The 72,089-nt window shown below is 32.1% G+C and overlaps 5 protein-coding genes across 17 annotated transcripts; 2 read left to right on the top strand and 3 right to left on the bottom strand.

Moving 5' to 3' along the window:
• Window positions 1-16,008: 16,008 nt before the first annotated feature.
• On the bottom strand, window positions 16,009-17,667 carry LOC7497617 (transcription factor MYBS3). Its single transcript, XM_002308258.4, has 3 exons — window positions 17,132-17,667; window positions 16,710-16,906; window positions 16,009-16,627 (listed from the first exon to the last, which is right to left on the bottom strand). The coding sequence occupies exons 1-3, from the start codon at window positions 17,418-17,420 to the stop codon at window positions 16,202-16,204; spliced, it is 912 nt and encodes a 303-aa protein (XP_002308294.4). The 5' UTR covers window positions 17,421-17,667; the 3' UTR covers window positions 16,009-16,201.
• A 14,155-nt stretch (window positions 17,668-31,822) lies between these two features.
• On the bottom strand, window positions 31,823-37,064 carry LOC7484669 (probable acyl-[acyl-carrier-protein]--UDP-N-acetylglucosamine O-acyltransferase, mitochondrial). Of its 10 annotated transcripts, none has more exons than XM_002308257.4 (11): window positions 36,635-37,048; window positions 36,424-36,533; window positions 36,154-36,278; window positions 35,941-36,049; window positions 35,143-35,235; window positions 34,933-35,049; window positions 34,750-34,833; window positions 34,356-34,460; window positions 32,654-32,740; window positions 32,422-32,549; window positions 31,823-32,192 (listed from the first exon to the last, which is right to left on the bottom strand). In XM_002308257.4, the coding sequence occupies exons 1-10, from the start codon at window positions 36,777-36,779 to the stop codon at window positions 32,430-32,432; spliced, it is 1,095 nt and encodes a 364-aa protein (XP_002308293.4). In that variant the 5' UTR covers window positions 36,780-37,048; the 3' UTR covers window positions 31,823-32,192; window positions 32,422-32,429. The 10 variants fall into 10 exon arrangements, 8 of the variants coding, with proteins under 8 accessions (XP_002308293.4, XP_024458644.2, XP_024458650.1 ...); XM_024602876.2 differs by having other exon boundaries at window positions 31,823-32,159; XM_024602882.2 differs by having other exon boundaries at window positions 36,424-36,539; window positions 36,635-36,784.
• Window positions 37,065-39,288: 2,224 nt separating this feature from the next.
• Window positions 39,289-44,727, bottom strand: LOC18100375 (inactive protein kinase SELMODRAFT_444075). 2 transcript variants are annotated; one of them, XM_006381606.3, is made up of 9 exons: window positions 44,078-44,725; window positions 43,216-43,370; window positions 43,035-43,129; window positions 41,766-42,805; window positions 41,359-41,519; window positions 41,106-41,182; window positions 40,874-41,021; window positions 40,553-40,702; window positions 39,289-39,627 (listed from the first exon to the last, which is right to left on the bottom strand). In XM_006381606.3, exons 1-9 carry the CDS (start codon window positions 44,244-44,246, stop codon window positions 39,547-39,549), a joined length of 2,076 nt encoding a protein of 691 aa, XP_006381668.2. In that variant the 5' UTR covers window positions 44,247-44,725; the 3' UTR covers window positions 39,289-39,546. The 2 variants fall into 2 exon arrangements, with proteins under 2 accessions (XP_006381668.2, XP_024460213.2); XM_024604445.2 differs by lacking the exon at window positions 39,289-39,627 and adding an exon at window positions 39,674-40,055 and having other exon boundaries at window positions 44,078-44,727.
• An 8,885-nt stretch (window positions 44,728-53,612) lies between these two features.
• Window positions 53,613-57,039, top strand: LOC7484668 (protein EFFECTOR OF TRANSCRIPTION 2). Of its 3 annotated transcripts, none has more exons than XM_052453953.1 (4): window positions 53,642-53,751; window positions 53,958-54,329; window positions 54,881-55,914; window positions 56,197-57,039. In XM_052453953.1, the coding sequence occupies exons 1-4, from the start codon at window positions 53,677-53,679 to the stop codon at window positions 56,783-56,785; spliced, it is 2,070 nt and encodes a 689-aa protein (XP_052309913.1). In that variant the 5' UTR covers window positions 53,642-53,676; the 3' UTR covers window positions 56,786-57,039. The 3 variants fall into 3 exon arrangements, with proteins under 3 accessions (XP_024460011.2, XP_052309913.1, XP_052309914.1); XM_052453954.1 differs by having other exon boundaries at window positions 54,881-56,196; window positions 56,479-57,039; XM_024604243.2 differs by having other exon boundaries at window positions 53,613-53,751; window positions 54,881-57,039.
• A 6,081-nt stretch (window positions 57,040-63,120) lies between these two features.
• On the top strand, window positions 63,121-65,186 carry LOC7497616 (RNA-binding protein involved in heterochromatin assembly dri1). Its single transcript, XM_002309184.4, has 4 exons — window positions 63,121-63,264; window positions 64,087-64,423; window positions 64,767-64,837; window positions 64,940-65,186. The coding sequence occupies exons 2-4, from the start codon at window positions 64,095-64,097 to the stop codon at window positions 64,951-64,953; spliced, it is 414 nt and encodes a 137-aa protein (XP_002309220.3). The 5' UTR covers window positions 63,121-63,264; window positions 64,087-64,094; the 3' UTR covers window positions 64,954-65,186.
• Window positions 65,187-72,089: the final 6,903 nt, after the last annotated feature.

Raw genomic sequence — 72,089 nt, 5'->3', positions numbered from 1 at the left:
GCATTGATTTGTTTTTTTCTAAATAAACCTCAAATAATTTTCAAAAATTCTGAAAAACTTTAAGGACTATTTTAATATTATTTATGGGTCCCTCATATGTTTTTCAACCTTTTCATTAAATATTTGGGTTGTAAACATTTTTACCTCTATTTTTTTTTAATCTTAAAACGTGTTTGCCAGTCATGGCCTTAATAAGTTTTCTTTTGTCTCTGATTTTTGAATAATAGCGTATTTGACAAACACGTTATACCGTTTTCTTTTAGCATTGACCCATTATCTAGCCATGGTAACCCTCTCAATCATTCTAGGACCATAAACCACAATGACAACCTTAAAAAGCCTCAACAATGGCTCGACTTGATAGTAGCAACTCTATAAGGTGTTAAAGATCTTAGTTTGGATATAAATTGCAAAAGCAAAAGCCTACAACAATAACTTCTGGTTTAGATTAATCTTTTAGGTTATGTGGTTAGTATGGGCCATTATGGGACAATAATAACATCTCTATGGAGTGATAAAAACTATCATTGGTGCTAGCATCACATCCAAACCATGGTGGCAACTTATTTTTGCAAAGAAACCATGAAGAAATAGAAGCAACAACTACAATAGAACCAAATGAGTTTATGACCTTTTTCTTGGTGTTAAATTCCCTTTGTTTAATCTTTTTTATTATTTTTGTTACATGCTAGTGTAATCTAAGTTAATAATTTGTGAGTATATGGAATACAAACCATAAGATTTTCTAGGAAAAGACCAACCAAAATGAACTTTGTTTGAAGAATAATGCATGATGATGGTTTTGTTGGTTTTTAGTTCATGTTTTACATTGATATAGATGAAACAAATCTTAAATGTAAGTGTTGTGAACTAAAAGTCATGAAAAATGAATGATCTTTAGCTTTTATTTATGAAGAAAACTTTATTAAAAAGGACAATTAGGGTTTTATTGCTATGTTTAAATCAAGCTTGGCCATTTGAAGTAAACAAAAAAGATCTTTCCATGATTTTGATTGCTACAAAAGATTAACAAATAAGGTGCAAGGTCTAAGCTAATCCAAACAACTCTTTTAGAAATCATTTGTGGCTTTTTAAATTATGCAAGTTGACACCTTTTAAGCGTGTAGTATTGATGTCTTGATTCATGGGAAAATATGGTAAGAAAGGTTTATATTCTTTCTTTGAACTAAGGTTGAATATAAAATGTGGTGTATAAGGATGCTTTTGAATCCTAAGATTTTTAATTATCTAGGGTTCCAATCCATTGTTGTGGTTTAAAGCATGTGTGTCATTTTATTCAAAGAATATACAAATTTAAAGTTTTTTACAATTTAGGGTTTTTATTCATTGGATGTCATGTTTAACTTGTAAACACATGTTTGGAGACTTAAAGTTCACTTCTTTAGAGTGTCTTTGTGATTTAATTTTGATGGTCTATGCTATTTTTGCTTAATTCATTAGGGTTTAGGCTAAATATCCTTAATTGCAATGAATGTGAAATTATGGACTATGTGCATGTTTTGATAATACATGAATGAATAATAAGAAGTTTGAAATCTTTTATTTTTCTCAAAATTTTTCATTTAAGTCAAAAATAAATTTTTTTTTTTCATATTTTTAGGAATTAACGTCAAATTTGTTTTGTTAAAATTCCCACATCAATGAAATCTCTTATTTTAGAGATTAACATTAAATTTTTATTGACGAGTTTTCAAAGTCCTTTTAAAATATATATCATAAAAATAAACTTAGAAATAAACTTAGATGATTAATAGCATGAATGAAATGAATTTAGAAAAACACATAGAAAATGTAACCTTTGTTTAAAAGGATATTACGTGCATCAATATTTTCTTAGGCATAACAAACTTAATACTTGAATATCTGATACTAGTGTCTATTTTAGAATTTTTAGTTTCTTTTAATTACTGTGTGACAATTCTATTATTTTTATTTTTCATTTTAATTCTGGATAGTCTCGTCTTGGTCATGGTGTGGCACACTTATTTGGCTTAATGATGATTCTAGATAATTGAATGGTGTTAAAGATTTTTTAATGTTTTTGTTGGCCACCAAAATATTACTGCATCCTACCCGGCCATCTAATATAATATGCAGAGGCAACAATAGGTCACATTAAAAAAGATTTCTTCTATATTTTGAGGTTTACATAGTAATCTTGAAAAAGAAGTCTCTCTTTTTTAACGTCTAAAACAAGTCGGCTATCTTCTTATAGAATTTTTTTTTTTTTAATGGTAAGACACTCTCCAATTATTATTTTTAGTCATTATAGACAATGGTAAAGCCAAGATTTTTTAAATGAGAGGGCAAATTACTAACAAATACTTGATATTTTATATTATGTAGACGTGCGTTATATAGAAAAATCAATTCAAAACATATGTACTAACTCATATCAAGCAAAATTAATTTAAAAATACTTTTAAAATTAGAAAACTTACATTATAATTGTTCTCTTCGAGTTTTTATATTTTGAAACTGCTTCATAATGATTTCATTATCAATCTTATTGAATATATATTTCTCATTTGTATACAACCAAATTGTCATTCATCCACTTATTTCTCATCCTATTCCGTAATCTACTCTTGATAATATGTATAGCAGAAAAAACTCTCTCAACTGTAGCAGTTGCAACTGGTAGAAGTAATGAAAATTTGATAAGCATATACACCAATGAAAATATCAAATTCTTCTTTATTTTTATCATTTTCTCCACAAGATTAATAATACCTTCAATACCAGAGAACTCATTATCACCGCATAGATCAATAATATACGTATCAAGTTAGTCATCAAGTACCATAAGGTCCACTATAGAGAATTCATTGGGATAAAAAAGAGCAAGGCGAATAAGCTTCCTTTATTGAAAATAGAGAAAGAGTCAGTTAGGTTTAAATATGCCACATAAAGAAGTAACTCCGTACTCGTCTCAGTGAAACAATCATCCAATTCATAACGGAAATAGTGTAGGTTTATAATCATTTGAGATTTCCGCCTTGAACGCTCACGGAGCTTGTACTCATCATCCATATTTAGAATATCAATATTATGTTTGGTGCAAAAAGATGACACTTCTTCCCATAAAGATTCATAATCATTCTCTCTCATCATTTTGAATCGTTCCTTTGATGTTTTCAATAAACTCATAGTATTTTCTTTGTCTTGATCTTTTCTTTGTAATGCTTATGAGAACTCATTAGTAATTGCTAGTATCTTTCTCAAACAATGAAGCATGAACATAAAATTAAATTGATTCCATAATATCTGCTAAAACGACTGCTTCAATTCTATGTTCTGAGTTCATCCCATTCTCCCTTATAATCTCAAGCACATCAAGAACTAAAGAAAACATCCAAGTAGATGAATAATTGTAACATAGTGGGAGCCCCAACAAGTATGACCATATCTTCTAAGAGAAGTTTCTTGATTTAGGCCTCGTTCACTTGAAATTTCTCCATTTTCAAGTCCTTCAATAATTCTAGCATATTGTTTTTATCTAATCACCTCCATCCTTTTACATGATGCTCTAATTACATTTATAATGTCAGAAATGAAATTGAAGACATCTCCAACTTTATTAGGCTTCTTTATAACAACCACAAGAGTCAATTGAAGTTTGTGAGCAAAACAACGTACATAGTAATTTAGAATAAGTGCTTTCAAATCATTGAATTCACCTCGCATGTTATTAGCTCCGTCATATCCTTGGCTACACAATCTTGATATGCTTAACCCATATTTAGAAATCAAAGCTTTAATAGCTGCCTTGTGTGAACTAACAGTTGTATCTGACACATGTTGAATGCCAAGAAAATGCTCAATTATCTGTTCATTATTGTCTACATATTATAGAATAACTGTCATTTGTTCCTTGATCGATATGTCACATGACTCATTAATTAAAATTGAAAATAATGAGTCACCTAGATATTTGATAATCACATTTGTGATCTCCTCTGCAACAGCTTGAGTAATGTCTTTTTGAATATCTAGATAAGTCAATTTGTTATATCTAGGAGTTTTACTGAAAGTAACTCTTTTAATAGCTTCATTATTTTTGGAAAGGAAATACAAGAGCTCTAGATAATTTCTTTGGTTGGTTGAACATTCATATTCATCATGGCTATGAAATGGAAGTCCTTGGTGAAACAAAAAACTGGCACACTCTATTGAAGCATTCAATCGAGTTTAATAATCACTTTGACTCTTTGTTGTCTGCTCAGATAACAAAGTCATGATACTTTGTTTTTTATTCATCAAATTCTCACATTTTATCCAAGCTGTATTGTAACTATTATTAGACTTTTCAATATGAAGATCAAATCTTTCATTTTTTTTTTCAATTTGAAAATCCATCACCCATAAACAAATCAACACCCCCTTTTGACTTGAAGAGGTAACAGTACAAACAAAAAGCAACATCTTTGGTTATGTTGTACTCTAACCAAGTTGGGTATGCACCAAACCAAGTTATATTAAAGCGTCGTAGTGTTGATATATTCCTAAATTATTTTTGAGAAAAATCACAGTGTGAAGGTTGACAAGGACCTTTTTGTAGATATGCTCTTCAGATTGCATCCTTAACATTTACATGATATTCAAGGGTCAACAAAGAGAGTGTCGGGGTTGATTTCAATATGACTTTTTTTTTAACTTGATTGAGTTACATGACTTTAATAGTTGAATGACTCTTATTCCTCAAGAGATTTACGCTTGAAATACTTGTTTAGTGACATGTTAATTTAATTGATGAACATGCTGGTTTTTTTTTTTTTATCATCATTAGTGTCTGCATAATAATTAACACAACTACACAATAATCCGTTGTTAAACAAAAGTCAGTTGAGTTACACAATAATTCTAAATCTTTCATATGAAATTCATAAAAAAATACACATTAATTCATCAAAACCCATTTCAATTCATATCTATATGCATATAATAAGTATGTTGATTAAATTATACTTAATCATATCTAGACATTTAAATTATATCTAGACACACACAAAAAAGCTTTATCAACTCACCATGTCAAATGTGTGAAACAAGTTTTAATACTATACTCTAGTTTCAAATAAGAAAAAATAGCGAGAGGGAAAAAGTGTAGCTTGTGGTATTTAAACACATGCCCTCTTCTAACTCCAAACATCTTATTAACAACTAATTACAAACAAATATGTGATATAAAATGACAATCAATAAATTATAGCTCGATTTATCACCATGATTAATCCATGATTATAGTAAATTAAAAGACCTCGGTTAAATTTAAACCAAGCTCTTATCCAGGTTCGACTACCATGCTAAAAACAAAATGAAAAACCATATTGTTTGTCTAGTGTCTGTATAAGAGGAACAATGCTTGAAAAACATGTTTTCTACATGATATTTTACTTGTAAACAAATCATGTGAAATTGTTAAATTTCAATAAACTAGTCAATGATGAAGCCTAAAAGACAGTCTTGCAAAGTTTTGGGAAATTTCTTTAATACATGTATGGTTGCTAATGCAATAGTTGATTGAATAGTGGTTTTGCGTGAACATTAATTTATTCATTTACAATAAAAAAAACATTTAATTGATTAAATTAGTAGATTCAAACATCTATTTTGAACATATTCATATCAAAACCCCTAAATTATCATAAACCCTAACATTTTCAATAAGTAATTATAAAGAATAAAACTAAAATTAGACAATGAAACAAATAGAAAAGATTAAGAAAATTTACCTAAAACATAAAGCATAAGAGGTTACTTGCTTAACTGAACTTAAAGAGATATTTACAAAAGAGAGAGAGGCAGGGAAGAAGAACTCAAAAGGAAGAAGAAGGACTCTTAGTTAGTTAGTGAAAGAAAATGAAAGAAAAGGGAAAAGTTTGGTTGAATGAGTTGGACATATATATATATAAAAGGCTATAAGTCAACAATAATAACTTTGTGTGTATCAACACCCACCAGACTATTATATTAATATTTTAATATAAAAAGTATTTAAAAAAAATTAAGGGGGCAATTACCCTTTTTCGCCCCCATGCGGCTCTACCACTGATTGAACTATGAACCAATTAACATGAAGAATGCAATCCACATAATCATAAAAATGGGTAATACACATAAATTTATATGGAATAGAGTTTTAGGATGCCATTTTGATATTTGAGAAGAAGAATGTGGTTTAGAGTTCTTTATTCTCTTCTTTTTTTAGAAATTTTTATGTTTTTGAAAGAAGAATTTGAGATTTTACATTGAATGTGAAGAATTATGTTATGATTGAAAAATTAATTCTAAGAATTGTAACAAGAGCTATTAGAATTCTATAAGATATGCCTAAAACATCTTGAGCATGCTTTTTGAAATGATATAACTAGTTAATATGTTTGACAAATAAAAGATGTTGATGATATATATATATATATATATATATATATATTAGATAACAAAGTTTATATGTCATGTCATATTAATTTTAATATTTAAATGATAGAGAATAAAGAAATATGAGGCATTGTTTATATATAAAAAAAAAGTGTTCTTTTATCAATTAAGAGTCCGTTTGGCTAAGAGTTTGTGGCTGCGTTTAGCATGTCACACTGACAACATAGTATTTGGTTAAGAAATGAGCCGTGATTTTTATACGTGGGACCTACCATTATCTGCGTTGAAAACACGGTTTTATTGAAGCAGAATTTACATGCTTTCTGTCGTGTTTTTCCCTCTCTGCTGCATGCTTTCGCACATCAAGCAAATTAATTGGCATGAACAGTGCAACATACTACATTGTTCATGCCAATTAATTCGCGTGAACAGTGCAGCATGCTGCACTGTTGATGCTAATTAAACAGTGCAGTGCTGCACTGTTCACGCAAATTAATTAGCGTGAATAGTGCAGCATGCTGCACTGTTCACGTCAACAGTGTAGCATGCTGTATTATTCTGGCCCAAACGGTTCCGGTTCAAAACTTAAAATATATTAAAATGGTTCGATCCAGTAAAATAAAAATGATTTTTTATTATTTTAATTGTATTTTATTTGAAAAACTAGTATTTAATATTATTCAATATTTAATTACATAAATTAGACAAAAATCGCTTGATGACGTAGCATTTGCAAAATTGTAGATATTTTATGATGTAATATCAATAGTTAAATCTACAAAATTTTAAATTAAAAACCATCAATATTAATATATATATTTTTAAATTATTTTATAACCTCAATTTCAAAAGTATTCTTAACCAAACACATTAAACTATTTTTTGCTCAACCTCAATTTCAACCACAGTTTTAACCAAACACCTATTTTTTCAAATCAACCTCAACTAAAAGTACTTTTTATAAAACAACTTTTTTCAAATCACAACCACAACAGCTACCGCAATATCAAACACCCTCTAAGTGAGTGTCCTAAGTGAGTGTCCTACTTCGTTAAAAAACAAAGTGATTCATTTTAGAGTTATACTTTATTTTTATTTTTTTCATGTCAAAGCAAGGTAAGTGCTAATGAAATACCGCTTTCAAGCGAAAAACAAAAACAACAACAATAACAATAAAAAATATTTTAAAAGCATACTAATTCCAAACAGTCACTAAACATAGTTTGATACTTCTCTCCAAATACATACATACATACATACATACATATATACATATATATATATATATATATATATATATATATATATTAAGGGTTATTTAGAATATACATTTTGATGCTTATGTTATTGCTCATCTTAAAAATATGAAAATACAGTCCTGTTTTACCCAAATTTTGAGTTAGGTCCAAATTTTATGCCTCTCAAGTTTTATTACATGTCTGAAACTTAGCAGGCCATAGATTGTAGGTTGTGTTTTGTATTCTGTAGCTTGTAGGCTTTGATCTAGCAGGCTGTAATTTGTACGTTGGAATTTGGTTATTGGATTATGTTTTGTATCGCAAAATGAATCACTTTGGGGCATGCATCCTCAAGTTTTAGTACATATCTCTGTGTTCCTGGGAGTCATTAATTTCCAGGTGTAGTGATCAAGTTGTTGGCATGCATACTCACTTTTTTTTTTTTTTTAGCTGTGGCTCTCTAAACCAACTTACATGTACTTCGACTAATCCCCTCATGTTCTAAAATTACAGTGACCCTAAGATTTGTGATACTCAAACTAATAACTTATAAAAATAAACCCAAAAGCTGATCAGTTGAGTTACAACTTTAGGATCATGTATCCTCATTTTAGATAGCTTACCAGTTGTTTAACTTCAGTACAGTAGAATAAACATATTATTTAGTTGCAAAATAGGCATAGAAATCGGAATTTAGCAGACCAAAGTAGAAAGAATTGGAATTATTTGCCTCTGCAACCCATCTCCCATAGACTGCATAATTTCAGCAATGATCCAGTTGGAATATCAGTAGCAAGTCAGACTGCCAAGTTCTTACCACAGCATCAAGCGGTAACTAATAAAGTGGAGGGAGGGAAAAACAAGAGAAAAGCATTGCAAGATAACTGATGAGATTATTGTACGTTTGCAAGAAGACAAGATTATATCCTCCACAGGACACAGACCATGAATACGTTGAAGGATCAGAATCTTATTGTATTTATAGCGACAACTTGCATACATAGGACAAACTAAGTGGTTCAGATGTCGCTGTAGCTTAAAAGTGATCATATTCATTACAATATCGTGTAAATCTCAAGTTGACAAATCAAAACGCAATATATAGGACATGAAATAAGTGAGGGATAAAATCATTTTTATTTATTTATTTAAAATCACTTGCTATTTTTTTAATTTAAATTTAAAACCACTCACAGTATAAAAATAAAAAACAATGGAAACCACCACTCGTACACTGATTTTTAGTTAAAATTAAAAACAAATCTTTTTAAAATTAATTATAAATTTTAAAAAATATTATTTTATTACATTTATGAAAACAAAACACGTTATAGTCTCGCACAGAGACTCGAGGCCAGGCTCCCCGGTCCCCCACCCTCGTGCTCTCTCAAGTCTTAACCTTTTCAATGGTAGCAAGGAGCAACAAACAAAAGGTGGAATTGAATGCCATGATTGGACGGAGAAGACCATTTAGGCGCCTGTACTGTTGTTATATTTATATCTGCTTCCTTCCTTCCTTCCTTCCTTCCTTGTCTTCAAAACTTCAAAGCTCATGTGCTCGGAGGAGATGTGCCTGTTTGTTTATTCACACGTTTTACAATGCATCCACTTTTCTACATATATGCCTTTTCTCTTTTTAATACTAATTAATTAAGATGGCAAAAATCCATCAGTTCTAGGCGTTTTTGGTCACATAAGAAAACAAAACGGCAAATATTTAAAGTTTCAATTTTTTTTTTCAGTTTCAAATTCATTATTTTAAATCAATTAAATTAAATCTTTTTCCAAATCAAGCATTAGCTCTTAACATTGCAAGAACCCCATATCAAGCAACCCGAAATAAACATTAAAACCCAATTCTAAATCAAATTAATGTGAAATGATTCAATTAAAAAAAAATCTAGTGACTAAACAAAATTAAAAGACAAAAAAAATAAACATTGTAAATCACTATTGCAATCTATACTAGATTGTGTCTTCCTTGTATAATGTATTTTCATTATTTTTCTTAATATTACTTTCATTTCGCATTATCTTGTGAGTTCATGATTTTTCACGATTTATTTAATGTTAATTTTATGAAACCATACTATATTTTTTTGTTAAAAATAGTAATTAAGGGATTAAGAACCAAATTTGTCAACAAAAAAAACCTAGCAACCCCCTTTGCTATTTTGGAGGGAGGTAGGCTCGGAAACTAATGAGAGGAGGAAGAAAAGAAAAGGTAAAAGAAAGATAAAAAGAAAGAATGCCTTAGGAGCTTGGAGGAAATTTCACGCATTGCCATAGTAAGGTGGTCTTCCTCACACCAAAAAAGTTTACCCCTTCATTTAATTTAGCCCTTGTTTTTGCAAAGAAAAGAAGAGTTGAATATTTTTTTTAGTTTCTAACTCATTCCTTAAAATTTTAATTATTTTGAATCGATAAAATTAAATTTATTTTTTTAAATTGAGCAGAGACCTAGTGCTAGAATTCTTTTCTCGACATCACAAGAACCCCATATTAAACCAACCAAAACAAAATCCTAAATATTTTTGCATTTTAATAATTATATATAATATTTAAAATCAACATTAACTGGCCTTATAAGCAAGAAATAAAATAATTCTCTTAACCAAAATATTTGAGTGATTATTTCCTATATATGTTATTAATTATTTTTACTTAATTAAATCATGTAACAGATTTTGTATGTTGTGAGCTTTAGTACATTGTTTATTTCTCACTAAGAATTAAAAAACAAATGCAATAGAAATGTATAAAATACTACCTCATCTCAACTTATGTCTATGCAGCTAAAGTTGTTGAAAAAATTATTAAAATACGTTTGTTTGTATGTATAGCATTACTCTTTTAGATAATAGATAGAAAGTATGCTCCTAAAGAGGGTTTATTTATTTATTTATTTGATTTCTTATTGTTTTTATTAAAGCATTCATTTTTTATTCATTTTATTTGATTTTTTATTGTTTTTATTAAAGCATTCATTTTTTTTTCTATAATGCATTTCTTCTTAGTGAAAAATGAGTACAATTTCAAGTTATAATAAATACAATAATGCTCAATTGTCTTGTATAATTTTGCACGTGAGAAGTTATTTCTTTATTTTTGTCCAATTATTAATTACTTCATTATTTTTAAATTAGAAAATGATATACAAACAAAACTTTTCATACTAAATTTTTATGTGAACTGATATATCAACTTGTAAGTGATGAAGTATGGTCTTATAAATTTAAATGACTGGTTTTCCTTGAGAAAATACATGAAACAATTGTTTGTATAAAAACTTTATTTGTATAGCATTACTCTTTTAGATAATAGATGGAAAGTATGTTCATAAAGAGTCTTTTTTTTAAAATTTTCTCTATTTGTTTTTTTATTATCTTTATTTTAGCATTCATAATTTTTTTTTCTACAATGCATTTGTTTTAGAGAATAAAAAAATGAATATTTCATATAGATATATAATGATAAATTTTAAGTTAGTTATTCACCAGCTCAAGGTTAATTTATGATGTATTTGGTGTTGTTGGATGGTAGATAATAATTATGGTGATTCCATAGGTAATTATGTTAGTAAGAAGGTGGTGATATACAAAGGAAGAAGTGGTTGTGATAGTTGTTGTCTCCTAGTGCCGAATATAAAGTGCCATGTATATTCAATCTAATTATTTTAAAACATGTGTATTTATATTTTAATAGTTATATATTATATTTAAAATTTGTATTAAGTAATTATTGATTTGATAGATAATCGTGTGATCAATCGTTAACTAATCAACTGCCTCGCCATTAATCTTCTACTTAATTAAGCTATGAATTCTTTATTTATTCCATTGTTTATGATTGATTTCAATTTTTCCCTATTTGAACATGAACAAATATTTTCCTCATCTAGTTGAAATGTAATTATTTATTTTTATACAAGCTACGCCCTCCATAGTCCATTATTTCTTAAGTTACGTAATATTTTTCAATCATATTATTACTTAAGTTGATCGATTGAACTGACCACTAATGATGTGGCAAATGATATTTTTCATCCAAAAATGTCTACCATATTCTTAAAGGTGTCTAACATGTCGACCAATTTATTACTATGACGATTATGTGTGCTCTAGCCTTTAGACAAGACATCTGGGCTCAACAACTTGTTTACAACAAAAATTAACATTCATGTGCCGATCGAATATGAATAGTTATTTACCAATTGAAGATTATGTGTTCTCTAGCCTTTAGGTAAGACATTTGGGCTCAACAACTTGTTTACAACAAAAATAAACATTCATGTGCCGATCGAATATGAATAGTTATTTACCAATTGAAGATTATGTGTTCTCTAGCCTTTAGGCAAGACATTTGGGCTCAACAACTTGTTTACAACAAAAATAAACATTCATGTGCCGATCGAATATGAATACCTATTTTTCATACCTTATTGATCATGAACAATGAATTCAACCAAGCTTAAAGATTTCTAGTCTTCGGCTAAGAGAACTAAAAAGCAATCAACTAGATGACCAGGAGTTAGTGATCAATCATAAGAGTTTGAGTGTGCGAGAACTAGAAGCTTTATTCCTACTTAAAATAGGAGTCATTGATAGATTAAACTAATCAAAAGTCAAATATTAGTTTGGATTCACATGGTTATCAATAAGATAGAGTTCAACTTATGTTAGGATTTATCATGTAATCTTCTTATTTCATATAGACAATTGTATATGATTTGAATTGGATATTTAGATGAAACCCAAAAACTGTACCATTATAAATACAACATCCGATTACTATGAAAGATGACCAGCCCCACATATTCAAATTCTTACAATTTATTTAGTTTTTTTCTTGTTGAGGTTTTTATTGTTTTTATTTAACTACTTTATCTACAATTTATTTTATGCACTTTAGATTCTCGTTATCTTTTTCTTCCTTAAAAATTTTATTTTTTTATGAATAGTTGTTCTTTTAAAATAGATAATCCTATCTAAAGATCCAAGGTCTAATTAAACACCCCATTTTTTTTTGTTTTATAAAGGTAATTATTGGTTTGTCACAAATTTAATCTTAAATGAAATTAATTGGAAACATGTAGATTAGCATGCTCGGTGAGATATAGATTTAAAATTATTCTAAAATCCATAAAAAACATGCCTCTAGAGAAAAATACAGATAAACTTGTCATTGTTGCACTAGATGAATAGTTAATACAAGCAATGAAAATAGGTTGGCTTCTTAGCGATGAAGAGCTTGATAATACACCATCTCTTTAGACTCCTATGGATCAATCAGTTTTAAACATGCTTAAAGATGGGTCTTCATCATTTAACTCATCACTAAAACACAAAACTGCATCTAGACACATCCCTAGTATCCTTAAGCATCCCTTTACATTTCCATCTATTATAATGGAGTTATCAACACAACTATGATGAGCAAGTTGGTGCATCAGTACCCCCATATATAACTAATACATATTCCTTCTATAAATCATATGGCATTATAAGATGATCATAACAAGCTTTGGAAAATCCTTTCCCGCTAGTAATGATTGCTTCTAAAAGGATATCTTATTATCAGCTTATAAATATCTTAAATGCTAATATGAGAGCTTTCAGGATAGAGATTGAGAACACAATAAACATGACCTACCATAACAATATCGTTGTGGTCAATGAAACCATGCAGACCAAACTTAATCAGTTAAATTAAATATAAAATGAGTTGCATTAGAATAAGCCAAACAATGCACAAACCTATACACCTAGGGGAAAAATCCTAGAATATTCTATAGCAATTAAAAGAATGATCATGATAAAAAAAAAGCAACGACAATAGTTGTACTAAATTAAAAAAAAAAACAATGATCATGATAACTTGAAAAAAAAATCAAAATGAAACAACAATGTAGCTCAATTCTCAGCCTGTTAAATACAGAAGGATAAAATTGGATAAAATAAGGACCTAAAAAAATCGATTTGAGTCAACCAGAGTTAGCATGACAAACCTATAATCTTGGTAATCAGAACCAAGCCAACCCTAGTTATCCTACCAAGCTATCAGGGTAACCTGATAGAAAAGAAAATAAATAAAATCACAAAACTCATTAAAAAAAAGAATGTCAACCTGCGTTAACTTTTTAAATTCATGACTCGGGTTATTAGACTGCAAGCACTCTATTTGAAAAAGTCATGAAACTTAATTCTCAATCAAATGTTGAAGGATGAAAATGAAAAAAAAGTTTCTATTATACAAAAGGATTAAAAAATAGCAATTAAAAGAATAAGAATCAAAATTGAAAGACAAAATAATTTAATAAATGGACCCAAGAAAATCAAAAGAATGAGGATCAGAATTTAAATAAGAAATATAAGCAGATTTTTTATTGAAGGTAAAATTAAAAAAAAAATCAATTTAACAAAATACCCATAAAAAAACCAAAAATCAAAGAATAAAGATCAAATTAGAAAACACCATATATCTCAAATTGGGATTGAATGATGAAATTGAAAACAAATCAAAGTCCTACAAAATGATCAAGAACAAAAATTAAAAATCAAAAGAATTAGGACTGAAGTGGAAATCCTCATAAATCATAGGACAACTCCAAAATCTTGCATGGCTAACAAGGGTTTCGAGGGAAAGAGAGAGAAAAGATGGAGAGAAAAAAGTGTTGTCGAAGACAAATAGTGCCACCATTAACAACGTGCATCATCCCAGATAAAAGAAGACATAGTTGCACTTCCAATGACACCGTGAAAAGGGGAATTCGATCGCGGGGAGGTGAAAAAGAACCTGATAATAACAAGAAATCATTGTGAAAAGATAAAAAAAAAAGCCCCTTGACACCAGTTTTATTTTTTTTTCTTTTAAGGGTATTTTGGTCGTTTGACTATGATTTTTATTTTTTACTTTTTTATTTTGATCAAATACAAAATTACCCTTCAATTGACCTAATAATAACAAAAAAAAACATTGTGAAAAATACAAAAATATTCCTTGATGTCAATTTTAATTTTTTTTACTTTCAAGTGTATTTTAGTCGTTTCATTATGCTTTTAAAATGAAAAATGACTTATTTATTCCTAATCAATTTAATAATGACTAATAAGTCTTGTGAAAATATTTCAACGTCCTCAACAGTCAGTTTTAAGTTTTTTAATGGAAATAACAAAATCATGAAAACATTATTTCAATGAAAGTGTTTTCACTCACGTGCTATACCGGATTTTCAATCCTGTTTTAGCTTTTGTTAATTTGTTTTTTTATTTATTTTAGATGACTTGACATACACATTAAAAGATAAAAAATTTAAATTATGCATCTTCATAAATTTGAATTCTTTCTACTTGCACTAGCTTTGGATTATGAATGAAATGGAAAAGATTATTAATTAGAGCAAGCTAATTAAGATTAAGAGGCTAGTAATTAATGAGGGGAATTTCTTGGCCAGTGCAGCTAACCTGTTGTCTCCCATGCAACTTTGTTTCTCCTTGAAAATGTTGGGTTGGGACCCGATAAAAGAGAGGAGAAGGACGCCCCAGTTTCAGGATTATGATTTTGTTCGCTGAGTTCTTTTTTTTTTTTAAAAAGAGAAAAAAAAAAGAGAAAAGAAATGGTCCCAATCCTTGATAATCGGTGGCACGACAAATTAGTCCGCGATCGAGTTGTCTGTATCATGTATTTATTCATCAGCGACGTCGACAATTATCATTTATTTGGTGATGTAAATGTTTTTTCATGCAAAAAGTGCAGAGCCCCAGCTTCATGATCAAACATGATCTCCTCCTTCTTTTGCTGACCTTTCATGAAACAAGAAAATAACTAATGGAATAAATCTTAAACAAATCCCTTTGGATTTTATTATAACTTCTGCAATCATCAGGACTTGGGACTTAAATAAGATAATTGATTGATGATATTTCAAGATTTAGAAACAAGGCTTATATAATTGAATAATAAATTAACCATTTAATTCTTGCAATATGATTTATTTTTCTTAGCTGAAGTGGGTGGTAGCTTGATGTGGGAAATAAATGGACTTAGTACGTAGCATGGTGTGGAAAGCCAAGGTGTGTGGTAGCTTGATGTGAAAAACCAAGCAGCTAGATGAAGGGACTCTTATCTGGAAAGACATGAATTAATCAGAACAGAACAGTCATGATTTTTGCTTACCAGCAGTGTATGCGGTGATGAGTAAGATTCCAATATTGTTGTGTTCATCAATGTAATGAAACTTCTATACCTTTCATAACTTACTATACATTTTTAAGCCTAATGTTACTTCTCTGCAGAATTGTGCAAATCCATTAAATTGCCATCCTCTAATAATTTAATCTTTACCTACAAATAATTGTTAGCTACTATATCATTAGAACATCTGTTCATTCAAATTTGAACAAAGAAATTAAGTTTTGAAAGGTGAAAAGAGAAATTAGTGATGAACTAATTTCTCTATTAACACATATTGTTGCTGACCACTAGCAATAACGAAGTACGCTCTTGCTTGGATGCGTGATATCTAAACTAATATTGCTTCTGTGGTTCTGCTTGAGTGGGTGTTAGGTGACTCTAATAGGTCTGATAAGAAGGAGACTTGGGGATGGATTGTTGTTTTCCAAAGATTTTGAAGCACCAAGACTGAGCTCCAGATCAGGTACTGCTACATTTGGAGGCATTTCTTTTGATGAACTTGAAGGCTTGGGCAAGGGATCATTCACTCTGTGCAGCAAAAATGGCATGGAATGGTTGTGTGGAGCTAATTCATCAGAATATTTAGTTTCTTGGACATCTGATTTGACTCCTTGTTCGTGATCAGAATTACTAATGCCTAGCAGAGGCAGAGTACTGGTGTCATGGTGCATGGTTGCATATTGAGAGCCAGATGTCTTGAAATATGTTGGGACAGGATGATCACTTTGCTTGGTATTGCGGGAGCCATCAACATGATGACTGGAAGTAGTTATGCTGCTGCTGCTGCTTCCAGCCTATACATGTAAGAGACGAAGTTAAAGAAAATTACAAAGCATGTCAATTGCATAAATGAGGCTGTATATATATTTTGTTTACCATGTCGAAAAGACTTGGACGTCGCTTCTTCTTGTTGACGATTGCCTGGCGAAGAAAGTATTTTTGAGCATGGCTAGCAACTTGAGTTGGAGTTCTTGTAGTAACAAAGTTTCTGGAGATGCCTCTCCAATCTCCCTTTCCTAGCTTCTCGAGTCCCATTAGAAATGTTCTGTGCTCCTCTTCTGTCCATGGAACTCCTAACATCCAAAAGTTACGAATATTCAATTCAAGTCATCTACTATACTGCACGTATTAGATTCAAGATTAGAGAGAGATCTTTTTCGTGACCAAGAAGAAATTAATTTTGCGATATAAATTACCTACTGAACTGATATAGAAATCAATTAAAACTAATATTTTCCTCTTCATTATTAATAATAATAAAAAAAAAACTGGGGAAATTAGAAGGATCCAAAACACACCCTTCTTCCTCGCTTGGACAGGACCTAGGAGAACGTCAGACAAATAGTCGACAGATGCTTTATCAGAGTTGTCATCAATGGAAACTCTAGATGAACACAAGGAAGATGATGGTGACGAGGATGAGGGTAAGCAGTCCACGCTGAAGCTCTTCTTCATAGCAGCAGAAGACGAAGATATGTCAAGTTGCACGCCGAAAAGCCTAACACCACCAGCCACAGCTGCTCTATAAGTGGTGCAGGTCCTTGAATTATGGCCTATGTTCCAACAATGAGAGCACTTCCTGCCCATTTTTACCCAGACAGAGCTCAACTTCTTAGACAAACAAACATCCAACCAACACCCACGAATAACAAACTCAGAGAAAGAGAGAGAGAGAGAGAGAGAGAGAGAGAGAGAGAGAGAGAGAGAGAGAGTAAAAATACAAGTAAGATGACGATGAGGTAAGGTGGGGTTTACGAAAATGGATGCACACCAAGAGAAGATGATTGGATGGACATAGTTTATTGTTGGATATTTTTCTCCAACTTGTGTTCTAAACAAAAAGAAACGCATGCATCCCTATATATTAATGTTAGAATGTAATAATAAATTACTTTATATCACAGTAGAGTATGAATCACCCAACTGTCAAGGGTTTCGATTTCACCATTTCATTTTCTTTAATCAAATTAAAAACTAAGTATGAGGCAGTGATCATCCTTCATAGGTTTCAAGAACACTTATTTGATGATTAGCGAATACTAATATTATAACAATTTTCCTTCTTCTCTTTTCTTAAGTTATAGTTAATCATATATTCTGTAATCAGTCAAAGGGGCATCCCACTTATCATATTCATTAATTTCATCGAGGCGGTTGATAATTTAATCATGCACTCTCGCCCATTTAATTAATTTTAGTTCATCAGCATGGCACAAGTCTGTCGTATGAAGGTATGCTGGCTGGAGAATGTGAATACATTAACAGAACCTTGCTTGTACAAATACTGCCATGGATATTATACCTACCTATGGTTTTTCTCTTGCCAAAATCCTCGAATATTATGGAGGGTGGGACTGGGACAGCTGTATGGCTTGAAACAAGGAGGAAATAACGAAATATTTTTTTTTGTTCAAAAACAAAATTGAAAGTTGATGTTGATGTTCATCAACCAACACGGCTTTCATGGGAATTCTCACAAACTATGCCATGTTTGAATTGGTGGGGGAAGGAAAAGTCGTGACTAGCTATAAAATAGAGAGAGTTGTTTTATTTTAAATTAGAGTTGTGTCTGTTTGTTTTATAAATAACGTTAAAATTAATTGTCTATAGAGAGAAACAATTTTGGCAACGTTTTACAAATCAAGAACAACTCTTGTCTTTCAGAATGCTCATGTCTTTTCTTTTCTTTTTCCTGTCAAGATTTTCTGCTCTTTCTTAACTAGAGTGATATATGAAATTTGGTTAGGTATTTATTCTTGTTTATGCTATTAAAAATAAAAAATTATATAATTTTTAAAAATAATATTGTAATCGCACTACTAGCACTAAAGGTAAATAATAAATTGTTTTAAAATTATTATTCCTCCCACTCTAATGATCTAGTCCCTACAAAATATATATAAAAAAGCATATAAATCAACATATATAAAAAAATCAACTTACAATATTGACAGACTATAGACTTGAAGATAAAAATTGAGGCAATGATAAATCATGCTATCTTAAAAAATAAATATTATTTGTTATTTAGTACTAGTAGTGTAATTGTAATATTATTTTATAGGCTTACTCAATCTTTTAGTCTCGGTGGCATAAATGAGAAAAACTGAAAACAATGATAAATAGTGAACCAAATTTCGACAGAAGAAAAAGTGAAATACAAGATTTTTTGGAAAGAAAATAGTCTTCATAATCTTAAAAACATTGTTAAAATTGTCTCTTTTCATAGATAATTTTTATTGTTTATTTTATTTAAAACCAAAAGACATAAATCTATTTTAAATAGAACTTTAATAGATACAATTTTGACTTGGGTTCCAAAAAAAATCACCTCTAATTAATAACAAAGGACCCAAGAAGGTATGGATACAAAAAACTTCATCTTAATTTTTGTGTGTAGAAATCAAGGGAATATAGGGAATGGTTTTTGGATAGTACTTGCTCAAGACACATGATCGAAAACGACTTATTATTCTCAAGCATTACCAAAATCAATGGAGGAAATGTCACATTCGGAGACAACTCAAAAGAAAAAAATAATTGGAGTTGGAATAATAGAGGTAAATCTTCTCCTTCCATTTAAAAAGTTTTTCTTATTAATAGCTTAAAACATAAGTTGCTTAGCATTAATCAATTATATGAAAAAGGTTATAAATTTTTTTTCGATCATGCATGTTGTTTAGTTCTTTAAAATGATAAAGTGATCTATGTAGGAAATAGAAAAGGAAATGTCTACCAAACTAAAATTGATGCATGCATGAAAATAGAAAGTTGTCTTGTTGCTAGTAATAATGATATTTTCTTTGACATGGAAGACTAGGTCACATTAGCATGAACATCCTTTCTAAGCTAGTTAAAAATGAACTAGTTAAAGGTCTCTCATATATAGTATTTAAAAAAGGAGAAGTTATGTGATGTTTGTCAAATGGGTAAATAAGTGAAAACGTCTTTTAAGAGCAAAAATCACATTTCGACTGAAAGACCTTTAGAATTACTACACATAGATCTTTTTAGACCCACTAGAACTAGAAATATAAATGGTAATATATATGTGTTTGTAATTGTTGATGACTTTACAAGATATACTTGGGTTTTTTAAAAAAAATCTAAAGATGAAACAATTTATGAATTTATAAAGTTTTCAAAGAAAGTTCAAAATAAAAAGGGGTTTTTACATAATAAACATAAGGAGTGATCATGGTGGTGAATTTATAAGTGATTTGTTTGAAATATTTTATGACAAAAAAAATACCACCATAACTTTTCAACACCTAGAACTATATAATAAAATGAGGTTGTAGAAAAGAAAAAATAATCTCTTCAAGAAAGGGCAAGAACTATGTTAAATGAATTTGACATATTTAAATGTTTTTGGATGAAAGTCATAAAAACTTCTTGCTATGTTTTAAATCGTGTTACTTTGAGATCATAGTTTAAAAAGACTTATTATAAACTTCAGAGAGGAAGGAAACCCAACATCTCTTATTTCAAAGTTTTGTATTCAAAATGTTTTATTCTCAATACTAAAGATAGTTTAGATAAATTTGATTTCAAAATTCGATGTTGGAATTTTTATTGGCTATTTCTCCTCTAACTAGCATAGCATATAGAGTTTATAACAATAAAAAATTTTATCTTGAAGATTCCATGCATGTCATCTTTAAGGAAACTCGAAATGAAAAAATTATTGAGATTCTAGATGACGTAAATAAAAAAGAGTTCAACATTTAAGTTTTAATGATAAGACTTCTATAAAGGCAAATAATGAAGGTATGGATAAGGACCAATCAAGCTCAAGCAATCAATATGAGATGGTAAGTAACTCATTTGTACTCCTAAATGAGCTAAGATATGTAAGCTTTCACCCTCCCGAATGAATTATTGGTAATCCTTTTAAAGGGACTAAGACTAAAGCATGATGGGAGAGTTGGACCTCTTCTTTCGATTGTAAATCAAACAAATAAAGTATAGCATCTTCATCAACCAAAGTAAGTACATCAAGGATCTTCTAAAAAGATTTGGGATGGAACATGTCAAAGTAGCCAACACACCCATGGGAACATCAACAAAGCTTGACATGGATGAAAACAATAAAAATGTAGATATCATCAAATATCAAGGTATGATCGGTTCACTCTTATACTTAACTGCAAGTTGACCCGATATTATGTTTCGTATATTTCTATGTGCATGTTTTCAAGCTTGCCCTAAAGAATTGCATGTTAGTACTGTAAAATGCATTTTTTGTTATTCACATGGTACTATAGATTTAGGGTTGTGGTATCCAAAAGGAAGCGAGTTAAGCTTGATAAATTATTCGGATATAGACTTTGCCAGATGTAAATTTGATAGAAAGAGTACTAGTAGAACATGTCATTTCCTAGAATCCTCACTAGTATCTTAGGCTAGTAAGAAATAAAAATTTGTAGCCCAATCAATGATCGAAGCAGAATATATAGTAGCGGATAGTTGTTGCGCTTAGATTTTATGGATGAAACAAACTTTAGAGCACTATGGACTTAAATTTGATTGTAATACCCATTAAGTGTGATAAAACTAGTGCAATTACTCTTCCTAAGAACCCTATCTAACACTCATATACAAAGCACATAGAAGTGAGACATCACTTCCTAAAGGATCACATTGTGAAAGAAGATATTGTACTTGAGTTTGTGGGCACGAAACACAAACTAGCAAATATTCTCACAAAGCCTTTAAGAATCATTTTTGCAAAATAAAAAAGAATTTAGGTTTTATTCATACTAAAGATGTTTGAGGTGTTATTTTTGTGTGTATACATTAATGGAAATAAGTTAGACATATTCATATGATAAAAACATATACCTTTGAAACATGAAAACCATGAAAAAATTGTTATGATGCAAATTTTGTTTTCTGTCTAAGTCTAAAATGAATTGGTCAACCAATTTGTAATGGTCAGTTCAATTGGCTAACTAGTTGATACTAAAGCAGAGGATAGTTATTGTGTGAACAATGACTTTTTGAGGTCTTAGTTGGAGACTGTTTTGTAGTTTAAAAGTTGGAAAAAATGATATATTTTGACTCATAAAATATATTTTGAGGAAAAGGTTTAAAAAATTCTGGTTTTTGTGTGAATCGGTCGACCGGTTCATACAAATGGATCAATTGGCCGATCGGTTGAGCTAGAGCATTGATAGTGAAGCTATTTCCCAAATTTTAAATTTTTAGCCCCTGGATTTCTTTGCTTTTTGGACATAATTTCTTTATGAAAAGACTCTATTTTAAATGCAAAGAAAGGATCAAAAGAGAATTTTGGAAAATTATCAGCTTGAGTTTCAACTGGCAGACCAGTTAAACTTGACCCACGAAAATCGATCGAATGGTTGCTCACGATAGTAACTATCCATAAATAAATCTATCACTATTCCAACAAAAAAAAACCTGAAAACCCTAAAACTCAACTCTCTCTCATAACCCACTCATATGATCATATTTTTGGATTATTTCATGAATATACTAGCACCTAGGAAACATAGAAAAGATGATCCTACTTCACGAAGCAAAATGGAAAATAATCCTACTTCATACCAAGATGATAATATTCAAAGATTCTTGACTTGTTTTTCAAATAGAGTTATTATTGTAAAAAGAGGTTTAGAAAATGATTGATGTGTTTTCGATATTGATATGTATTTTTAAGAAATGGGTTAGAGTACATTATTTTTCCAAATGCTAAGATTAAGAGTCAAGATTTGCTTCTTGGACCTAGGATTCTACATAGGATTATAGTACATAATATATTACCATAGAAAGGTAATTTAGATGAACTTTTATGGATATATGCATAACCAATTAGAGGACAACCAATAAATCTTCCTTACATTATGATTAGGAATATGATCATAGCACATGATTAAAAGTATAAATATTTTCTTTATGGTCAAGTTTTGATATATATATTTGAGAATTTTTGAGATTCTTTTAACGGGTATGGATAGGAACTCATATTCTAATCTCATAAAGATAGATAATAGGACCCTCACTAAGATTGAATATGTGAGATTGAATATGTGTTGAATAAGAATAGTTCTTGGGTTTCTAAGGACCAACTAGGAATGCATACTTAAGAAAAGCATGACGTTGTGGAGGAAGAACTTGTTGGTAGTGATGATGAGCGTGAGGTTATGTTTGAGACACCACCAAAGGCTTCCTTGCCAAAAAAGGCTTTTACAAGTACATGGTGATCTAGGGTGGAAAACCACCTAACACAACTTGAGATGGAAGTGTGTCAAATGAGAGCTACTCAAACAAAAATAGCTAACGACTTGAAGGATATCAAGAGCATGATGGCTTCTCTTCTCTCTCACTATCCATCACCCAAGATTTTATGTACTAGATCATATGCATTATGTTTTATGTTTTTTTATTTTTCTCCTTGTAATGGATATTGTATGATTTTGGAGATTATGAAATGAATATCTTATTTATGATTTTCAAAGAATACTTACTTATTATATCTTCATTATATGTATTTCTTGTTGATGACAAAGGGGGAGAGAGATGAATAATTTGCATGTGACGCATTCCATTGCTAAAAAGGGATAGATGCACTAAATAATATATACATACATTTAGGGGGAGAAGTTTGATTTTCTTAATGCATATGTTATTATTAAATATTAATTATTTAAATTGCTTAGATTTTGCTAAATTAATAAAGTTCCTATATATTGCATTGTAAAAGATAAGGGAGCACGCGCGCGCGCGCGCATATAGCTTGTCTAATTGTAAAATTAGAAGAGAATCTGAACATATATGATATACAAGTTATTCTAAAAGTAAAACTACTACAAAATCATCAATCATTAATCATACTATAATTTATGCTATTAAACCTTTATATTCAAGCACAACGAGTATTCAATTTCATTCTCACTACACTTAAATACCTTTAAATTCTATAAGTGTTATCTAGTGAGTTATATAGATATTAGAACTTTAATTGTATTGTTTACTCTATTGAGAGAGTTTGTTGTGAAAACAAAATCATCCTTGTAAACCTTTAAGGCTTAAGTAAAAACTTTTGGTATTGGTGAGAGAATTTTACTAGAAATAAATCTTGAAGATGACATATCTTCAAGTGGGAAAAAACTTGAAGAAAGAATTTCTTCAAGTGGTGCAAAAAGCTTAGTGTGGATTCATCAAGTGGAATTATACTCTAAGGCTTGGAAAAATTAAGGAATATAATAATCAATTATGGTTTGGTACTTGAGATGTGGATGTAGGCTTTTCGAATCATGTTAAATATGAGTTTGCAATTTCTTTTCTCTTGTCTCTTTACTTCAAGTACTTTAATTATATTATTGGTTATTGTGTTTACTTGAAGAAATTTTCATTAATTGTTGAATTTAGGGATACACTTAATTCACCCCCCCTCTTAGATGTTAAGTTACCGTAATCCTTGAACAACAAACTTATAAAGGCTATTTTATCAAAAAATTATATTCTAAATAAAATACATTTTAAGAAATTGAATAAGACACCATGGGGGTTATGGAAAGGTCAAAGATCATCCTATAAATACATAAAAGTATGGGGGTGTCTTGTCAAAGTTGTGCTTCCTCCACTAAAAAAAGTTAAAATATGGATTGTATTACATAATATATCCAACTATGTTTGAAAGGTATAACGATGCTAACTGGATATCTGATGCTAAATATTCAAAATCCACAAATAGGTTTATCTTTACTCTTAAAAATCCTCTAAACACACTTGCATAGCCAAATCTATTATGGAGCTTGAGTGTATAGTTTTAGACAATGTTGGAAAAGAAAAAAAAATTGTTTTATAACTTTTTTTAGGATATTCCAAGTTTTCCAAAACCTATGTCAACTATTTATATATATTGAGATAGTCAATCTACAATTGATAGGGATATAAAATAGTATGTATAATGGTAAGTCTCGATATATTTATCAAAGACATAATATCATAAGAAAATTTCTCTCGAATGGAATTACCTCGTGACTATGTAAAGTTAAAGGATAACATTGCAAGTCCACTTATAAAAGGCTTAACAAGAGTAAGTCGATAAATCACCAAGGAAGATATGATTAAAGCCTATATTCAAAGAATTGTCATGATGGCAATCCAACCTAGTTGACTGGAGATCCCAAGATCTAGGTTCAAATGGATGACCTAGTTGACTGGAGATCCTAAGATCAAGGTTTAAATGGATGACTAACTCGTGTGTCAAATCCGTGTGTCAATTCAGTAATAGCACTTTTACCTATTCATGTTATGAATAGTGATATCTAGAACGGAAACTAGGATAAGCTAAGCTTTTAATGATTCCTATAACTTGAGGAATTTAAGTGAGGTATTGTAGGATAGTCCTAATAAGAATTACCTAAATGAATGTGAAACAAGGTCACTTTTATGAGAATTTAAAAGGCTAGATTTTTAGAGAACTCATAAAAACCAATGCATGTTCAAGGCCACAAAGAAAAATTATGAGAATCAAAATTTTAAAAAGAGGAACAATGTGATTTATGTTGTTTAAATTAACATAAAAGGAAGAGCAGTCCAAGATATTATCTTCATTGGTTAGCCAAGTGAATTCGATTGTTTTTTAGTAGGTAAGGTTTCAGGCTAAATGCAACTTCGATAAAGAGACTTTTCATTTTCACTGTCTATTTTTTATATCCACTTTGTACTTTATTCTAATTAGATAATCTCCATTCATGTGAGATATTGTTAGGGTGAATAAAAGGTTGTCTTTTAAAACTCTATTTGAAATAGAGGTGTGTCCTTTTCAAAGAAGTATTTGCTAGTTTTAAATAAGATTCACGTTAAATTTACTGTAAAAATTATTTATAAAAAAAGACAAATCTAACAAGATTTTTAACATTAAGAACTCTTTTCTTTCCAAAAAATCATGTCTTTTACTTTTTCTTCTATCAAGGTTTTATGCTCTTATTACAAATAGTAATGTACAAAATTTGATTCATTGTTTATTCGCATTTGTGCCATAAAAAATAAGAGATTGAGTAAGTTTGTAAAACAATATTGTGTATTCACACTGATAGCAAACAATAAATTGTTTTAAGATCATAGAATTGATCATTGTTTCATTCTACATCTTCAAGTTTATATTCTTTCATGAACTATTGTAAACTGATTTTTCTTTTACATATTGATTTATATGCCATTTTTATTTTTTTGTTGAAACCGATCATTAGAGTAGGAGAAACAAATCAACCTCCTAGTAGTTTACATTTTAGTTTACTATTGCTTGCCAAAGTTTGATAAATACGGATTTTTTTGGGTAAGTCAACAAATATGCTAAAAAATTTACCCAGATGAAAGGAAAAAAAAACACTCTACGTAAAAGTTTGTTCTATCAAAGACTCTCACCTGATTCTTTAATATTACATCCTTGAATAATTCTGCAAAAAAAAAAAAAAACACACACACACACACAATTCAACTGTTGGACATCTGATTTTGATTAATATAAAAAACATCATGTCATCAATAGAATATGGGACTAAACAGAAGGAACAGAACAAGATATTCCCATTTCTTGATTTGTGAACTTCATAACAGAGGGCTACTGAAGACATTGATAGAGACTGTGTAAGGACATATTCAAGAGATATTTTCCTTAACTTGATCATGTTGTCTCACTTATCCTTAATATTATTATTAAGTATGGATAGACTTGTTATTGATTATCCAATGCAACTTGAGGAATACATCCCTTGTTGAGCTATATAGCTAGTAATTCCATTCTCTCATTCCACATGCACTTGTTAATTTGGCGTTGTCCCGTTGCTGGAATTATCCTCGTGGGAAAAAGACAAGTTGATGCAATAATAAAACCATGTCTGATCCTATACCAAGTTGTTACTTGCTTCTTCTAGGCTATGCTTGTTAGAGAATGATTCATTGGATAAAATAAAATGATTGAAAGGATGAATGAGATATGGATTATTGAATTAATTGGGTTTAATAAACCTGATTAATTTAATAATATTATTTTTAAAAAATATAGTAAATAACACAAATAATTAGGGCTTGTTTTGCAAAGTATAGGATAAAGTAGGGATTTGCTCTTAGGATCAGACTTTTTAGCATTGTCCTGTAGACTGGACAGTACTCAAGGCACAAAAGCAACCTCTCCTGTTATGTGCATGTTTCGTATTATTTGCTTTGGAAGCAAACAGATGACACTTTAAAGGAAATTATTTTGAACTTGAATATATTCTTGCCCACTTAATTTGGTCTAAAAACAATGTTTAATTGAGGCTGCTATACTTAAAAGAACAATACATTATAGTTTAAAAAGGAAACTGTTTTAATCTTAAATTTAAAGGGAGGAGAAAAAAATATTGTTTTGATTTTGGATTTAAGCAGTGGTGACCTGCCTTTAATGAAAAACAAAATAATTTATTATAGGTTTCATTATTTTCCTGAATAAAAGTATAGTTTTTAACACATAATAAGTAATTATCAAAATAATGTTTTTACTAATACAACTCTTAACTCAAGTGACACAGGATAATACAATAGCCAAAGAATAACATAAATTAAAAAGGGAAAATAAAGCAAGAGCTTCTTGTAAATTATAATAATTGTTAAATGAAAATGAAAATGATAAATTTTTAAATTTGAACCTTGGAACCGTGCAAAGGAATTTGTTCTTCCGAATTCACTAGACAAATGAATTTTAATTCTAGTGTTACATGTGGAATGATGATGTGGTTGGATCCCAATAAGCTATATAAGTGTCATAGTTCTAATTAGATTAAATGATAGATACATTCTGTATATGTAACAGCATAATCTTTAAATTCTTTTTTCGATCAATGATATCATGAAATGATAACAAATTAGATATACTTAACAGTAAAATTCAATAACAAAAAAAATTATTCTATCGTGATTTCTATTGAAATTCTTGTAGAGTCTTTCTTATACCAGGAGATCTCAAATTATCGACTAAGACTTGTTTCGTTTCTATTCACAATCTCAATTTTCAATCCAATCATTATAGATCTCATTACATCAATTATACTCATCACATCACTTTAATCCATATGATTTTACATAATAACAATTATAAAAGTTCTAAAGAAAAATAGAAACTAACATGTGTAAGTGAATTTATAGGAATACAAATATAAGGAGGAACAATTATGTTCCTACATCAATAATCCAAAATGCAACAATTACGTTACAATCCCAAAATATGCAAAACATATTTAGTCTATATTAACAAAAGTAAGATAAGGTAAGATCATGCATGGCATAAGTGAGATGGTCTATTTAAATAACTATTATTAACTAATATACTGAAAAGTATTACTAAATATTTTTTCCCTTTAATTTCAACTCAAAAATAAAACATTTCTTATCATATATTGATTCTTTTTTATTTAACTTCCCATATTAACATCATCATATTATTAGATATCCATAACTTGAATAATTTTCTTAATGTCGATATTAATTTCAAACTGGTATCATTAATCATCATCTAATGAATGGTTAATCAATAAAATGTTGACACTAACTCATTGATATCATTAGCTACCATTTCATTGGTTAACTAATCATAAACTTTAAGGAACATGTTGATGCCAAGTTTCCACCTTGACATCATTAGCTTTCCCCATTGTCCAGGAAAGCTAATCAAATTCATTTTTCTTTTATTTTCCATCCTTTGGGTGGTTATGTCTATGCTAATGAACTTCATTGGTCTCATTTATCGGGATTGACAAATCAAATTTGAGTAAATGTATATATCAATGCAACCCATTGATTTCATTAACTTTTTGAATCCTGGGATAGCTAATTAAGTCTTTTATGAATACATTCACTTAACATTCAAAAATACCGATGTCAAAAAACTCCTTAACTGTTAGCTTTCATATCAAGAGTAGCTAATCAAGTTTTCCATTTATCTCTTTTCTTTCTTTTCCCTATTTATTTAACGATTTTCCATACTAATACAAGAAACAAAAGGAAGCAAATCTAACAATTCTATTAGTGCAAAGATTTCAAAGTATAGGTGTAAGGCACCTACTTGCGGTGTGTGACGTCTCAGCACCATATCCGCCTTATGGTCTGGCTGCCGAGATATTCCCTATCAAAAACAAGATTAATTCATTACCATAAATTCTCATAACCTCAGGAACCATAACTTAGTTTTTATGACAATTTCCACCTCATCATTTTTTTTTTCAATTAAGATTTTCCAAAACACATGATTGCACAATCTCTCAATTGTTTTAGTATTTTTTATAATTAAATACCAACTATCAAAGCTTCCAATTTTTTTCATTTAATCGACCCCAGGGGTTATACTTTTTTTTTTTTTTTGCCTCATTTGTTTATTTTGACTTCACCACATTGATGTTCCACCTTTACTTGTTGACAAATTGTGTATTTGTCATATACTTAGTTAAAAATAAAGAAAGCCTTTATTAATAATAAATATCTTTTACATGAATAAAACCAGTGCTACATGTATCCAACTGATTGGAGACAATGCGTATACACTAATAGTTCCAACTAATTATCCAATGAAACATAAACATATATGAAAGATCTAATGCTATAAAAAAACATAAAAGCAAGATTAACTTAGTTATTTGTTTTTGCAAGATTAGATATGAATTTATAGTTCGAATTATGGCTGAGCTTTCTAACATCACTAAAACTTTTATCATAAACTCGATGGAGAGCATGTGCATCCATAGTTCTACTTTTTAAATTTTATTAGTCTGCATTGCAACCCTCATAAATCAAATAAAGAACATTTAATATAGCAAAACCATAAGTAAAAGATCCATTATTTTTTATAAATGTTTTTATCATAACCAAACTCCTATTATCTAAGGCAACATATAACAAAAGATCTAATGTTAAAAACAAAAACAAAAACAAAAACCTTAAAAGCAAGATTAGCATAGTTATTTATTCTTTGGATATTATAAACAAAATAATGGTTTGAATTATGGTTAAACTTTATGACCTATGTGTTTTTTTTTTTTTTTGTGGAAAGAAACAGTTGTTAATGAACATGTTATGCAGTCACTTGGTTGGTTACACGTAGCACTGATTCTATTCATATAAAACATATTTAGTATTAAAAAAAAAAAAGCTTTCATTATCTTTAATATTCATTTATATTTGATTGGTGAATCTAATGTTTAATTAATGAATCTAGAGTAAAGATAAAGTTCATTCAACAAAAATATTCTGTAAAGGAAATTATAAAGTTGTTATAATTATGAAATTCATATTCCATCAAAGTATTGTTCTTAAATATTTCTGATCAATGTTCTATTAAGACTAGATATTAATTAGAATTGTTGAGACCGGTACATATTATATTCCTTCCTTTATGAAAAGAAGCAATTAATCTCATAAACTAAGATATGAGAGATACTTGGAACTAATATGTAGGTGCTAGTCAGATGACGTGTACACTGAAATGACTCACATGAGAATTCCATATGAAGAGATCACATATGTTAATGAAAAGGCTCACTTGACAGTTATGTAAGTGATCCTTAGATTTGAGATCACTAAGTTGTCTTAGATAAGGAGTGTTATGTTTTGATCATGACCACGTGTTGTCCTAATCAAATGTAGCAAACGGACAGATATTAAATATACCATAAATTATATGAAGGTATTTAAGTAATCAAGATAGGATTCGTGACCCTAGATGAATTAAGAAAAATGTTTCATTTGTTCTCAAATAGTATTGATTGTGAAATTTTTGGCCAAGATGTAATGAGTTTTAAAAAAAATTTCAAAATCTTATTCAAAGAATCAATAACTATAATGTTGAGAACTAATATGATTTAACAAAGTAGAAATACTTCATGCTATAATATCTAAATCGAAACATTCATGATAAAAGGGTAATAATTACACTAAGAAATTAGTCACTGGAAGATTAAGTCGAACCACTTATGACTTTCTTAATATTTGAGGGATTATGACATGTTATTAAACATTGTATTTGATCTTCAAATATAAATCAATCAATTATTGAATTGATAAAAAAATAAATTGTTTAATTTATTTAATCCTATTTTATTTAAGATTATGATTTATATTTAGAACAACATATTAAAGAACCTAATGTCTAGCAATTGAAATTAAAATTGAATGATTATTCAAGTATAACTTGATTGTAAATAGATTTTAGAAATTAAAAACTAAAATGTAATTAATATAGGGATTATAATTCTAGACTTAGAAAAGAAATTAAGTAAAAACTTGATTGAATAAATTTCTAAAATTATCCTAAAATAATATATGTGATATTATTTAAGAAGAAAATTGATATTTTTTTATTTATAAGGTTTTTAAATTTTTTCTATAAATAGAAAGTTATGTTTTGTATTTTCTAGTGAGTAAAGCACAATATAAAAACACCTAAAACACCCAAAAAACAACTAATATTATAAAATATAGCAACCCCTCTCCTGAAAGAATATAGAGGATTTTTTATTGATGGTTCATGTAAATTATCATTAGAGTCCGGACACTTGAACAACTTGTAATTTATAATAACTCCGCCTTAAAACAATTATTCAAATTCAAAATCCCTTTTAACCCAAAAAAAATATATATTAATATCAATTAACTATAGTTAATTTGCGTGAAAAACGGGTGAAGGATGAGCAAGGTCATTAAAAGGGTCAAATGCACGCAAGGGACCCCAACAACCACTCAAATTAATCACATGTGTGTCTAACCTAATTGTTTTGCATATAAACACCCAGGGAAATTCCACGATGCCATAATATATTTCAATATGAATTCGATCAGTCATTATATGTCACTCTATGACCGATCGAAGGCACGATCTATACGAATTTCATCTATTAACCAGACCATACGATCTATAAAATAGAATTTCTCTTGTAAAATCCCTAAATTTGTACCATCATACCATACGATCCATAAAGGCACAGAAAGCATGGAACAGCAATTTTTCTCTATTAACCAGGAAGAATCAGTGAGCTTCTTCAAATAATGCATAACTTCATAGTCTTAACAACTCAATATGATCAGAATACCTCGTGGTGTGAAATAAATCACAAACATGTTTCCTTCAAAAAATACACAAAATTCTTCAGTGTATTCTGCCTAATGTTCTGAGCCTGCACCTTCTCCTTGGTACATTTAAAATCTACAGCTATTACTTCTAAAAATTAAGTCCATGTAACAATGTATACCTCAAGAAGCTCGGCACGGTTCTCTGTTTTCATACTAAAATCAAGTCTTTACCGGCTTGAGAGTACAACAGTAGTTAATCTGCAGAGGTAAGATGTCCAAACAATTCATATTCTGCAAAAATGAAAGTGTGATGCTACATTAAAAGACCTTAATATTTTAGTAACTTGAATACCAAGAGGACATTGCAGTGTTTAGACTGTTTGCTATGTAACTCATTTTGGTCCATGTCGGCAAAGACATGTATAGTGTGATATTCACTCGTTTTTTTTTTTTTACAAAGAAAGCATATTTCATGGTGAGAAAAATCCTTTCCAATGGAAAAAAGAGGATAGAAACTCACAAAAGGCTTCAAGAGCCACTGAAATATCTGAACTTGCATATTCCACGGCGATTTTGAGCAAAAGAATCACGAAGAGACTGTATCATGGTACATACAGCAGTTATCTTACCCAGTTCTTTGTCCTCTTCCTGTACAATTCATTTTCTTTAATTAAGTATTATAATTAAATATCTCATGTGTGCTTGCATATGCAGGAGAGAGAGAAGGGGGGGGGGGGAGAGAGAGGTAATACCACTTTGGTAATGCGTTCTTCAAAACTTGTAGAATTAGAATCAACAGGCATGAATATGTTTCTGTAAGCTGTTCTCAAACTCTTAATCTAGATCATTGACCAAAAATATACAATTTAATCATTTATGTGACAGAAAAAGGAAAGGGGGCGTAGAGATTAATTCAAAATATTAAGCAGGTAAAGATGTCGGTGAAAATTATTGGAAATATAAGGTTCATTATTCAGAAAAGCAGAATTCACCAAATCTATATCTTAAATGGTTAAGAATAAATGTGAAAAGATTTCAAATGACAGCCTGACACATCCTCAAACAACAAGAGGCATGCATAAGTTTAATAAGAGATGAGAGCTCTCCTTAGTACCACAATTTATAGTTCTTGGATGCCAATGCACCCATGAAGTGTATATAAGCCAATTTGATCAACTTTTTTATATAATAGCATAAATATGGCATGAAAGATTGAAGGATGAGAAGATTAATACTTTGCCCAATTATTAAACAATTTACGTCATTGCTTTGATGATTTGGAGTCGATTCCATTAAACCATGTCAGCTATTGATTCAACACACTTCCACTGTAATATCCAAGTAGATATTCTTACTTTCTCTATGTGAAGTAGAGTGGAGAAGGTTGCAGGAAATGGGGTGAAATTTGTAGCAGCAAATCACAACATTAATAAATAAAAATTATCGACAACACTATGTATGTTAGAAAGGTTCACAGGGAGTTTCAAGAATGAAAAGGAGCCAGAAATTATATACTGAAGAATGAAAAAAAAGAGAGAGAGAGAGAGAGAGAGAGAGGGTCAAGTTTTATTAGAGACAGACAAATTTGTAAAAGAAAGCAATGGTATCTAGAACAACCCCCCCCCCCCAAAAAAATAATAATAATAATAATAATAATAATAATAATAATAATAATGAATGAATGAATGAATAACTAAAAGCAACCAAAAAAATGTTTTACATATTCGTAGTCACATGATTGCACCTTGTTTAGATGGACGCAGAATCAGTCCTGCTATCAAAAGCATTCAGTGTAAGTTGGTAGCTGAAAAATTAAGTGATCATTAATGAAATTGGACAAGAAGAGCGTGGATGCTGGATGCAAATGGTGATTGGTATAAAAATGGGAGTGAAGTGAGGTGATGGGAAACAAAAGATGAAAATAGATGCAACAGCTTTGGAACTGAAATTTTGTTGTTCACCCAAAAATGGCTGACAAAGTTGTTGAGACGCAAGTTTTATGTGTTACCCACCAGGATGAAGGTGCATGTTTTGATGGTTTTAGACTCAACCATGCCATCAATAATTATTGGCAGAAGAGTGGAGAAGGATGGAGGCAATTAGATGATCACCAAAATTGTTACAGAGAAGTGCAGCAACCACGATAACAATCACACAAAAGAGAACTTCATATGTTACGCTATAAGTATACCATACAACTACCATAATTCAAATCAGACATTTGTCACAGCATCCATCTATGCAAAATATGAGTGTGTCAGAGTGTGTGTGCATGCACGCACAAGTGCATATTGCTGTGTTTGGAGTTGGATTTGCAGCTAAGTAAACCACATCCAAGAATGCATTGGAATTTGTAAATCACACGAAAAAATTTAAAACTATTTTTTACATTAAAAGTAGGTTATCTGTAAACTTAATTAAATCCATCAAAATTAAAGTTCAATTAATTCCAACCTCTGTGGCTGTGAATCCATTACGCCGAAGACCTTCCAAATTCAAACCGCGAAGCTCGGCTCTTTCTCCAACCACCATCGTGTACTTTGGGACATCTTGTGAAACCTTCAGGCATATGATATAAGTAAATAACATCAAAATTCCGTGCTGGTTATAGACTACTAAACGCATGCTCAGTCAGGTACTACATGAAGCTAGGACATGGTTATGCAACAAGGAAACCAGAATTTTAGCATTGTTTGGCTGTTTCAGACACTAATATGCATCAAGATCATTGATCAGACATTGGCTACATTTCCATGTTGGACAACCAACATCCATGTTAGGTTCCCTTTCACGGAAGAAGGCTTCACAAAATGATAATTGAAACCCAGATAAAAGGAAAAGATCATACCACAGATCCACCACCAACAAAAGAAAAGGAACCAATATGGCAAAATTGATGAACAACAATGGCTCCAGCAGTGTGAGTGTAATCCTACATGTGCAGCACTTGAATCAAGCATGACATATAAGATATAACTATAAAGAATGGGGCTATCAACCCTGACCATAATATCTAAAGACAAGAACTTACTTCCACAACAACATGGCCTGCTAGAAGAGTATTGTTAGCAAAAATGTTATTGTTGCCAATATTGCAGTCATGAGCAATATGACAGGAGCCCATGATAAGATTGTTATCACCAATAACCTACATAGAAAATACTAGTCAAAATTTGATCAATTTAAACTTCACATAAGCATGACCATTTTGCATAAAATACTACTAGCATCATTGCCGGACCGTTTTATCACTTGATTTTGAAGATCGGTGAATTGAAGTATGTTCTCTAATCTCGTTATTGTCTCCAATGTGAAGAAAACATTCATCCCCTGGCTAAATCCATAAAAAAAAAAAAAAGAATTAACTGTCTTGTTCAAAAAACAGCGAAAGCCCATTTAAAATTCAAATTTGAGCTTCTATATATGTGCAAGTATATCCATGTGTATGTGCAATTTTGTCTGAATAAGACAGCAGTGCCATAGCAGTCTAATCTAACTCAAAAGTTATCAAGATCAAACGCCAAATAAAAAGATAGGATATATAATACATAGATGCCAATATACAAAAGTTCATTATTACAAAATTGCTTTATCAATCCAAGTGATTGAGCTTCTTCTTCTTTTTTCCTTAAAAAGAAACAAGACACAATAATCATGACATAAAATTTCCATAACAATCAGCGTTGACAGAATTGTATGACAGCTTTTTGATCCGCAAGCAAAGGAGACAGAGAATAGCTAAAGGATAAGGTCATTCATAATAACATAAACATTGTAGCAACAAGGAAGTTTTATCCAGCAAAGAGTATTTCTAAATAAAGAATAAGATCATAGTTTGTACATGTAATGTAATATACAGGCATATCCATAATCATAACTACTAAGCAAAAGATAGATGTATACACAAAAAAAGTAGCCCCAAATAAAAAAAGTTGAAGATCACTAAATGTCTAGAAAAATGCTTCATAAATAATGAATATTGCTTCACAAATATAATTTTGGTGACAAATGAGATTAAAAAATTAGCAGGAAAATGAACCTTGTATTTCAAATCCTGGCATTTGACACCGATGACAGCATGATGACCGATAACATTATTGCATCCCAAAACTGTACGTCCAGGAAGATGATCACCAACCACAGCTCCACTGCCTAACACAAAATTTATTGCTTCTTTTTTTCAGAAAAAAAATAATATATATATATCCACATAGTAACAGTAATTAATCAGTGATAGTTGAAGTGAACTGACGGCATCAAAAGACAGTGATCCCCAATCTCAGTATTTCCGAAAACATGGCTTCCAGGATATAATCGACATCCATTTCCAAGCTTTACTGAAGACCCGATTGTGCAAAATGGACCAACTGAAACACCCTACACAAATAATAATAATAATGAGAATAATAATAATAGCAGCAGCAGCAATAATTATAATTTGTTTGTAGAACTAAAATAAGAGCAAAAAAAAAAAAAAACAGTGGCAGAATTATCAGCATGCTTCACTGATGAGATTGTTTACGTGGCCAATGATAGCGTTAGGGTGGACGTCGGCGGAGGGGTGAATGAAGTTAGGGTTTGCGTCTGCGGTGGCTTTAATCTCGCTTGAACAATCAGAATCAGCATCTGCATCTGCTTCTACGATCACAAACCAAAAGGAATACAACTAAGTTGTTGCAAACAGTTGAGTAAGAGTATTTATTAATTAAATTGAAGAAAGAGAGAGGCATCACATGGGAGTGTTGTTGTGGAGAACAAGTGTGGGATAGAGGGTGAAGCACTACTATTACTGCGAGGATAGCCAAAAAGTGGATTGCAGATTTTTATTTTTATTTTGGGTTTGAGTTTGAGGAGGATGGAATTTGTAGCTGCTGCCATCGATGACGATGATGAACTGGATACGTTCGGAGGGAAATTAGGAGTGTAATTCTGCCACTCCTCAAGTTATAAATTAGTTCCTCAAGTTTTAAACAATGAATTAAATAGTCCCTTCATGTTTAAACCACATGAAACTTGCTTCTTCTTCTTTTGCAGACTGGATGTACCTGATGGAAGTCGATCGAGTTCTCAGACCTGGTGTTTTCACAAATCAATTCCTGTCCAGTTTTTTTGTCTATTGATTATGAATTCAAATCAATGCCCTTTTCAAACACATAAATTGATTTCATCTTTAAATTGAATTCAATTTCAAAAATTCCAAACAGCTTTCTATATTAATTGAACTCACAAAAATATATTAGTATTTTATTAATTGTAGAAATTATTTGTTTTTATTGGATAATAATATCTAATACTAACAATATAAATGAATGATAATTAAAATTAAAAATAATATATTGTATTTCATCTTCAAATATAAATCAATCAATTTGTTGAATTAATAATAAATTAAATTAATTTATTTTATTTTATTTAGAGTTGCAATCTATATTTGAACCAACATATTAAAAAACCTAATAGGTCTCATACAAAAAAATCGTTGGTCAAAAATTAAAATGAGATAATTAATCAATAACACCTTAATTAAAAATAAATTTTAGAAATTAAGGACTAAAATGTAATTAATATAGTAGATTACAATTCTAGACCTGAAAAAATCAAGTAAAACCTTAGTTGAATAAATTTTTAAAATTATCCTGAAATAATATATGATATAATTCAAGAGACAAATTGATATTGTGTCAATTTATAAATAGAATGTTATGTCTCGTATTTATGTATAGAGAAAAACTATGTAAATTACAAAAAAAAAAACACGACAGAAAAACACCTGAAACATAAAAGAACGATATAACACTGAAAGTCATAGATGCTTAAATGATTTATAATTTGTAACAACTCAACATTTAAAAAAATTAATTATACCTCATGAACAAAAACTTAATGTTAAAGTAATCTTCACATTACAGGATCATTAAAACTTTTTTAAAAAAAATTTAAATATCTATTTCTGCTGAGTTTATATATTTTAAGAAACCTAACAATTAGGGCTGAGCATTTCCAGTTCGGTTCGGTTTTAAACCAAAATAAACAACCAAACCGAATTTTTTTTAAAAAAAAATTGAACCGAACCGAACCGAAAACAGGTTCAAACCGATTAATTTCTGTTCGGTTCGGTTTTTTTCCCTTCCAAACCGATTCAAACCCAATGATCCTCTACCAACACTGTTCATCCTCTTCCTCCTCTGGAATACAAGAACCCGCCTGAAAAAGAAAAATAAATGTTGGCCTCTATTAGAACCATCAACACAACCAAATCCAATCCACATTGTAGACCAGGTTGTCTACCACAAATCCCATTTTGTCTCAGTTTCCTTCACCCCACGATGTGTCATTAATGTTAAGGAAACTCATCACCATCCATCTAACAATGGTAGGACTGTTGGTGTTCTTATCTCACCAAACACAGAGCAAAAAAAATAAAATAATTATCAGCATACAAGATCACTATCCCAAGAAAATAAGGATCGAATTTCTCTCGAGGTTTGGCCTTATAAAATCAGAGGGAGAAAGAGAACACAAAACCAGAGAGACAGAAAAGGAGGGAACCTAGAGACCAGAGAAAGGAAAAACCCAAAAACCAGAGAGGGGAAGAACAAGAAACAACAAGAAAAGAAGAGAGAGGATCGGGGTTCCATCCACCAGGATCCAACAAAAACAAACAAACACACATCTCTCACAAAAAAGCCATTGTTGATTAATCTCTGCTTTCTCAAGAACCCGTGCTTTCTAGGAAGAAGTCACAGCAAGACAAAAGTCTCATAGAGAGTAGAGGGAGGGAAGAAAAATTAACGTGGAGAGTAAAGTGAGAGATAATGAGATATGCAGAGAATGGAGGGGAGGGGAAGGGGGGCGGCTAATGGGTAAATGTTACTTTAGGGTTAGAAAATATTCTATTTATAGTTTTTTTTTTAAGTGCTTGCTGGTTGAACCGGTTCGGTTCGGTTCAATCGGTTTCAGACTTTAGAAACCGAACCGAACCAAAAATTTTTTGTGATTTTTTAATCGATTAATTTGGTTTTTTTTTGTTTGGTTTTTTTGGTTATTTTTTTTTTGGTTTTCTCGATTTAATCGGTTTTTTTGCTCACCCCTACTAACAATTCATGTACTAGTTAGAATTCATGTACTAAAAGTTAAAGATTCCAATTATTTTATTAACTCAGAATCTTGTCTCAATTTTGTAATTTTAAGTTTAAAATTATTTCTAATCAAATATATTTATAACAGTCAAAAGTTATAAAATTTCTTGAATTAATTTGCAAAAATCTTGCTAAACATGGCCTTACTCGCTCACCACCTCGTGTGTGTGTGCGCGCGCGCTTGTCATATTACTCCCTTGTATTTTGAGTATCTCGTTTATGCATTTATATCATGAGTTCACCCCAACTTGTCTGAAGTCAGAACATAAAAATGAATTACTAGAGAAAATAGCACATACATGACAAATTTCGCAGCCTTTGCGTACCGCTATACATCCAAAAAATAAAAATAAAAATAAAAATAATACAATGAGTTCTTCATTTTAAATCAGGACGAGCTAAGGAAGAGTTTTAACTGGCATGTAGTAAATTAGAACTCTTCTCTAATGCCCACTCCAATGACCTGCCAAAAAACTAGCTTCCCCTCCGTTCTCCTTGTTGCCTCCTTACACTGGTGCTTTCTGTGAAATATCTATGAGATTTGTTGAATTCATGACAATGTCACCAGCTTCCAACATCCGGAGCACCTTTACAAACAAACAAAATAATATATACACACACGGGCGCGCGCGCATATGATTTGTAGTAAGTACATCTATCTGTTAATTATCAAGTAATGCATGATCATATGCAGTAACAACAGTAATTAAGCAACATAAACTGAAGCACCGTTCATTGGATAAGCTCTATCATTCACTCTCCTACATGTACTATCCAGTAGTGGCAAGGTCTGACGATGAATTATTTTAGTTGTGAATGCAGATGGCTGAACATTGATTGCAGCAACTTCTTATCAGTGAATGCTGTACGCCAACTACTAATAGAAGCATCCAGGGAACTAACTTTTATCACAATTTGGCTCCAAATTAACCTAAAAGCTCCTTTTGACGAAGACTGCAAGTTGATGCCATCAGTTTCCTCATTACTTCTTTTTCTGCTGCTTTTCAAGCATTGTCTGCAGCTCAGCAGTAAATCATTTATTTCAACTTGATTAAGAATTGGCTACAGAAAATGCTTGTTCAAGAAGTCATCGTTGGTCATTCCTGGGTTGTGAATCAAATGATTAACTTGACAATGTGGAACTAACACCAAGAAACAGCCAGGTGCGCCTTCTGTGTTGGCCAGTGCAAGTGATTCTCACCATAAATTAGTGGTCTAATTATCATTTAACCAGATGCATCCTCCCATCAAGCAGTTTTGTGATACTAGTTCAATCAAAGGCAATGCATGCTTAATAGCAGGCAATTTCTTTCCTATTTGTAAGCTTTGACCTGGTTATGAAATAAATCTGCTCATCGCACAAAAATTATGGGATACAATGGAAGACGTGTAATGGAAATGGAAATTGATGCGTATTGGCAATTCAATACATGAAACAACCAGCAAATGCCTCAGCACCTTGTGATATACAATATAGAAATGCAGTTCATTCTCTGGAACTTTTGTAATTACCTGTGACATGCGAGGCCTTGAATGAGGATCCCGCTGTATGCATGATGAGGCACATTGCAACATGTTATGGACCTCTGGCTCTGAATAGCAGTTACTTAAGCGTGGATCAACCAGTTCATGAATAGCATGCTTTTCTAGGAGTGGACGTGCCTGCTCCAGATTTAATGACATAAGCAATTAACAAGAGACAAGACAAACCAGAGAACAATTCATTCTGTCTTTTAACAAAACAGGTTAAAACATCTTCATAAAAAAATTCATGGAATTTAACCACTATGTTAGATTTTCACATATTTAAAACTAGAGTACTCGAACTGCTACCCATTCAGTTAGGCACTGTTGACCTTTGGGTCGGTTTATGTCAACAGCTTTCCGTCCTGTAATTAGTTCCACCAATACTACCCCGAATGAGTAGATATCCGATTTTTCTGTGATGTGGCCTCTTTGAGCATATTCTGGAGCCAAATACCTGAATGAAGGCAGGGATTTTGCACTTAATTTCTAATAATTAGTAGATACAAAAGATGAAAAGAAAAAATAGGTATAATCTTACCCAAATGTTCCAATTATTCTTGTTTCAACCCCAATGTCTCCATTTGGCTGCCACCTTGCCAGTCCAAAATCTCCAACCTGACATACAAAAAATGGAAGCCAGATCAAACATCAATTGAACAAGCAAAAAAATGACAGGTATTTCATGAAACATGAATTAAAACAGAAGAAAACTGTACTGTGATGAGAAGAATGGTGATCAACAACAGAAAGCTAGCAATGAGGTCATAGAGACATATAAGAACATGACATACTAATGGTTCAAAATCATGGGTGACGAGGATATTGTTCGGCCTCATATCACGATGGACAATACAGCCAACTCTACATTCTTCATGAAGGTATCTCAACCCCCTTGCCGTTCCAACTGCGATTTTTTGTCGTACAGGCCATTTCAACAGATCTTGATCACATCCTTAAAAATTTAACACAGTTCTGTTAACCATCTTTCCCACAGAAATGAGAGGATTTATTAGTAAATCAATTTTTACAATTACATAAAAACAAGGGTAGCACATTTCATTTCTAATGGGATTGTTATGTCTATCAAGGGAAATTTCCAGACCAAGTGATGCCATGATTGTTGGAAATTGATAAGCCAGGTGAGCTTTGTAAATCATTTTACTTCTTGTGATATTGCACTCAGTGTACGAGAACTCACCAAAAAGATGTAAATCCAAAGAGCCATTGCAAATGTATTCATAAACCAGCAATCTTCTTCCGTCCTCCACACAGAATCCAATTAATGTCACTACATTTCTATGTTGTGCACAACTTAAAACCTCAACTTCAGAGCAGAACTCTATATCACCTTGAGAACTAGCCAATTTGTTTTGCTTTACAGCAACCACCTGGCCATTCGTTAGCATTCCTCGATGAACAGAACCAAATCCTCCTGTGGCTAAGAAATTTTCTTGTGAAAATCCATCTGTAGCATGTTCCAGTTCAGCATAAGTAAACCACTTAGGAGGACTTCCAAATATGGGAGTCTTGTGTCGACAAACTGAACACAATGGAGGAGGATCAAGTGGAGCATTTGTGGACAAGGAAATTGCTTTTCTAACACTTTTGCTTAAGTTGAGATCAGTCCTGTAATTCAGCACTCCAATGTCAGGTTCTCGGTCAAGCTTAGATAAATTCTTCAGCATGTTTTTATATGTGGAAGCCAGATTGGTATCATTTGGCCTATTGAAACCCTCCACCAGATTTTTTGTAAGTTCACCACTAGAACTAAGAATGTCATCCATCCATGGCTGGAAATATAACCTTGTTGATGAAGGAGCCAGCTTTTCAGTATTCGAATCAGAGTCAGATTCGTAAAGGCTTAAATTTCCTTCAGTAATATATGAATGCTCTTTCTTCTGATTCCCATAAATTTCTGAGAGAAATAATGGTGAAGTCCCTGGATCTGAGCTTGACACTGATGATGTTCCAACATCTGTTGGAGTCAGTGATGATTCATGCTCTGGACTACTTGCAGGAGTCACAAATGGCCCTCTCAGTACATCTAGCTGTTCATGCTTACTGTCAAAGTCTTTTGAAGTTTCTTCTATATTGAATGGAAATGACAAAGGCATCTGGGGTTCCATCATTGGTGATCCAATCAAATTCAAACGGAGAACCTTTGCTCCAGAACGTTTCATAACCACAACATTGCATTTTAGCTCTCCCATGCAGCTTTTCTCCTCATGCTTCAGATGTCTGTCAAGAAACATGAGTGGCTGTTAATTGAACAGGTAGAATAAGTGGAAATATCACCAATATCTCTGCTATAAGGTTTTTGAATGTCCAGAGAGGTAAGCTCATAATAACTGTTGTGATATCAACTACCATGAAGTTGCAAGCTATGATTCTAATATGCAAAAGTTTTCCAAGAAACAATGTCCATGTTTTAGCATGCAAGAAAATAAGGTTTACATCATTTTATTACTTATCCAATATAATCCAGTTAGATTGAGCCTTCTTCACTTCAGCAGCCACAACTCCGGAAGATGAGCTAGAAACAACTTTTACCCTGATTTTTATCTGTTCAGACAAATCAAAAGGTGGAAAAGACTCAATACAAGAAGGGAGAATGTTAAAACTTAATTCTGAAAAACTAATTAATGCACCTTCTCAGGGTCATAAACATGATGGAGATGAAGCATCATTTCAGAGAACAAATCCGAAACATAGTCTTTTTTATCCAACCAGGTTCCTGATTGGGACTTCCAGTGACCAGTAGTGCAGTCACTGGTTAATCTTGAGAATCCCCACAACTTTTTACCTGGAAAATAATATTTCATCCACATCGGTCACCAATGTCAACCTTGAAGTCAGTATAAATGGACACAGATGAAAGTGAGAAAATAAACACCACAGGTCCTCAACTCAACATTGCAACATGTTTGATTAGATTCAATGTATAGTCAAGCTTATTACTGAGAATTCAAGTTCAATATTGGCAAGTAGCTGGTCCGATATAACTATGCTGTCTTTTGTAGGTTTACTAGAAGGTCTGTTAACACCTTGAGACCGGAAAATGAAGTAAAGAACCAATATTGGATATGACATTACAGTTAGTAAATCAAGATAATTTGACATCCTAAGTTATGCGTGTGTTCCCTTTACTAAAATTTTGGAATTGAAGGATTTAAAAGACAAGATGAAGTTCCTAAGCTCAAACAAACTTTTCTTCGAGCCATCTAAATCTGAAGATCATCTGTGTTCTGCTATTTCTCGTGTTAAGAAATAAATTATCGCAAGATGGACAAAGGCTATATATTAGTGATGCAGAATTTATTAGCAACATAATTCTGTGGCATGTCCACCAAATTCATACAAGAAGAATCCTTTATTCACAAAGATATTAGTCTAAGTATCACATGAAATGAAGCCCAGCAAACAAAGGAAAAGGCATTTATTGCTAAACCATCAATATTAGAATTTTTCTAATGATTATGTGGGGAGGGAGGAAGAAAGAAAGAGCATTACTCTCAGAGTGAGCAGGGATGACAACCAGCAATTTAATGAAGTCCCCAGGTTGAACAACATGAGTCAAAGCCCACACCAAAGCACTCCTTGGTATCTCTTTTGACGCCTTAACAGCAACCACCACCACTTTCCCAGCAACCACAACTGACGAAAATACTTTCTCATTCATATCTGTACCTTACACCACCAGCAAATTACCAAAAAAAAAAAATTCTAAAACCCTCCACCTTGTTTAACACAACATTCCATAGCCACAAACCCATCAAAATTCCGCGAAAACAAAATCATTGAGACTGCATTTTCAACGTGACACAGAAACCAAGATACTTCCAAAGTGGCAATTGACATGCGTTTTTCCCAACTGGGGTAGTTTAATTTTCATGTAAACTACTTTGGATCAAGCAAAACTAGCGTAGCATACCAGTTCTTGCAAAGCACAAGTTTCTTTCTTTTTCTACTGTTCATGCAAAAAGCGTGAGGATTGAGGTTATAAGAAAAGAGGGGATCGACACAGAAGCTGAAGCTGGGGGTTCGATGACATTCCACTCCGGCTTGTAGATAATTACGAGAGGCAAGGCATAAAACAAACAAAAAAGACAAATGGAAAGAGTCCGTTTTGCAACACGACACTAGCTTCTTGATCCCACACACACACACACACACACACACACACAGACACACACACTCATAAATCATACAATTTTACGGTGAGTTTTTCCACGATGTTATTTTACATCATTATTGTGAGTAAATTATAACATATACTCCAAGTCTCAAACATCTAGGATAATTACTTTAGAACTATTTTTTTGTTATTAATTTTTTTAGATTGCATCTCTATATGCCAAAATACAAATATAGGAATAATTTGGGGTAAATCAAAATAAAAAAAAATAAAAAATGAAACACCGAGTAATTTCATTACAAATTAAAATTTTTATTCAAAAATTCATTTTATCCTCCTCTTTTCTCCTTTCAACCTTCACAATCCCTATAATTTTTTAAAAATCAATTATAATCCGAAAGTTTTTTTTTCATTCCTTGAATTTGAAAGAATAGAGAGAAACTCCTCGAATTCAAGCAAAGACAGAATAGATTGTCGATTAACATCGATTTTAGGCATAAAAAAATTGATATTAGTATCAACGAGTTCCTTTCAACAAAAAAAATTTGATGGTGGTTGTTTTGAGCTTCAATATTGACTAAAACAACATTTCAAAGCCAAAAAATAAAATTTTTACCTAGTTTGGTTTTGTGTTCTTGAATCATTTTTTGGGTTTTTTAACTTGATAAATTAGTTTTTTGATGTTATAAAAAGTGTGTTTTATGCAAAAATAGGTCAAATTGGGTTTTAAAGTACTTATGATTTTTTGGCCACCAGTAGTGGTCAGAATTTAGGGTAAAACAGGAGACGTTGCGCCTATATTTTTTTTTAAAAATTGTCCACCCTTGCAAAAAAAAATAAGGGGTTTTGGCACCAAACTTGGGCTAGAGGCCCACACGCTTGGTTCTTCTTTCTTTAAGGCTCAGGCGTGCTAGGCCACCTAAGCATAACCTCTTTTAAAAAAAAACATTTTGTCCTTTAATTGTTCTTAATTTCAATTACATCATTTAATCTTAAAAATAAAAAAAATTCCTCTATTTTTGTTTTCATATATTTAGCAAAAAGATGAATTTATAAAACAAATTATAAAACTCAATGAAGTACATGACCTGAGTCACGGGTTTATCAAATTAAGCTATAAATTCCGGATTTATCCAATAATTTATCATCTTTTTTTTTTCTTTTAATTTCATCATTTAATTTTTTTAAAAAAATCTCTAGTTTTTATCATAGTTAGGTTAAAAAAATTAAATTATTTAACTCAATGGAGTTATATGACCTAAATCACGAGTTTGACAGGTTAAGTTATGAAATAAAGGTCGATCCAATATATTTTTATCTCAATATTTTTTTAAAAAAATATATTTTAAATTAGTCTTTGTTATATGATTAATTGGTTTCAATTTGCTTTTTATAGGGTTATCATGGTTTTAAGACCTGGATCACGGATTTGACAAGTTAATCAGGGTTTACCTAGATTGATTTAATATATCATAGTGTCAAAAACAATTTTAAATCCATGTCCTTGGATTTTTTTTGGTCATCAACATTTTCTTTGCGTTAAAAAAAAATGGTTCGACCTACAACATAGTACAAGGCAGTATCCTAGTTTTTACTAAATGATTTAGTATTATGTACTAGATCATTGCTCACGCTATGTTACAGGTCAGATCAATTTGTTTTTAATGTAAAAAAATATTCAGGAGTTGTTAATGTGTTTTTTAGCAGAAAAAATTAAACTATATTAAGATTGACTTGATATGGCTTGATCAACTTAACAGGTTTAAAAGCATCTCGAACAATCGATAAAAACATAGTTTAACTTAAAAAAATCAAAATGAAATATTTTTTTAATGAAACAAAAATCTTAAAACCGATCACATTTTCGAGTTTAGTTACAATGTCAAATAATTTCTCGCGACCTAAATATTTTTTTATGTTAAAAAAAACTTTGGTCCCTCCTAATATACTGCAAGCATGCAAAGTAGTTTGAGTTTTCTTTACTAATGTAATATCATATAACCTTTGCACTATCTCACTGCAAGACATTCACGCTATCTTCCACTAGCACATTTATTTTTCTTCGTGTTTGTATGGGGTTACGGCCCAAACGAAGGCTCGTCAAAATTCAAAAAATAATTTACTTATTTTTTTTATGTTTTCAAATTGTTTTGATGTGTTGATGTTAAAAATAAATTAAAAAAATATTTTAGGTCATTTCTAAGCAAAAAAACACTTTGAAAAATAATTGCTACCACACTCCCAAACACCTCATCATTTCTTGAAAAAACTCTTGTTTGCCAATTATTTTTTGTGTACAAGTACACATGTATCATTTTGGATCCAATTTTTTTCCATGTATTTTTGAAAGCTAGACATGAGAGGCTCACTATAAGTGTGTGAGCCTAGATAAAAGCGGAAGGACTTAATGACCATTAGTTGGCCAAGGTTACCTAGCTGGAGCATGTCTAAATATAGGATTTTAGGTCAACTTAACTTGGTACTTACCTATTACAAGGATAAATCATATATGTAGAGTATGTACAATATGCATACAGAGAAAAATATAAAACATAATATTCTATTTATAGGAAAAAAAACTGATAACTTTATTAATGATAAAATATCACTTTGTCCCTTAAAAAAATATTACGTATATTATTTCATGATAATTTTAAAAAATTATGTAATCTAGCCTTTGATTCTTCTAATTCTAGAATCATAATCCTCTATATAAATTAAATTTCAGTTCTCAATTTCTAAAACTTATTTACAATCAAGTTATACTTGATTAGTCATTCAAGTTTAATTTCTTACCAAAGATTTTTAATGTGTATGACCTATTAGGTTCCTTATATATTGACTAAAATATAAATCATAATTTTAAATAAAATAGGATTAGATAAATTAAATAATTTAACTTATTATCAATTTGAAAAATTAATTAATTTATATTTGAAGAGCAAATACAACATCTAGTAATGTGTCATGATCCTCCAAATATCAAGAAAGTCATACGTGGTTTGACTTAACATTTTAATGATCAATTTCTTAGCGTAATTATTATCCCTCTATCAAGAGTGTTTTGATTTATACATTTGAGCATGAAATGTGTTTGTTATGTCAAATTATGTTTGTTCTCAACACTATATTAATTGATTCTTTGAATAAAATTGAAACCCTTTTCAAATCTCATTCCACTCTGGGTAATGATTTCTCAATCAATAATATTTGAGAACAGGTGGAATATTTTTTCTAATTTACATATGATAATGAATCCTTTATTAATTACTCAAATGATTTCATATAATTTATATTATATCTAATATTTGCTCATTTTTTTACCTTTGATTAAGGCAATGTATAGTTAAAATCAAAGCATAATATTCCTCATATAAGATAACTTGATGTCCTCAAGTTTAAGGATCACTTACAACACTATTACGTGAGTTTTTCCATAAATACAAGTGATTTTTTCATATGGAACCCTCATACTGGTTAGTTTAGTGTACATGTTATATGACAAACACCTATATATTAGTTTCAAGTACCCCTCACATCTCAACTTATGAGAACAACTATTTTTTTTCATAAAGGAAATAACATAATATGTATTAATCTCAATGGTTTTATAGACTATCGAGTCTTAATAGAGCATTGATAAAGAACATTTAAGTATAATTTTTTGATGTAATATGAATCCTCATAAGTATAATTATTTTATAATTTCTTTTAAAAAGTATTTTTTTTATTTTAATAACTTTGTCTTTACTCTAAACTTATTAATCAAACAAAAATAAAATTAAAGATAAAGAATGTCTTTATTAATGATAAATATATTCTGCATAAACAAAGGCAATGTCACATGTAGCAAACTGATTTACTTTAGGGCATATACACTAACAAATAGTTCATTCGATTACTAGAAAAGATGGCAAGCCCCATACTTGGCTAACCTCCAAGTTCTCGATATGTATTATGTGCCTTCAAACTACCTAACTACTAGTGAGGGTGAGTAGTTGATATAACCAGTTAAACCAATCAACGAAACCTATACTTTGTCACCACAACTCATAAGATAAGACAAACTACCCATCTAAGAAGCTTTCCACTTGAAATTACTCCGAGGGAGTGCTTGACATTTTTCACCCATGCCTTCATTCCATTCTGTGCTTAAAATCAGCTCGAGGGGTTTCATGTTAAATCACCAGAAATTATTAAAAACTTCTCTTAATATCTCCAAATGACTAACTATCCACATAAATAAAAAAGAAACATTGCATCACATCACTCCTTTTCCATGTAGTCTATAATGGTTTAAGGATAAGAATGTTTTAGCTAAGATAGCTGAGGTGAGGTTATTTTTTATCCGTTAATATTCAACGAAGGCTTTGGCAATTTCAATATTGATAATCCTAGCAGCTTCTAAAGGAAACAAAACTAACTCGAAGATGGCGAAAGCAACTGCCTAGTATTTTTCTTCTTTTAGCTTTCCATTTTCTTTATCCGTCTTCATCTTATTCTCAATCAACTTCCACTTAAATCCTCCATTCAACATCTTGTAATAATCAACTTGGTTTAGATGCAATAATTTTGCAGCTCCGACAACTGTATTCCTTGTCTGAAATATGCTTTATGAGCGTCATTTGGGAAACTTAAAATCTAGGTTTACTCTTCAATGGTGGGGGTCTGTACATCTCCAAAAATAAAACATCTATCACCTAGATTCTATAAGTGCATTAAGGCATCGACTGATGAAATTTGAATTAGAATCCTTATTAGGTGGGCAATTCTCTCATATTTTCGCTTAAATAAAGTTTCATTTACATACCCTCAACATTGACATAAGCTTCTTTTATGTTTTTCATGGAGTAATGTACTTTGGTCATGTATAATAATTCCCCAACCTCGATCCTTGATCAATCCCTTTCAACTAATTGTATTATCTCGGATCTCTCCCCGAACTTAGAAAAGGTCATAAAAGTTATGGTTTTAGATTAAAACCCTTGCAAAGTTCAGGATTTTAATTAGGTTTGCCCTAATGTAAAATGAATTATTAAAAAGTCTATGCTCTAAAAGTAGGTTTTAGGTTACTATATGAGGGGTAAGCTTTCTATATAGTCTAAAAAAGGGTCTATAATCTACCCAATAAACACCTTTTATGAAAGTAGTATAGGGATTTACAAGGAATGGTTGAGGCACAGTGTGATCACCATTACCGAGTAAACGCTCAGCTCATAGTTGGATGTTTCACAAATCTGAACTCCGATTGAAAGTCATGAGGCAAACTGCTACTCCCCACCTAACATAGAATTCGGTTTATTCAAAAATTAAGATGTATGAAGGTATTATTCTATACCAGATGCATAAGGAGTATATAAAATGCATGTTAGAGTAAAGAAATATGCTATAATTAAACAGACAAAAATAAATAAACAAGCAAAGCTCGGTCCAATCAAACAAGGTTTTCCTAGTGGAGTCGTCATCTTGTTGTGACGTGCACGATATCGAATGGTAGGGCTACATCCTGGAATTGAAATGGGGCTTTTTTGTTTAATCATAAAGTTATGATTATAGGGTTCATGAGTTATCACCTAATATTATGGTTACTAGAAAATCTAATGGTATGTAAGAGTCTGGGTAAGGGGACTACTTGTGCAAGGGGAAGATGCATTATACCCAGTACACCCTACCTAAAGTAATCTACATTGTTATTTGATTGTTTTTCTAGGTCATGTTTCTATCCGTTGGTCTCATCTAAGATTCAAGATAAATCTTCTTTTATGAGGAAGTCTCTACATTATCGGGTTAAATCCTAACCGTTCTAAGGCTCAGATTTATCATCACATTTAATTTCCTAGGTATATTTAATTCCTAACGTTTTGAACAACAAACTAATTGTTATGAGATTTTTGGTATTTTGACCAAACCTTAATGAATAATCATAAATTGGTTACAATATTTATTTTACACTTCTTAAAACATGATAAAAATGTGATTTTACATTTTTTAGAAAATATGCATAAAAAAAACCTTTAGGATTTGACTGTATGCACGAAAACAAAATATTTTTTTGTTGTTTTTTTAAATAAAGTTAATTTTTGGATTTTTTTGGATTTTTTTTTTAATTTTGGAGAAAATTAGATATTTTTTATACTGAGTTTGGATCATATAATGTAAGTCTATGGTTTGATATTAAAAAAATTGTTAAAAAATACACACAACGGATCCATAATAAATTTTAAAGATAGGTTTTTGAAAAATTTAAAAATTTTCCTTTTAAAAAAAATAGGCTGGACCCAGCCCAACAGTGTTGGATGGGCTGCAACTGGTCCAGCCTGTCCATGCCACATGGACGCTAGCCCAACTCAGTGACCATGTGAATTATTCTGTTGCAGAACGTAAATTCATGTTCTGCATGCAGATGGTAGAAGCATGAGAAGATTTATGGGGGGGAAAGGAAGAGAGAAGAAGGTTACCTGGCATGGAGAGGTGTAGCTATTGTGGATGAGAGGTCTAGCGTGAGGATGATAAAGGTTGATGTGACTGAGAAGAAAAGAAGAAGCTGGTGTTAGCGAGATTGCTCTTGTTGCCGGTGAGAATAAAAAGTTACAAGGGTGTTGGGTCGCTGTTAGTTACGATGTAGAGACTGAAGATGCTGGGATTCACGATAGAGAAGATGGTTGAAGTGGTGGTAGAGAGGAAGAACAATGTTGAAAAAGACTAGTTTTTTTACTCACTTTGCACTTTTCTTTCTTGCCCCTCAATGCTCGAAAACCACTCTTATTTATAGGGGTGAAAGAGGGATATCTTGCTATTATTAGGGACCAATCTTGGCCATTGATTCAAATGGGAAGGATCTTAACCATTGGCTTTAAGTCATCATCATGAGCTGCAAAAACTTGGCTGCTAAAGGTTGATAGGGTTAGCCTTTTTGGGGCAGCGTCGTGATTGTTGTAAGGGCAACCAACATCTAGAAAAGTAGCCACCCGAGCAGTCTTTCGGGTATAAAAGCTTGAAGATGATAAACATTAGCCAAATGACAAGTCGTCTGGCATCATTTTTTTTTAGTTTTATGTCGGTCAAAACGACATCGTTTTGTACCAAAACAAACCATTTTAGTCAAAACACATCGTTTCATTTAAATGAAATGACACTGTTTTGACTTTCTTAAGGTTTTCATTAGAGATTTGACTAAAATTCAATTTAGTCTTTCAGCTTTTGATTTCTTTTAATTGCATCCCTAATTGACTTTAAACTTTTAATTTTATGTGATTTTACCCTCGCCGAACTCCAATATCAAGCCTGAATTTCAGCGTCTTTTTCATTTTGGTTTTTAGTTTTGAATTTATACAAATTGACCCTCAATTGACCCTCAAATGACCATTAAACTTTTAATTTGCTTCAATTTTACTCTTGTTTTCAACCAAATTGAGTTGTTAGAATTTAGCATTTTTTTGCTAGAAAGGTCTTTGATTATGAATTTTTTCAATTTAACCCTTAATTGACCTTAAACTTTGATTTTCTTAGAATTTCGTCTCTGATTTCAATCAATTAACTTTGTAAAAATTGAGTTTTGATAATTTAAAATCCTAATTTCTCGATTAAGCCCAGATTGAGCTTCTAAACTTAATTTTTCACCAATTAAGTCCCTAATAAAATTAATTTGACACATTAAAAGTATAATTAAGTCCTTGCACCTAATTAAATCTTTTAATTTGACCCAAATTAATTCTTAAACATAATTAAGATTTTAATTTGGCTCATGATTAAATCAAATTGGCCTATTAAAAGTCTAATTAAGTTCCTATAATTAATTTTTATGCGGATTCATCTAATAATCATTTAATTTGATGTTGAATCTGCATTATCTTTTCAGTCTTAAGTATAATAGGGTATGATTAGACTCATAATTCTATCCAAAAATTTTAGCTTAATTCTTTTACATATTTGAAACCCTCTCAGCTTATTTTTGTCAAGTTGTCAATCGTCTTGTTATTATTACTTTTATTTTTTATTTTTATTTTAAAAGAAAAAAAGTTAAATTTGAGGGAGAACTCAAAAATGAGTTATGACAATATATAAGAAATAATTAATGATATTCTATTAATTACTCTTCCAGACCACTTTTAAAAAAGAGATAGACACATGAAAAAAAAATCAAATTTAGAATTAATCAAAATTAATAAGAATATTTTTATCTAGGTTCTCTCTCATCCTTGTATTTACTTCTTTGTTAAATTGAGTTAAAAAGACTAGCTAATAGGATATTACTAGATATTTTCTTAGCATTATAAATTTTTTTCAATCCAATTCCGCAATATCCCCTCACAATCTACTCTTAAGGGTTAGAGGGTGTTTGAGAGTGTGGTTGTTGTTGCTTTTCAAATAACTTTTCGTGTCGAAATGTATCAAAATGATATTTTTTTTTATTTTTTAAAAATCATTTTTGAGATCAGCATGTCAAAACGATCCAAAATATAATTTTTTTTTAATTTTTTACAAGAAAAAATTAAATTTTTTAGGAACGCGGTTTGCACTACGTTCCCAAACTCCCCAAACAAACACTCATGATCAAATAATTTCTATGATAGGCTAGAGTCATCCTTTTAGAATTTTGTATTAATAATTGAGTGGGTGTTTGTTCCCAAAAATAATATGTATGTACGAAAACATTTTGCAAGGAAAACATTTATTTTAATAAATGAGATATTTTTTAATATCATTTTAGAATATTTTGTTCTTGATTAATATACAAATTAGTATTTTTTATTAGAGAATGGACATTTTACATGGATATTTTTTACCTTCTAATTGGTGGCAACGCTAACATGATTTAATTATTTGTTTTTTAATTTGGGCCTTCCCCGACACAACCCAACCAATTCAGCAGGCTCGGAATCATGGGTTGGGCTCCGCTGTTACTTAAACAGAAAGGAAGCAGCGTATTAAATGTCATCTTCTTCACACAGAAATATGACGGGGACAGGAGGGCATGGATGTCGGTGCCAGATTGAAGAGGGAAGACTATAAGCGAACCAAGCACGACTCCAGCTTCTCCAAATGGCAGGTTTGATAATTTCTTCCTTTACAATTTTGTTACTTTTTTAGTTTCTTGCTTGCCGTTGAAAATTGGCTGCGAAAAACAAGTGTTTTAAACTGCTTTATATATAATATGCCTGCCAAATGGAATCTGGGGTCTTCATTTTTTTTTTTCCATATCGGTTTCTCACGCTTTCAGTTTGTATACATTGATTCTTTGTATACATGATTCAGCTTCTCATTGGCCCTTCTGACTGGCAAGACTATTTCTCGGGGAAGGAAGGAGCTTCTCGATATAGGATCCACAATCTCCCAACTACTTCTGGCCCGGGACTATATGAGCTTGGTATTGCTGTTCCTCGCTCTGGGCTGTCGCGGCGTGATGGTGGCAAGCTTGTCCGAGATGACATAGTGGTGGTTTACCTTGGACAAGCTGACAATGTTAGAACCCGACTCCAGCAATACGGTCGTTCAGGTGCCCATTTGGGTAATACTTACTCAACTGGCCATGTGAATGATTCTAAAGATGATTCTCTTCAAAAAGGGCTAGGTTTATTTGAAGAGATATTCTCAAGAGGCCAGTCCATTGTGTATAGATGGGCTCTTGTAAGTATTGCCTTTTACTGTAAGAAAAGTTTATATTAAATTTTCTCACTTAGATGTCAATGATAAGTACATTTATAGTGGCAGCTGAAATTATGCTCTGAATAATCATTTAGGTTTTAAACTTTTGTGAAATTATTGGGACAAACATGTTTTTCTAGGATCAAACATGGTGTTTGTTTAAAGAATTTCCAGTCTTCTATTCAATAATAGCATTATTGAATTAGATGTCTAAGATTTCCTTAGTTTCCATTCTTTTGTGTGCATGGTAGTTATAAGAGCACAAAGGAGGCAGAGAGGTAGTACTCAATATCCTCCCTCTTTTAGAGTTCTAGGCTTCAAAGTTGACTTAGGGGATGAAATTATGCACATCAACAGTTCTGCCAGATACTTGTAAATACATATAAGATAAATCCATATTCACCACCTGCAATTCTAGTGTGCCTGCATTATAAATTCTTGGGCATATAAGAGGGAAACGTGCAAATCTTTTGGCATGTATATTTGGAAATGTATTTCATCTTTCTACACTGTTTTTCCTGAATGTTGAACAGATGAAAGATAAGAGGGATGCTGAGGAAACGGAAGGTAAGCTGCTTGGCACTTTTGATTACGCATGGAATAAAGGTAGTAATGGTACACGCCGTCCCAGTGATGTCCTTCAGAAACTCAATTCAAGGACAACTAGACCTCCAGATATTTTTCAATGGCTTCCATTTTCCAGTCACAAACTAGGAGGTATTAAAATCAAAGCAAGCAAGCCTCTTTCACCAGAAAAGCATGCTGGTTTTGGTGATGAGGATAGCAAAAAATTATTCTTTGGAATTTTTAAGCTCAGCAGATCACAGCCTAGGCTAGTTACAGATAAATATGGCATTAATGAGGACTCCGATTGTATATGTGGATTCATCATGGTTGATGGTATACCATGTAGAAGGCCACCAGTTCCAGGGGGAGAGAGATGCGAGGAACACAAAGGGAGGAGAGTTTATGGATCCAGTTACAAATCCATCGCACAAGGAAATTTACATTATCCACATGGAGCAAATCTAGATTCCACAACTCACAATGACCGAGAACATGAAACCACATGTGGGGTAAATTTAGGTGATGGGACTTTTTGTAGGAAGCAAGCTGTGGCAGGGAGGAAAAGATGTGAAGAACACAAGGGGATGCGGGTTAACACCTCCGTCTTAGAGCCAGCAGCAGAAGACAAAATCCGTATGTCTGCCCCCAGTTCGGTATTCAATTCTTTTGCTGACGGCGTAAACAACAATGCCTCATCTAAACATAATGCAGATAGTACCTGGCAATGTGGATCTTCAAATAATCCTGTCAAGGAACATTTTCCCAATACTTGTGGAGTAATGTTGGGAAATGGTTCATTCTGCAGAAGGCAACCCATTCTGGGAAACAAAAGATGCTGGCAGCATAAAGGCCAGAGGGTTGAATGTAACTTGTCTGGGGTAGACAGTTCAGAGCCAGCAGCAGAAGAAAAAATCCGTATGTCTGCCCCCAGTTCGGTATTCAATTCTTTTGCTGACAGCGTAAACAACAATGCCTCATCTAAACATAATGCAGATAGTACCTGGCAATGTGGATCTTCAAATAATCCTGTCAAGGAACATTTTCCCAATACTTGTGGAGTAATGTTGGGAAATGGTTCATTCTGCAGAAGGCAACCCATTCTGGGAAACAAAAGATGCTGGCAGCATAAAGGCCAGAGGGTTGAATGTAACTTGTCTGGGGTAGACAGTTCAGAGCCAGCAGTAGAAGACAAAATCCGTATGTCTGCCCCCAGTTTGGTATTCAATTCTTTTGCTGACAGCGTAAACAACAATGCCTCATCTAAACATAATGCAGATAGTACCTGGCAATGTGGATCTTCAAATAATCCTGTCAAGGAACATTTTCCCAATATTTGTGCAGTAATGTTGGGAAATGGTTCATTCTGCAGAAGGCAACCCATTCAGGGAAACAAAAGATGCTGGCAGCATAAAGGCCAGAGGGTTGAATGTAACTTGTCTGGGGTAGACAGTTCAGAGCCAGCAGCAGAAGAAAAAATCCGTATGTCTGCCCCCAGTTCAGTATTCAATTCTTTTGCTGACAGCGTAAACAACAATGCCTCATCTAAACATAATGCATATAGTACCTGGCAATGTGGATCTTCAAATAATCCTGTCAAGGAACTTTTTCCCAATACTTGTGGAGTAATGTTGGGAAATGGTTCATTCTGCAGAAGGCAACCCATTCAGGGAAACAAAAGATGTTGGCAGCATAAAGGCAAGAGGGTTGAATGTAACTTTTCTGGGGTAGACAGTTCCTCGCTGAGGTTCGATGCACCAATTTGTGAGGTTACATTACGTGACGGTTCTGTCTGTTTGAGAGCACCTGTTCAGGGGAGGAAGAGATGTGACCAGCACAAGGGGATGAGAGTCTCCACATCCTATCACTACTGAGAGGTATTTGCCGAAATTAGTAGCCCCCTGAATAATGTAATTTGTAGCATGTTGTCCTTGATATGGTTGTGCGCTATGGCACAAAAGGAACCGTAATAGCCAATTTCAGCTAATATGAGTTTGGGGCTTAGTTGTTGTAGCATGTTGTCCTTCAGAGATTAGGACAATGGTTGTATATGTTCAATTGCTTGACACTGTGCCTTTGTACTGCTGTTTTAAAATGTGAAGACTTTGCTGCACTGCCATTATCACCACCGGTTCTCAATACTCTTTGGTTCCACCACCTTTATTTCAATCTGTTTACCACCAGGTTCACATTTTTTGTCCTCAGTAAAGATTCATTCTACAGCAGCTTCAATGTCAAATGTGACAACCAAATCCCCTAAACCTTGTGATCTAGCGATCTGGTGTTCTCTCTGTGTTCTCGTCATTCCTTAAGCCTTCTCGCCTTTTCACTTCTACCATTGTGCCATTCAAACTGCCGTATCAGAATACCACAAATCTCTTAAACCAAAATCTCAACCGATGTGCCCAACGACCAAGAAATAAAATGTCGTTTTTCACCGGAGATTTATCAATCTCTAACATGAAAGCCAAAATCTCATATCATATCCATCATATTTTTGCTAGATAACTAGTAATTTTGACAACTCTAGAGCTTGCGGTGGAAATTTATGACTTTGTATTCAACTAGCCATTTAAGTTTAACATAACATGCTTATAATTTCCTTGATGCATTATAGTCTTGATTAATCTTAAAAATAAATAAATAAATAATAAATGAATTTCAAAATTAGTTTTATCTTTATATTATATTTCACTAGTAAGAATTGATGTGATCTACTTGCATCTTTACAATAGTGTTGTGCATTTATGTAACTATCATGGATCAAACCTTTGGTAATGCTATTAAAACCATTTAAGAGCAACTAAAGCTCATAGAAACATATATGAACAACATGTCTGAAAGATTTAAGCCTGCCGGAGATTTTAAAAGCATGTTGCCTTAATGTCAATGAAAATTACAACAATAACCATTATATACATCACTATGAACATCACTAATGTGACTGGTTTGTACAGTTCTTGAGATGTTAGTTCACTTTTCAGCTTCAGGTTTTTTTTTTTCAATTCATTCAATACCCAACACTTTTTCATGTGTGTTAACCTCATTCTATCATAAAAACATTCATTTAATCATTCATTCATTAAAACAATATAATGTACATAACATTCTCATATGTAAATTCACTAATTTTCCTTAATAATTCAAAATGATAGCTAATCAAGGTTCCTTACTTCTTAAACACATTAAATTCAGGAGACAAGAACAAGAAAGAAAAGTTTTCTACTCACTTCTTTCCCTTCTCCTATTCTTTTTCAAAATAGACCTCCCTTAATAAAACAACTTTTGAAAATCTTCAATTTCCTTACTTAATTCTTTTCTAATCCCTCTTTGATCCTTTTATTGATCTCTCTTTGATGTTTTTTAGCAAGAATTTTTCATAAATTTGCTTCAATATTTCTCTCTTTTTCTCCCACAAATGGCCGGCTAACTTTTTCTATTTATATTATCCTTATTCTCTTAATTACAATTCTGCTCTTCCTCTTTAGTTCAACTATTTTTTTTTTGTTTTACCGAAATTCCTTCTTAGTTTACAGGTTAGGCTTCTAGTATTTTTCTAATATCATAATATTTTAATTGGAATTTAACAAGTTAATTTAAAGACATTGAAAATAATTTTCAACATAAAAAAAGGACTTTGATTTCTCTCATGTAATTAGCGAACTAATTGAGGAGGGGAAATCATTGTTCCCCTCCTCATATATCATTATTTACAAGAATACCGATCTGTTTTTTTATTTTATTTTTATTTTATTTTTATCTTTTTAACAATTGGTTTACTAGTGTAAGACTCTAGTTAAAAATATTATTGTGTTATAAAATATTGAAAAATTTACCCGAAAATATAATGGAATAAAGTAAATAATATATATATATATATGTATTAAATTATATAAAATGAATTTTTATGGATTAAAACTTCAAGACAAGAGAAGTTGTAAAAAAATCAGTGAGAGAGGATAATAGCTTTCTTGGAAGCCAAGAGCTTCCTCCTTGTGAGGGAAGAAAGGAAAGAAAATTTTCATGATTTCTTTTCTTTTTTTTTAATTAAAACACCTAAGAGAGGAAAATTCAAATATTTAAAGAAGTTTTAAAGGGTTAATAAAAAACTGGTTTCAAGTTTTGAGAAGGGTTACAAGCTTAGATTTAAAGGTGCTAGAAGTTAGGCAAATAAAGAGAAAAAGAAGTGAAAAAAGCTTGGATTTCTCATCAATTGCTTTGTGATTTTTTGTGATTAGAAGGTATCGATCACTTTCACTATGATTAATTTTAGCTTTGGTTTGTTTTGAAGCGTAGAAAGAATTGTGTATATTATGGAAAGTTGAATTTTCGATAATGAATGAATTGTGGAAAAATAAAGAAAAATTATGCTCCCTTTTGAATGAATATTTTAGCCAAATTATTATGAATAATTTAGAAATTTTTATCTAAATTGACATGAAATTGATGTTTAATTATTTTATATGATTGCGGTTAATAAAAAAATAAAACTAAATTGACATCAGATGTGCTGCACAAACCAGTCAAATATTTAGGATTACTAAATAATCGGGTAGACCAATTGACTAGAGGAGCAATGAAATTGGCTTTTGTCAAATTCAATCGATTAAACTGGTTAATCGTTTGGGACACCAATGAAATTAAGTAGAATCTAGTTGACTGATTAGTTGTGTCAATGTGAATCAGTCGATTGTTCTAACCGACAGTGAACTATTACTATTTCAAAAGAATAACTATTTCAAAAATGTGTGTGTGTACAAAACAAATTCCATTGTTTCATGTTATCTATGATCTTGAATGTGTTCATTTGTGTCTTAAATATAGGGTCGTTACAACTGGTGATGAAGTTTCATAATTTATTTTAATTTTATTTTTTATTGATTTATCTTATCATTATGACCAAAGTCACGAGTTTAATGGGTTAACCCAGCTAACTTGAGTTTTTCTTTCTTTTTTTAATTGGTTTTGTTTCTATTTCATCCTTTAACGGTTGATTGAGAATTATATTTCATAATTTTTTTGTTTGTTTTTTATATGGTTATTTTAGTTTCATGACCAAAGTCGTGAACATGGCGGGTTAATCCGGTTGACTTGAGTTATTGTTTTGGTTCCTTGTTTTATTTTTTTTTCAATTTTATCCTTCAACATTGGGTGGAAATTTGGCTTCATAATTTATTTCAATTTACTTTCTATGAGGTTATTATAGTCCAATGACATGGATCACATGACCCAAGTCGCGGACATGGCGGGTTAATCCTGTTGACTTGGATTATTACATGGCGGGTTAATCCGATTGACTTGGATTATTATTTTGGTTCCTTGTTTTATTTTATTTTTCAATTTTATCTTTCAACATTGGGTGGATTAGAAATTAGACTTCATAATTTATTTTAATTTACTTTCTATGAGATTATTCTAGTCTAATGACATGGATCACGAGTTTGGCTGGTTAATTCAAGTTGACTTCGGTTGTTTTTTTTTTTTTAACTTTTTAAAATTTCATCATTCAATATTTGGTTGATTGAGAATTGAAATTCATAATTTGATTCGATTTATTTTTTATAAGGATGTCTCAATCTTATGATCTGAATAACGAATTTGACAAATTTAACATTTTAATATTTTTAAAATAGATACCGTCTTGAATTTTTTCAAATTAAAATATGTTTTTATTTGTTATTCATGTTTATTTGGATTTGTAAAATTAATCAAGTCATATTAAATCAAGCCTATATGATTTAAAAAATTTTCTACTAGAAAATACATTGATAATACTTAAATATTTTTTTTAATAAATTGAAAAAAAATGATATAACCCTAGCATACCATGGTCAATAGTCTAGTCTATATCTATGAAAGTGGATTCTCGAAGTATTATTGAAGCGACAGGACCCATTTCCATTTCTAAAAGCATTCTAGGGAATAAAGTGTGGGGGCGTTGTATAAGGTTTTATTTTTTATTTATTTATTTTATTTTATTTCATGAGTGGAATATTCACAATGTCTGGTAGAAAATGGTGATTAGGATTCCTACTTATCGAACCCTAGCTAGGTCAACAAGCAAGCATCAAATGGAGTCTCTCTGTCTGCTTGCCATTGCAGCATACGTTTGCCATATCTGCTTAATTAAATTAAGAAACCTGAACTTTGGAGGGCATCCTAATCGATCGTTCTTCATGCATCTATATATTATTACTAGTCTGGAAGTCGTATAATAATAATAATAATAATAATAATAATAATAATAATAATAAAGTGTTCAAAGCATAACAAGTAGCTGTGTGTATTTATTATTTTGGCAATAAAATCTTCATCTCAATATCCATATTAATTAAACATGTTCCAATTTGCTATAGTATTTCTCTATATTTGTTTTTTTTTTGGCTGGAGCACTTTTTTTCCTTTTCCTTTTATTTTTTTTGTTATGATTTTTTTTTAATTAAATCGTTAGGGAATAAAATGCATGATTGATTTTTTTTTTATAGAGATAAATATTATTTCAAATAAGTGTCTATTTTTAGATTAATACTTAATTTTATGAGCATATATTTTTATCATATAATTAAATAAAAATAGTTTATAATAAAAGATTATTAACCTCAATAGAATCCATGACCTGGGTCGTAGGGAACCAAGGTCGATTTAATCTGTCATTGTCTTCATATTTTAAAAAATATTGTCTTTTTATAGTTTTTTTAAAAGCTAAGTCATGTTTTTACTGACCATCAAGGTTGCATTTAAACTTATGAAATCGATCGATTTAAGTCGAGTTATCTCTCACGCGATTTAATTGAAAAATCAAGTGAAACAAATAGCTGAGTTAGGAGATTACGAAATTGATCTATTTAGTCAGGTTTAATTTCACTATAAAAACATTACTGCACTCTTAATATTTTTTTATTTTTTTTTTAAAATTAATTCAACCTGCTACAGCATGATGATCAAATATACTAATAATTTCTGTACACTATCCGACCCATCCAACTCAGCTGCCCACTCTCTCCAGCGTCGGTCCGCCGCAATCCAAATTCTAGAAAAAAAATAAAATTGTTTGGAACATTCCCTTTTCATGATAATCAAAGGGGATTTTGCTAGCCAGCCATGTCGGAATGTAATTATGATAGAAGTGGCGGGATGCTTCAAAGCATAGCGGGATTGACTTGGTAATTAAAGATTTTTTATCTTTATTTTTTTTTACAGTTCAGATTTTATAATAAATGTCTAAGAAAATTTATTAATTTTTTAAAGAAATATACCAAGTAAATATTAAGAGTGATCTCTTAAAAGATTTATTAATGTAGTTTTTTTTTTTTTAAAAAAAAGGAGCAAATGAGCACATCGTGTGTATAGATAGACACATGTCAAGCTTGCAAGCTCTCAATCATGGATGCCAGTACCACCGATGCTCAGTAGTAGTCGTGTAGTGTTGAATCTAGACATGTATATACGCTAAGTTAATGGACGCGCGGATAGACAAAGGTTGGCATTAGATATGAATCTTCCCTGTTGCTTTTGCATTATTGCAGAGAAGGAATCAAAATACAAGGAAGGGAAGAATTTGGCATTAGATGTTCATTGTGAGGAACCGATTCCTGATGCAAAATCTCACATTTATGTTCATCCTTTTTACTCAACCAAGTGTGCCTGGACTACATAAAACCTACTCGAGTAAAGGTTTCTTTGCAACTTGGATCATTTATGATCAGTTGTAGCTAGCTAGTGTGTGATCCGCGATGCATGCATCCACATTCTATAATGATATATATATGCCACATAACTAATTATAATATTCTTGGTTTTAATCTCTTTTTTTATAGTAATGGAGGGAGAATATTAATAGGATTTAGCCAAAATGGCTTGTAAAAGAATCAAGTGGGGCTGGTAAAAACTTCGAGCTTGAGGAATTAGTACCCATGGGAGCAATGAAGCTTAAGATTTATTAGCCATGTCAACAACAACCGGCCTCTTTAAGCCAGGCCATGGCGTTACATCAGCCTTTCAAATAACATCTTCCCCTCATAATGCCATGCATATATAGTAGAGAAGTGGATATGTGGAGAAGGAATAATAGCTGAAGAATAATTGAATAGGCATAGCTAGGTAAGAGCAGGCTTATCTCTGAACCTCTCATCCCTTTTTGGAATACTATCTGAAGAAAAGGAAAATAATGATAAGGGGAGAAAATACCATCAATGGCCCCACTCGTGCTGTCAGGGAAGAACAAGTATATAATGCCTCCCAACCCATGCACCAAAATCACCAGCTATATTGATACTCTCGCACAACTACTGTATTAACCTCGCTGCTCTTCAGCTAATTGCTCTTCAAGGCTCAAGCCTTCAGTTCACAGAAGGTTAGCTTCTTCTTTTTTTCCTGCTTCCCATTTTTATAAACGTTTAAGCAACCGCTTGTTCCACTTCCCAACGTGTTATATATATATATATATATATATATTTCTGTGCAGCTGCAATCCGGGTTGAGCCCTATGGTCTGGCATTCTTGCTGTATATGGTGCATGTCATAGGATCAAATGTTGTAGAAAAGAAGCTAGAGTCCCGTAATTAATCAAAACGCGTGTTCATATAGCTGATCTGTTCCTATCTAGCTTAGCGGAAGGAGCTTAGTAGTATATTATGACCTGAGAATACTGCAATTCTATATAGCATGTTTACCATCAGATTTCAATGCCCTTGATTAGTAGCAGCTAGAACCAAGTATAAGTCGAGGAAACTGATGATCAAGGTCTAATTGTCAGCATGCATGCTCATTCAGTCTTAGGCTTCGAGGACCGATGAACACACAAAGGGATGGGTAAGCGTGTAATGTTTCATATATTGTTGGAACAACATTTTAGGTCCATGAGGTCATTACTCATGAAACGCAAGAAATCAAGTAGAGTTGGTCGTTCAATTGTAGTAATAATTCATAAATTAAGTGGTATTGTGTGAATTACCCCCTCATCGTCGTAAAAAGAAGTGACATCGTAAAGTAGTTTTCTTTCACCACAACTAATAATTAAGTTGCATTGTAAATGGTTGTTAATTTGTTTCGCGAATGGATTTTTCATCATTAATGGTTGTTTGTGTCGTACATAATTGTTTGTACTATAATGTTTTATAATTTTTATTTCGCGCTGTAATGCATGTCTGATTGTAACTTGTGTTTTGTCCTGTAGGAGATAAAATGAGCTGGACAGCTGGAGGAGATTGGATGTGCAGCGCATGCCAGCACCAGAATTTCAAGAAAAGGGAAATGTGCCAACGTTGCGGGTACCCTAAGTACGGCGGCCCTGATCCGGCAACCTACATATGCAATGCAACAAAGGTTTTGGCTGGGGACTGGTATTGTTCCGCCATGAACTGTCAAGCTCACAACTATGCTAGCCGGTCAAGCTGCTATAATTGTGGTGCATTAAGAAATGATCATGCTGCAGGTGGGTATGGAAGCAACGCTTATGGATCTGATGGAAGTGATCCTCCTGGATGGAAAACTGGTGATTGGATTTGCACCAGGTGAGTTCACATTGTGAACCTGATTCTGGTCTAGAACACAAATAACATTACATTCCGCTGGTATCATATGTTCTTGAAAATATTATTGTGATTTTCCAGCTGCATTTCGCACAGACGATTGTTTTCGAAACAAGGGTTGTTTTGGTTTTCACTGAAAACAGAAATGATTGTTTGAAGCGGCACAGTCACTATTGCATGGTTTTACTTTTCTAAAAGGAATTAATTATAACTGGGAGAAGTAATAGCACGCAATTAGCACTCAATGTTTGTTGGCGACAAATTATTGCTATAATTTCATGGTACCCTACTGCTTTTCTTTGATTAATAATAATCTATTGGACAGATTGGGATGTGGAGTCCATAATTATGCTAGCAGGATGGAATGCTTTAAATGCAGAACACCGAGGGAATACAGTACGCAAATTTAACTCGCTGCTTCATTTGATTTCTTTGCATATGAAAATGGTTGGCTTGACGTTTCAGTCATGTTGAGAATTTTATTGTTCATCTTTCTAGGTGGTGGATATTGACAGAAAGTTGTAATTACAAAGACAACGTGGATCTTGACTTCCTATGACCCTGGCTTCTCCTCAAACACTTTCTCTTGGTTTCAGTTTTGAGTTAACAATAAGCTTTAGGCTGACATTGATCCAAGGACCTTTCCCAGAAGCACAGGCATGTATTGGAGCTGAGAAATACTCTCTGGCTTCCTTAATTGTGTTCTTGAAATCTATGAAGCTTAAGAATTTTTCCCTCCCTTTAATCGGGCACCTGCAACCAAAATCTGTATCACTTGGGGGTGTGTGTGCGTGTGTGGGTGTTCTTGTGATTGTTGCAACACCTGCTTTATGAGGTGGTCCAAGGAATGCGTAGGAGTAGTAGTGGTTGCTAAGATTAAGTGAGAAATCCATGTCTTAATCAAGGACCGCCACTACAGGTTTGGATTCTACCAAAGTAGAAAATAACCCAAATTGATTTTCCAAAAAAAAGAAAATAACCCAAATGAGACAACCATATTGAAGGAAAACAAAACTCAGACATGCATAAGATTCTAGGAATCCCTATGACATAATTTACTATGGAAGACAGGCTTTATCTCAAAGCAATAATTTACGGTCCCTTTAAGCATCAAATCTCCAAGAACTACATAATTATATATGCAGATAAGAACCTGATGCTCATTCTTTAAGAGCATAAAAGCAACACCAAGTTCAAAGTGAGTCCAGTCCAACTTTAATTTATTTCCTTGCTTTTTCCTTTCTTTTTCATGGCTCATCACAGTTTACGAAAGTGCAGCCACAATTAAGCTCACTTGCATGCGTCCTTACCAGCTTAGTCACTCAAACTTGCGCTATATATAACTCTGCTAAAATGGGAAAGGTCTCAACTAAGCTTAGAACTTCATCAACTCATTTTAGGTTCCCCCTTTTGACTTAAGGAGCAAGTTGACTCTATCTCTCTCTGTTGCTGACGTTAAGAAAATGCCCCATTTCATGTGAACAAGTTCTCTTACCGTATGATTTGGGTCCATTCTCCAGGACCAGTTGCAAATATTGAATTATGCTCCTCTTACGTTTCTGTAGTTTTTCCTATCTAAATCGAGAAAAAGATGTCTGATCAAGGAGCATATGATGTAAACGATACACGAGCTCAAAGATAATGAACGTAAAAGAGAGATTCAGAAGGCCGTTCTTCACTGATTCTGTAAACTTTTGAAGGTGTTTATGTGTTTGAGTATTATGTAAGAAAAGAAGATAGAAGAGAATTGTAAAACACTACAATATTATTGATGCTGCAGTATTATTAAGAAAAGGATTGAATATAGAATTGCTTTATATTTCACAGAAATCGTTTACATATTTATTGAAATAAAAACAACAGAATTGCTAACTTATAGCAGCTTAACGTGCCATGATCTGTTAACAACCTAACAGATCAACTGATTCCTAAAAACTAGGACAATTGTTTATTAAAGCATAAAAATCATAACTGAAGAACAGAGTAGCAGCAGCAACTTGAAGCAAACTCCAACACTCCTCCTTGCTTTAAGGGCTGCATACTCCTAACCTTGTCCTTAGAAACTCAAACCTGCTTACTGGAAGTGGTTTGGTGAATAAATCAGAAAGTTGATCTTCAGATTTGCAATAAATTAACTTAACATCACTATTTTTCTGCACTTCACGTCAAAAATAAAGCTTGATGTTAAAGTGCTTGGTCTTCCCATGGAACACTGGATTATGAGAGATTGCAATTGCTGCTTGATTATCAACTGAAATCTTTGTTGGTTCTTCTTCCTCCATGTGTAAATCACGTAGAATTTTCTGGAGCCACAATGCCTGATTTACTGTTGCTGAGGTTGTAATGAATTCAGCTTCTGCAGTAGATTGTGCTACAATCTCCTGCTTCTTTGAGCACCATGAGAAGACTCCTGAGCCAAGGTTAAAGCAATATCCAGAAGTGCTCTTCATATCTTCAATGGAACCAGCCCAGTCACTGTCTGAGAATCCATGCAGTTTAAAACTTTGGCACTTATCATACTTTACACCATAACTTACAGTCCCTCTTACATATCTCAATATTCTTTTTGCAGCTATTAAATGTAATTCACTAGCTCTATGCATAAAACGGGATAAGAGACTTACAACAAACAAAATGTTAGGCCTTATTGTAGTAAGATACATTAAGCAACCAATTATGCTTCTGAAATAACCCTCATCAATTTTATCAGCACCGTCATCCTTGCACAACTTTTCCTTTTGATTCATGGGTGTGCTAGTTGCTTTGCATTCCTCCATCTGAAATTTCTTTAGTATTTCCTTTGCATATTTATTTTGGTAGATGAAAACTTCATTCTTGCTTTGCTTAACCTCCATTCCAAGAAAATAAGTCATAAGACCAAGATCGGTCATTTCAAACACATTCATCATTTCTTGTTTGAATTCTTCAACCAGTAATTCATTACTTCCTGTCACCAAAAGGTCATCAACATAAAGGGACACTATAAGAACATCATTGTCCTTCAGTTTGACATACAGAGTGGCCTCGGATAAGCTTTTTACAAAGCCTAAATTTAGCAAATGCTCATCAATCCGGCTGTACCAAGCTCTAAGAGCTTGCTTCAGCCCATAGAGAGCCTTTTGCAAAAGGTAGACCTTATCTTCTGCTCCTTGAATCACAAATCCATCAAGCTGCTCCACATATATTTCTTCTTGTAAAACTCCATTCAAGAAGGCTGATTTTACATCTAACTGAAACACTTTCCAACCCTTCTGTGCTGAGATTGCTAGCAGCAATCTGATTGTGTCCAGTCTAGCAACAGGTGCAAACGTGTCAGAATAATCAACACCAAAAATCTGAGCATACCCTTTAACAACAAGCCTGGCCTTGTGTTTGTTGATGGAGTTATCTGCATTCAGCTTCGTTTGATATATCCACTTCACTCCTATAACTTTTCTGTCTTCAGGTCTGTCAACTAATGTCCAGGTATTGTTTTTCTGAATCATTGACAGCTCCTCCTCCATGGCCTTCTTCCATTTGCAGTCTTTGAGTGCCTCTTCATATCCAGCAGGTTCATAAAATGCAATGTTGCATCTTTGATAGATGTCTGACAGCAGCCTTGTGCCTCTAACTGGAGGATCATCTTCTAGTTCATTCTGCCACTGAGGAGTTATTTGATCTTCAGAAGGAGTGCTCTGTTGAAGGTTCTTCCAATCTCATTGCTCATCTTCATTGAAGTGTACATCCCTTGTAATTGATATCTTTTTTGTTTGTGGATGATACACTTTGTATGCTTTGGAGACTAAGCTGTATCCCACAAATATGCCTGGAAGTGCTTTCTTATCAAGCTTGTCACGCTTGACCTGAGGAATGTGGACAAAACACACACTGCCAAATACTTTAAGAAAGTTCAGTGAAGGTTTATATCCATACCAGACTTCGAATGGTGTTCTTTCATTCAAAAACTTGGCTGGAAGTCAATTTTGAAGAAAGACTGTTGTATTTGCTGCCTCTGCCCAGAATTCTTTAGGCAATTCCTTGTTTTGCAACATACACCTAGCCATCTCCATTACATATCTATTTCTCGTTTCACTAACCCCATTTTGCTCTGGAGTGTAAGGAGCAGTGAGCTGATGTTCAATTCCAGCTTCTTCACAGAATAGATTAAATGTTGCTGAAGTATACTCTTTCCCATTATCTGATCTTATGATTTGAATCTTGCAGCCACTCTGATTTTCCACCATCTTCTTGAATTTCCAGAAGATTCCAGCAACCTCTGACTTGAACTTTAAGAAAAAAATCCAGCACATTCTTGAAAAATCATCAATGAACACAATGTAGACTACCTTTCAATAATGGTGTTCTTTGAGGTCCTGCTACATCTGTGTGAATGAGTTGCAGCTTTTGAGATGCCTTCCAGGAAGATTTAGGAAAAGGCAGCCTCCTTTGTTTGCCAAATTGACAAGCATGACAATTCGGTATTTGATCAGCAAGAGCAGGCAATCCTCTTATCACTTCATTCTTCTTCATTGTCAGCATTCGCTGGAGATGACAATGCCCAAGTCTCTTGTGCCAAGTTTCAGTGATGCTTGTATTTGTGGAATAGGCTGTATGCTCCTCTTCAGTTGGAAAAAATGAAAAGCTTTTCCCTTTCATTTTAACTTGTAAAATTTTATGTCCAGCAACATCATATATGAGGCAGCAATGATCTTCAAATGTAACTTTGAATCCCTTTTCTATCAGCTGACCCACACTCAGCAAATTCTGATCAATACCAGGTACGTAAAGAACATCTGAAATAGATTTTGTACTTGAGTTTGTTGTAATTGAAATGATTCCTTTTCCCTTTGCTGAAATATAGTCACCATTTCCTATTCGAACCTTTGTGATTTCAGTGGACTGCAAGTCTTTGAAAAGGGTTCTGTCATATGTCATGTGGTTTGTACAACCACTGTCGATAAGCCAACATTCTGAGGAGCTCTTGGTTGAAAAACATGTTGCCACAAAAATCTGATCTTCATCATCTTTCTCAGCAATTTAAGCATCTACTTCCCTTATCTGAAATTTGTTCTTGCATATAACAGTCTCATGTCCAAGCTGATTGCACTTGTTACATTTTGCATCAGGCCTTTTCCAGCATTTGAATGGTGGATGACCTGTTCTGCCACAATACTTATAAGGTGGATAGCCTCTATTTGAGTTTCTTCCTTTGCCTTGATTTCTGGTGCTGGCAGTGGCTTCATTGATTGAAGCTTGAAATTTCTTGATGAATTTCCTTTTGTCCTTGCCGTAGTCCTGATGCTTGGTTGGCAAGGCTCCTTCAGAAATACGATCCTGCTTCATAAGCTTGTGTTGCTCTTGAGCCTGCAAGGCATTTATCAGCTCTGCCAAGATTATCTTGGATAAATCTTTTGTATTCTCCAAGGTGGTTATGGATGCTTCATATCTCTCAGGCACTGTTACAAGAATTTTCTCAACAATTCTACAATCAGAGAAATCTGTGCCAAGTAACCTTACCTTGTTGACAATCCCAAGCAATCTGTCTGAGTACTCCTTTATAGTCTCAGAATCCTTCATTCGTTGCAATTCAAACTCTCTTATCAGGTTCAAACTTTGCATGCCACGAATTCTTTCATCTCCTGCATATTCCTTCTTCAAATAATCCCAAACATCTTTCGCTGATTTAAGAGATATAATCCTAGTGAAGATTGTTGTGGAAACAACAACAAATAGACAAGCTTTTGCTTTTGATTTCCTTGTTTTTCTTTCTTTGTGATTTTTAATCTGAGCTACTGTTGGATTAGTAGGCAGCAAATGAACTTCATAATCGTCTTCAACAGCTTCCCAAAGATCCAAGGCATCCAAATAGGTCTCCATTTTGACTGCCCAAAGTTGATAGTTCTCGCCATCAAAGATAGGAGAAGATATGTGAGAAAAACTTGATTCAACCTCTATTACAGGTCCCTTCAAGAAATAAAAGCTCTGATACCAATTGAAGGTGTTTATGTGTTTGAGTATTATGTAAGAAAAGAAGATAGAAGAGAATTGTAAAAAACTACAATATTATTGATGCTGCAGTATTATTAAGAAAATGATTGAATACAGAATTGCTTTATATTTCACAACAATCGTTTACATATTTATTGAAATAAAAGCAACAAAATCGCTAACTTATAGCAGCTTAACGTGCCATGATCTGTTAACAACCTAACAGATCAACTAATTCCTAAAGACTAGGAAAATTGTTTATTAAAGCATAAAAATCGTAACTGAAGAACAGAGTAGCAGCAGCAACTTGAAGCAAACTCCAACAACTTTGTCCTTCGCTACGCGGAAAAAAATGCCTGCTATAGGAGTCCGTTTATTTTGCTTTATGTTGCTCGGACTCGGAATCCAAGCATATTCATATCTGATTAGGCTGTTTTTTCTTCTTCTTTTTTTCATGTAATTAAAGTGTCCAAGTTATATTCATATCCATGTCCAAGTGTGTAATGTCACAAGTACTCTTAAGGAAAAATGAAGGATTGAAGCAACATACTTTTGCTTTTAAAACATGAAACTAGAGATATTTTATGAAAACAATTCTTCATATATTTGCATGTTGAGCAATTAATAATATGAAAAGCTTGGTGGTGATGAAAATGATGTTGATGAAGATGGTAAGGTGATGTAGCTAGGGTTTAATTGAGGGTTTAAGGTCACTGACCTACAAATTCTTGGAACCCTTGACATAAGATGTTATTGAAGATGCTCCACTCTGTTCTAAACTTTCAGGGTGTCAACACTATGGTGTGCAAAACTCAAGCAAATTAAATAATAATAATACAAAATAAAAAGGATTTGAAATATAAGATGTTTCAGCAAAGCCTACAAAACTTCACTATCAAATATTGAGGTTTACATTCACAAATCAACCACACACAAACACCTCATCTCTCCCCAAAACTTACGGCCATATTATATCCAAAATCACTCATTAGAAAATATCACACTAATTCTTTTATTGAAAAAATCACAATAAAAGGTGGCCAACTCAAAGTTATTGTTGTCCCCCTTCCTTTTTTCTGCAACATAAACACACACACAAACGATCAGTTTCAGGCTACACAAGTCCATATCCAACTAGGAAATATATGTCAAGCCAAAGTTCAAATCTTTTTCAAATTATAGAAGGGTTTTCTTAGGAGTGGAGCAATCTCTTTACTTAATTAAATCAATCAATCAATTCAAGCCACCTTATTATTCATTTCATGCCATAAGTTCCAACAAATCGTCTTAAATTGGAACAAATCATCTTCCACTTAGGGCTTGTTTTTGAGAAAAATGCAAATATACTCTTCTTCACCCACATTTGCTTGTTCCTTCAGATTTCTTTGTATAAAAATCTACATTACCACTATCCATCGTAGCAATATTCACTCTCTTCTTGGATGCAATTGATGTTTTTTTATACTTCATTGTACATTTCAGTGCATGCTTCATATTAAACTACACTTCTGATCAAATTATTACTGCTAGAAAAATAAAAAATATTGACGGAATATTTTACTTGCCGATGGAATTGACAATAAGAACATGTCATCAAAAGGTGTCTCGTCGAGGATTTTTGTTCCGTCAACATTTCCCTCATAATTAAATTGAAAATGCTAATGGAATAGGCTTCAAAATA

This window comes from Populus trichocarpa, chromosome 6 (assembly GCF_000002775.5).
Source record: "Populus trichocarpa isolate Nisqually-1 chromosome 6, P.trichocarpa_v4.1, whole genome shotgun sequence".
NCBI classification, from domain to species: Eukaryota; Viridiplantae; Streptophyta; class Magnoliopsida; order Malpighiales; family Salicaceae; genus Populus; species Populus trichocarpa.
This window is presented reverse-complemented; position numbering and strand designations above follow the sequence as displayed.

Excerpts from the sequence above, each read along its gene's own strand:
- LOC7497617 (XM_002308258.4), bottom strand. The coding sequence starts at position 17,420 with ATGGGCAGGAAGTGCTCTCATTGTTGGAACATAGGCCATAATTCAAGG. Across the intron at positions 16,907-17,131 it reads TGTCCAAGCGAGGAAGAAGG|GAGTTCCATGGACAGAAGAG; the intron begins GTGTGTTTTGGA and ends TTTGGATGTTAG. Across the intron at positions 16,628-16,709 it reads GTCCAAGTCTTTTCGACATG|GCTGGAAGCAGCAGCAGCAG; the intron begins GTAAACAAAATA and ends TTACATGTATAG.
- LOC7484669 (XM_002308257.4), bottom strand. The coding sequence starts at position 36,779 with ATGGCAGCAGCTACAAATTCCATCCTCCTCAAACTCAAACCCAAAATA. Across the intron at positions 34,461-34,749 it reads TTGTTGGTGGTGGATCTGTG|GTTTCACAAGATGTCCCAAA; the intron begins GTATGATCTTTT and ends ATATGCCTGAAG. Across the intron at positions 32,550-32,653 it reads AAGAACGCATTACCAAAGTG|GAAGAGGACAAAGAACTGGG; the intron begins GTATTACCTCTC and ends TGAATTGTACAG.
- LOC18100375 (XM_006381606.3), bottom strand. The coding sequence starts at position 44,246 with ATGAATGAGAAAGTATTTTCGTCAGTTGTGGTTGCTGGGAAAGTGGTG. Across the intron at positions 43,130-43,215 it reads ATGTTTATGACCCTGAGAAG|ATAAAAATCAGGGTAAAAGT; the intron begins GTGCATTAATTA and ends TTGTCTGAACAG. Across the intron at positions 41,022-41,105 it reads AGAATAATTGGAACATTTGG|GTATTTGGCTCCAGAATATG; the intron begins GTAAGATTATAC and ends GCCTTCATTCAG.
- LOC7484668 (XM_024604243.2), top strand. The coding sequence starts at position 53,677 with ATGGATGTCGGTGCCAGATTGAAGAGGGAAGACTATAAGCGAACCAAG. Across the intron at positions 53,752-53,957 it reads CCAGCTTCTCCAAATGGCAG|CTTCTCATTGGCCCTTCTGA; the intron begins GTTTGATAATTT and ends TACATGATTCAG. Across the intron at positions 54,330-54,880 it reads TTGTGTATAGATGGGCTCTT|ATGAAAGATAAGAGGGATGC; the intron begins GTAAGTATTGCC and ends AATGTTGAACAG.
- LOC7497616 (XM_002309184.4), top strand. The coding sequence starts at position 64,095 with ATGAGCTGGACAGCTGGAGGAGATTGGATGTGCAGCGCATGCCAGCAC. Across the intron at positions 64,424-64,766 it reads GGTGATTGGATTTGCACCAG|ATTGGGATGTGGAGTCCATA; the intron begins GTGAGTTCACAT and ends TCTATTGGACAG.